General features: G+C 41.1%; 3 protein-coding genes, 1 long non-coding RNA gene and 1 other non-coding gene across 6 annotated transcripts; 1 reads left to right on the top strand and 4 right to left on the bottom strand.

The window, feature by feature from the left end:
- Window positions 1-40,159: 40,159 nt before the first annotated feature.
- LOC124035824 (G1/S-specific cyclin-D1-like) lies at window positions 40,160-47,180 on the top strand. Its single transcript, XM_046349596.1, has 5 exons — window positions 40,160-40,712; window positions 42,084-42,299; window positions 42,664-42,823; window positions 43,837-43,985; window positions 44,128-47,180. Exons 1-5 carry the CDS (start codon window positions 40,476-40,478, stop codon window positions 44,281-44,283), a joined length of 918 nt encoding a protein of 305 aa, XP_046205552.1. The 5' UTR covers window positions 40,160-40,475; the 3' UTR covers window positions 44,284-47,180.
- A 3,559-nt stretch (window positions 47,181-50,739) lies between these two features.
- On the bottom strand, window positions 50,740-53,324 carry lto1 (LTO1 maturation factor of ABCE1). 2 transcript variants are annotated; one of them, XM_046349598.1, is made up of 5 exons: window positions 53,112-53,324; window positions 52,892-52,997; window positions 51,969-52,039; window positions 51,732-51,849; window positions 50,740-51,474 (listed from the first exon to the last, which is right to left on the bottom strand). In XM_046349598.1, the coding sequence occupies exons 1-5, from the start codon at window positions 53,162-53,164 to the stop codon at window positions 51,457-51,459; spliced, it is 366 nt and encodes a 121-aa protein (XP_046205554.1). In that variant the 5' UTR covers window positions 53,165-53,324; the 3' UTR covers window positions 50,740-51,456. The 2 variants fall into 2 exon arrangements, with proteins under 2 accessions (XP_046205554.1, XP_046205553.1); XM_046349597.1 differs by having other exon boundaries at window positions 50,740-51,502; window positions 53,112-53,318.
- Window positions 53,325-56,856: 3,532 nt separating this feature from the next.
- On the bottom strand, window positions 56,857-58,742 carry LOC124035079. The gene is made up of 2 exons (XR_006838679.1): window positions 58,497-58,742; window positions 56,857-58,266 (listed from the first exon to the last, which is right to left on the bottom strand). It is a non-coding gene; the product is annotated as an uncharacterized LOC124035079 (long non-coding RNA).
- Window positions 58,743-59,125: 383 nt separating this feature from the next.
- Window positions 59,126-59,198, bottom strand: trnaf-gaa. The gene has a single exon. It is a non-coding gene; the product is annotated as a tRNA-Phe (tRNA).
- A 1,010-nt stretch (window positions 59,199-60,208) lies between these two features.
- ciao2b (cytosolic iron-sulfur assembly component 2B) lies at window positions 60,209-63,552 on the bottom strand. The gene is made up of 5 exons (XM_046349595.1): window positions 63,312-63,552; window positions 63,085-63,164; window positions 62,828-62,953; window positions 62,648-62,693; window positions 60,209-60,949 (listed from the first exon to the last, which is right to left on the bottom strand). The coding sequence occupies exons 1-5, from the start codon at window positions 63,436-63,438 to the stop codon at window positions 60,843-60,845; spliced, it is 486 nt and encodes a 161-aa protein (XP_046205551.1). The 5' UTR covers window positions 63,439-63,552; the 3' UTR covers window positions 60,209-60,842.
- Between the last annotated feature and the right edge of the window lie 8,537 nt (window positions 63,553-72,089).

The following is a 72,089-nucleotide window of genomic DNA, read 5'->3' as shown; positions in this document are numbered from 1 at the left end:
CAAGAAGAAAACCTTGTCTAGCTACACTATGTATACAAGAGTATGTGGACACCTCTTCAAATTAGTGGATTCGGCTATTTCAGCCACACCCATTGCTGACAGATGTATTAAAATCGAGCACATCGCCATGAAATCTCCATAGACAAACAATGGCATTAGAATGGCCTTAATGAAGAGCTCAGTGACTTTCAACGTGGCACCGTCATAGGATGCTACCTTTTCAACAAGTAATTTCTGCCCTGCTGGAGTTGCACCGGGCAACTGAAAGTGCTGTTATTGTGAAGTGGAAACGTCTAGAAGCAACATCGGCTCAGCCGCGAAATGGTAGGCCACACAAGCTCACAGAACGAGACTGCCCAGTGCTGAAGCACGTAACACATAAAAATCCTCTGTCCTTGGTTGCAACACTCACTACCGAGTTCCAGACTGCCTCTGGAAGCAACGTCAGTACAATAACTTTTTTTCGGGAGCTTCATGAAATGGATTTCCTTTTCCAAGCTTAAGATCACCATGCGCAATGCCAAGCGTCGGCTGGAGTGGTGTAAAGCTCACCCCCATCGGACTCTGGAGCAGTGGAAACACGTTCTCTGGAGTGATGAATCACACTTCACCATCTGGCAGTCGGACGGACGATTCTGGGTTCGGCAGATGACAGGAGAATGCTACCTGCCCCAATGCATAGTGCCAACTGTAAAGTTGACACTACAGCATACAATGACATTCTAGATGATTCTACGCTTCCAACTTTGTGGCAACAGTTTGGGGAAAGCCCTTTCCTGTTTCAGCATGACAATGCCCTGTGCACAAAGCGAGGTCCATACAGAAATGGTTTGTCGAGATTGGTGTGGAAGAACTTGACTGGCCTGCACAGAGCCCTAACCTCAACCCCATCGAACACCTTTGGGATGAATTGGAAAACCTACTGCGAGCCAGGCCTAATCGCCCTACATTAGTGCCCGACCTCACTAATGCTCTTGTGGTTGAATGGAAGCGTCCCCGCAGCAATGTTCCAACATCTAGTGGAAAGCCTTCCCAGAAGAGTGGAGGCTGTTATAGCAGCAAAGGGGGGATCAAGTCCATATTAATACCCATCATTTTGGAATGAGAAGTTTGACGAGCAGGTGTCCACATACTTTTGGTCATGTAGTGTATATAGACCCAGATTCATTTGCAAGAGCTTTACACAACACTGGGTGATTTTGGCACCTACATAAGGTCCTAATAACCAAACCGATTACATCTCTTGCCAGCCAAAACAAGCTGCATGTGCTTGTAGAAATCCTGAATCGCCCTGCTGCGTCCTTCAGGCACAACCTGAATTAGCTCTCTCACTGCATTGTTTCTGAGGGCTTAGCCCAGTAATCACAGCAGCCTATTGGGCTCATTGGCCATGCATTATTTCAGGAGTTTGCTTAATCCCTTATGCTCATGTTCCTACCCCGTTGACATATGGGACTCTGAGATTGATACTTGGCGGGACTTACTGGGTTGTTCACTAATAAACCCGTTGAAGAGCGAGACATGGATCTCGCACATTAGGTTACGTTTTTAATAGTGTATTAAGTATTTAACATAATAGTGTAAGTATTAAATTACGTATTTATGATTCAAACCTCCCCTTCCCCCCAAGGCAAAAAAATACATAAACTGTTAGCTTTCTTGTTTGACATGGTCATATAAATATAAAACGCTCTGCCGTGCTGCTTGTGGATTTTCTCATTATGTTATATAAATGGTTATTGGTAAAGGAAGGGGTCCTGTGGGGGAAAGCCACTGGCAGGCTAATTGATAGACGTGTGATAATCAATGTGTCCAGCATCTGTGGTTCGAGACGGAGCTCATAGATTTAATCTAACAATATGGATTACTGTACATCAAGCCCAGTTCTAACACTCAACGTGATCGTAACGGCGCTGATATTTCTAATTAAAAAACTATTGCCTTACATGACCCTTGTTTCACCCACTAAGTATTGAAGCCTGCGGCGAAATACTATAATCTGGACATTAATGTGATTTGATTGATTCCCTCCAGTACAATGATTAAGCCATTGCTTGAGCAGCACAGATGGTATGTGTAAAGCTTATACATCTCCAACAACAGGGTTTAATGAAGTCTAATGCTGTAAGAGGTATTGTTCTGTGTATCAGCAGAACTTCCAAAAGCCTTCATCAGAACAGTCTGTTGTTGTTGTTGTTGTTGTTGGGTGACTCTTCTGTACGTATGGCATATAGCTGCTAGCAGTAATCCTCATGCTAGTTGTTCATTCCTTGGACAAATATGTACAACAGTGTCACATACTTTAGCTCAGGACCAATTGAAATAAAGATATTTCACCCAGGTAAAGTGATGTGTCACGTTGTAAGATAATAACAGTATTGTCGTAACTACAGTTTGGCGGTTTGATTACAATGGAAAATCACTGTTCATCAAATGTGTGTGGCCTCTTGGGTTTGGCACGAGAGGAATGAGGAAACTATGAAAATATTTGTGTAACAACGTGTGCTTTGATAAAACATGAAACTCAAATATATCATGATGTGTCCTGCCATGGCCACAAACATTATATATTGTGTCCATGTAGTTTTAGTTTTCAATAGAATAACAGCCAATGACATAATCACTTGATTATTTAGATTTTATAATGAGATTTTATAGTAAAATGATTGTTTTCCTTTGACTATTGTTTCTTTGGTCGATAATGATTTGGGATCTTAAATATGTGCACAAAAATACTTGGCAGCCATGTGGTAAAAAAAGATAAAAACAACAAAAAACAATAAGTATTACATCATAGTACCCTACAAAAAACAATAAGCATAACATCATAGTACCCTACAAAAAACAATAAGCATTACATCATAGTACCCTACAAAAAACAATAAGCATAACATCATAGTACCCTACAAAAAACAATAAGCATTACATCATAGTACCCTACAAAAAACAATAAGCATTACATCATAGTACCCTACAAAAAACAATAAGCATAACATCATAGTACCCTAAGCATTAATCATAGTACCCTACAAAAACAATAAGCATTACATCATAGTACCCTACAAAAAACAATAAGCATTACATCATAGTACCCTACAAAAAACAATAAGCATTACATCATACTACCCTACAAAGAACATTTCCTCTACGCTCCACATTGATGTCTGGGTTAAACTGTATGACCTCACCTCACAATATCACAAAATGTTGATTTGTTTATTTGAACAGTTTTAGAGTTGTAAAGTGTGCGTTTTTATTTATATCATGTTAGTAGATTAAGTTCAGTTCAGTTAATTCCCCTTGATAAGTCGCTCTGGATAAGAGCGTCTGCTAAATTACTTAAATGTAAATGGATCCTTGTCTCTCCCAAGGTTTCTTGGGATCTTTCCACTCTCTTGGCTTTATTTGCAAAGGTTTTTATCCATCCTCCTTTCAGCTACCTGTATAAACCACATATATTTTTTTAACCTTTATTTAACCAGGCAAGTCAGTTAAGAACACATTCTTATTTTCAATGACGGCCTGGGAACAGTGGGTTAACTGCCTGTTCAGGGGCAGAATGACAGATTTGTACCTTGTCAGCTCGGGGGTTTGAACTCGCAACCTTCCGGTTACTAGTCCAACGCTCTAACCACTAGGCTACGCTGCCGCCCCAGTGAGCAAGCCACTGGACAAGATGTTTCACCTTCCTTTCATTGTCATACCTGGGTTCTTGGGGTCATATGATGTCAGTAACCAGAGTCATAACTACTCCTACTAACTGAAAGGTTCTCATATGACCACAACCATGATTTGGCAGCCCTGACGATTGTGGTTCCGTCGATATGTAAGATTTCTTGATGGTCATGAGGTTCTGTCTGTCTGTCCATGGACAGCTGAGGCCCAGGGGCCCATGAAGAAGGCTCTGCATTGTTCCCCCTGGCCTGGTTGGAGCGTGGGCTAGAAGAATGTGAACCAAACACTAGCAGTTCATGTCTGCAGGATGTTCTTTGAGATAGTAATATGGGGCAACATGTGGTGCCTTATTCGCTCTTCGTTTCATATGGTCAAGCACTTACTGTGTTAAGCGTGATGTACAAGCAGCCAGTTGCCTTCGTCATGTAGCAGACAGGAATGCAAGCTGAGCGGGAGCTGTGCATGGCTCCGGAAGCAGAGAGACGTGTCATTGTTCCCCGCAGCCACTCCCAAGTCAGAACTCCCGCTAAAAGCCTGCTCCCAAGTCAGAACTCCCGCTAAAAGCCTACACCCAAGTCAGAACTCCCGCTAAAATCCTGCTCCCAAGTCAGAACTCCCACTAAAAGCCTACTCCCAAGTCAGAACTCCCGCTAAAAGCCTACACCCAAGTCAGAACTCCCGCTAAAAGCCTACTCCCAAGTCAGAACTCCCACTAAAAGCCTACTCCCAGGTTAGAACTCCCGCTAAAAGCCTGCTCCCAAGTCAGAACTCCCGCTAAAAGCCTACTCCCAAGTCAGAACTCCCGCTAAAACCCTGCTCCCAAGTCAGAATTCCCGCTAAAAGCCTGCTCCCAAGTCAGAATTCCCGCTAAAAGCCTGCTCCCAAGTCAGAACTCCCGCTAAAAGCCTGCTCCCAAGTCAGAACTCCCGCTAAAAGCCTGCTCCCAAGTCAGAACTCCCGCTAAAAGCCTACTCCCAACTCAGAACTCCCGCTAAAAGCCTACTCCCAAGTCAGAACTCCCGCTAAAAGCCTGCTCCCAAGTCAGAACTCCCGCTAAAAGCCTACACCCAAGTCAGAACTCCCGCTAAAAGCCTACTCCCAAGTCAGAACTCCCGCTAAAAGCCTACCCCCAAGTCAGAACTCCCGCTAAAAGCCTACTCCCAAGTCAGAACTCCCGCTAAAAGCCTACCCCCAAGTCAGAACTCCCGCTAAAAGCCTACACCCAAGTCAGAACTCCCGCTAAAAGCCTACACCCAAGTCAGAACTCCCGCTAAAAGCCTACACCCAAGTCAGAACTCCCGCTAAAAGCCTGCTCCCAAGTCAGAACTCCTGCTAAAAGCCTACTCCCAAGTCAGAACTCCCGCTAAAAGCCTACTCCCAAGTCAGAACTCCCACTAAAAGCCTGCTCCCAAGTCAGAACTCCCGCTAAAAGCCTGCTCCCAAGTCAGAACTCCCGCTAAAAGCCTGCTCCCAAGTCAGAACTCCCGCTAAAAGCCTACTCCCAAGTCAGAACTCCCGCTAAAAGCCTACTCCCAAGTCAGAACTCCCGCTAAAGCCTGCTCCCAAGTCAGAACTCCTGCTAAAAGCCTACACCCAAGTCAGAACTCCCGCTAAAAGCCTACTCCCAAGTCAGAACTCCCGCTAAAAGCCTACTCCCAAGTCAGAACTCCCGCTAAAAGCCTACTCCCAAGTCAGAACTCCCGCTAAAAGCCTACTCCCAAGTCAGAACTCCCGCTAAAAGCCTGCTCCCAAGTCAGAACTCCCGCTAAAAGCCTACACCCAAGTCAGAACTCCCGCTAAAAGCCTACTCCCAAGTCAGAACTCCCGCTAAAAGCCTACTCCCAAGTCAGAACTCCCGCTAAAAGCCTACTCCCAAGTCAGAACTCCCGCTAAAAGCCTACTCCCAAGTCAGAACTCCCGCTAAAAGCCTACTCCCAAGTCAGAACTCCCACTAAAAGCCTGCTCCCAAGTCAGAACTCCCACTAAAAGCCTACTCCCAAGTCAGAACTCCCGCTAAAAGCCTACTCCCAAGTCAGAACTCCCGCTAAAAGCCTGCTCCCAAGTCAGAAGCACCCATTACATCTCCTCATTAATAAAGACAGAAGGAGCCAGGATCACCTTCGTTATGTATTTGAGTGATTTCATATTACTCCAGAGAAGTATCACTCTCCACAAAAAAAATGTCCGGTGAAGGACAAAACATTTGCTAAAAATTTGTTTTACTTCCCTGCTTCCAACTAATAGGTCCTATTACCACCTACCTACTACACTACTCTTGGTCACTTCCCATCTCATTAAAATGCTTGATTTGTTTCCTTGTCTTTGTCATCTTCTGTGTCGTGTTTCTTTTCCCAAATTGTAGGATTTTGTTACAAGGGCTACTAGAGATGTAGAAACTTTCAGAATCAGATGGGATGGGAAAGAAAAGGAGAACCATAATTGTCCTTCCCCTCTCTTTTATCATCTTCTAGTGGGCAAGTATGCGATAAAGAGAGAGAGAGAGCATTTCAGAGGTACCCGAACTAAAAACACTGAACACAAGCACAAAGAGGAGGGTCAGGGGTCACATAGCACTGCAGGGAAAAAAGCACTAAAGAACTCCAGACAATTGTCAGGGACAGGCCAGCGACGAGGGGTCTTGGAGAGGAGAAGCAAGACCAACTCAAGTTGACAAATGTCCACTTTTCCTATCCTCCAGCCCACTCATTCTTTCTCCTTCTGTCTTTCTAACTATTAAAAAAGTGTGTTGTTCATTAACATGAGAATATTTTGGGTCTCTGATTGGGAAACTTGTTGAACAATGTAGAATATAAAAACCATCTGAATACAATACAATCTAGTTCATCTGTAATTCTCAAAGTCACACAAACACCTCTGTGCACAAATTCCACTTGTATTTACTCATTTCTATTCAAATATGACCGCTAGATGGTCCTTGAATAACTTGCCAGCAGGGCAGTATTTCTGGTAATTAGTTGTCTGCCATTTGAGCGCCATAAAGGTCTATCCTGCTAATCAAGTAGGGCCACAGTCCAGGGGCCTAAGTAGTTAGCTGGGTAGTGTGCTCCCTGGGCCCAGATGGAGCAGACACAAGGACTGTCCCCATCTCCGGATGCTGGATTTGTGGCTATGAGGGGGGATAATCCACCTGGATGTGTCACCTCGAAAGTCAAGAACAAACAATGGAAACTTAACTAGGGATCATCTGCTGTGTAATTACATATCATCCATACCCATCCGCACTTAGATGGACACCCCCGCCCAGCAACAAAAACACCAGGCCCAACACACACCTAATCCTCGAGGCGACCATTCGGACCCCCTTCTGGGGCAGATGGGCCAGGGTGGCGCGCGTTCAGCATTAATGCCCAGGAAGATTTCTGGCTATGACCTTTTTGGTTTGATCCGATTAGCAGCTGAACGGGGAGGTGGACATTGGAGTGACAGGTGCCCCAGTCCCAGCCAGTGGACTGGAGCTCTGGAAGACTGTGGCCCCTGACTCATGTACTCATTAAGGACACATACGCCATCTCAAACCTGGCATATAGCAAAGACTTTGGATAAGTTCACAATGCATATAAAAAGTACATTCATAGATGAATAGACAATTACTCACTATATAGATTTAAAGCTTAATAATATGGTACTGGAAGGCCCCCTGCTTTGAGGGATAAGGACAAAAATAGAATTAACTAGCTTACAGTCCACTATGTAGTCCAGTAGCCAACACGCTTATAAGGGGTGATGTTTGTAGCAAAAACCCACCTCTCATTCCTACCAATGAATTTGTGGAAGTGAACACAGTATCTTCTCTAGATTAATGGAGGACCTTTACGCAGCATTAGACCTTATTGATGAGTGCCAGAACAGGAACAATATTCCCCCATGACAGGAAGTTCCAGTGATGAACATATTCTGGCTCGTGGTCCGAGGCCTCTTTTTTCATGTCTGAGCAGAAGCAGTGATCATAAAAGAGGTCTGAGAAGAAAGGACTGTGTGAGGGACATCTTCACCCTTGTTTGTATACCTGAACTAATTTCAACAGTATTATAGTAGGGAGTCCACCCACTCTGCCCACTCTTATATAAAACACAAGACAAATATGATTATTAATGTTTTGAATAGTTCAGTGGTGTCTTTCTCGAACATATCATTCCAAAAAGTTGTATTTCGTAACCTAATACATCCGATAATAAGCACCGAGCTCTGTTGACATTGATTGGACAACCTAATTATAGTATACAATGTATTAGCAATGCTGGACCTCCTGATGTATTCCCATTCTATGGAATGACTGCAAAGAAAATATTTTACCGTCTGTAAAAAGTGTGCGTGCATGGTGTGTACGTGTATGTGCTTGTGTTTCTGTGTGAGAGAGAGTAGGCGTCTGATTATGTGACTGACTGCATGTGATGTCACTGTTAGTCTAGCTGCCAAATGTGTGTGAGTGTGTAAGTGTGTGTACATATAGGAAGAGAGCAATGGCTGGCTGGCCCCCCAGGCTGGCAAGACTGCTAAAACCAGAACACAAACCTCCAAAAAACACACACACACACCAGCCCCTCTGATTAGGGCCTGTGCTCAGATGAAAGGCGGCAGGGCCAATCAGTGATGAGTTAGGGGCACCGAGGGAGGAAGTGAGCCCGCCACAGGCATTCTGGGCCGTCTAGCTGTTACTATTGAAACAGTTCCCAGAAACAGAAACAAATCATAAAAATGGATGGTGGCGGTGGCAGGAGGAGGAGGACTGTGGAAAACTGTATGATAATCAACTTGACTTTCTTAGACTACAGCGTCTCAAAAACGCTGAATGAGAACAAGTTGTCTTTCAGAGGACCAATGTTCCAGTAGAAACTATGTTTGTTTGCCTTCCCCTGGCCTGTGGGGGAGAAATTATGGAGTTACCTCATGGTATGGCTTGGTAGCAAAGGTCTTGTGAACACTAACTGGTTGTGACACTCTTCAATCATGAAATTAATTAAATACAATTGCATTTTTATTGAATTGTTGTTTATCATTATTCAGTCGAGCTGCTTTTCCAGGAACGGTGTATCTTGAGTCATGTCCATTTTCCCATAATTCACGGCGACATCCGACAGTTATTTTGAAACTGGCAATACCTCAGTAGGCCTATCAGGATCTTGAAGACAATGTAACAAACAGCAATTACCTTCCAAAACGTTGAAGTCCTTGCTAAGATGCTTTTGAAAGACCAATATAAATCCTGAAGTTGGCCTTAATGTCGTCAGCTGCAGTGTATGAGTCTCCTTTGTAGAATCATTGGCCGGACAGTGGCGGAATGAGCATGGGACACGAGATCTGTGTAGAGTGGCTATCAGATCGACCTCATCACAGAGACACAAACAGGACACTTGAATGATAAAGAGAAAGTATATAAGGAAAGATAACTTATTTAATTGGTTCCTAAAGATCAGTCTACCAGATGCATGGTAGAGACCTCCCTTTTTTGATGATTCCCATCCATGTTTGACTCTCACTTTGCTCCAAGTATTGAAAACTCTGATGTTGTTTACTCCTCGAGGGACAACCTGTTTGGCACTTTTATAGTTTGTTTGAATTTTTTTCTTTCCACACATCAGAACTATTGAGCGTTATGGCTTACCGGGATGTAACATGCTTTGTGCATTTCCTGTGCTCTTGATGTGGTGAGGGGCACGGAGAGACAGGCCGAAATACTGACTCACAGGACAACGGAGGGGGAGAACACGCTTTGAGCGTGTGCCACAAAATAGTTGCGGACGAGGCTCACGAGGCACCCGCGCTCTTCGATAGAGTAGACACGGTCTGGCTATTTAGTTTTCCACTGGTCTATGCTGTCTGTTCCAACCCCTCCTCTTCCTCCTCCTCCTTTAACGTCACCATTTCATACTGACTCTTGGTGGGGTGGTTGGTGGTCCGTTCATGCTCTCGCTCTCCCCTCAGAGTAATATCTCATCAGACAATCATTATAATCTACAAGTAAAAATATGGGCCAGGGGATTTCAAACTTCATCCTACTGAATGATCCCATCCCAGCCGCACTCAAAGCATCCATAGAAAGCTATTGCAAACACCACCTGAGTGGAGCATGACCCCACCTTGAACATTTCCCTTTCATCTTCCCTAGAGACACAGAGTGTTTATTTGTCCTTGAGGGGGGAAGCAAAGCCAGACAAATGATAAGGGGCCTATATAAATGCTGCGGTTAGCAGGAGGCTGGGAGCACAACTCTGTCATGAGTTTTCAATTTCTATTGGAAATGGGTTTTTAATTTAACTGTGTTTGCCATTTGGTCTTGAAAAGAAAGATATATATTGGCCTTCACAGACAAAAACAAATGAGAAGCATAACATTCATCGAGTACTGTTGCCTGTACTGAGGTTCTGAAATTTCAAGGGGGGGGGGGGGATCAAGGACATGGAGTTCCAAGCTTTTTGGGGGGGGGGGCTTTTCAAATTGATATATCTGTTGTTGTGAAATATAATGAACTGTGAATACAATATGTATTGATCTGTTTCCAACATAAGTAACTGGATTTAGCCCAAAGCTCCTTACTATGCAATCACCTCTGCTTGGGAACAGAGGTCAATTACCAAGCCCGCCTTTTCTTGACAGTAAATGCCCTTCTCAAAACCAGCAAAGTCCAAGACAAATATTAGTGGATGATTAATCAATAAGGACAAAGCATACACCCAGTTATCCTGATTATGATATAAGCAGAGAAACGTAGAGACAGACCATGTGCAGATTGTCAGAGGCCAAGTCGATTAGGCGACTGATGCCATAGATCAATAAAGAGTAGAACTCTAAACATGCAAATGCTATCTGACAGCCAAGTCCATATTCCCCAACCCTGGATAGAAGCTGAAAAGTCATGCATTTTCCCTCCAATGACCTGTATTTGCAAGGTATGGATTACATAGGGCTTCTTAACATCTAACATCCTTCTATCTGCTTGCAATCTAGTTGTTATGATTACAAAGCATGCCTTAGCAATTTTTGATAAGCAGTAAAAGAGGCTGTTCTGGTTTCCGCTAGGTATCTCATCCTCTCAGGGTAGATACAAAATAGTGACAGTGGCTGCCATGAAACTGGGATTCAATATTGGCCATTCTAAAATACTATTGGATAAATTGAATATGGTAGGCAGAACTATTCATCAGGAAATGATTTGTTATGCATCAATGTAGCATCCTGCTAATTTGACAAAATGCCACACAGACCGGTATCTTTTGTAAACAGGAAAATCAGGCCACATAGTTAGCTAACTAGCATCAGGCAGATAAAGTTTGACTAACAATCCCATGTATTAAAACATGGAAGGCATGGTAGTTAATAACAGAGGCCTTTGGCAGATGGACAAACAGTTGAAGTCGGAAGTCTACATACACCTTAGCCAAATACATTTAAACTCAGTTTTTCACAATTCCTGACATTTAATCCTAGTAAAAATTTGCTGTCTTAGGTCAGTTAGGATCACAATTTTATTTTAATGTCAGAATAATAGTAGAGAGAATGATTTATTTCAGCTTTTATTTCTTTCATCACATTCCCAGTGGGTCAGAAGTTTACATACACTCAATTAGTATTTGGTAGCATTGCCTTTAAATTGTTTAACTTGGGTCAAATGTTTCTGGTAGCCTTCCACAAGCTTCCCACAACAAGTTGGATTAATTTTGCCCCTTTCCTCCTGACAGAGCTGGTGTAACTGAGTCAGGTTTGTAGGCCTCATTGCTGACACACACATTTTCAGTTCTGCCTATACATTTTCTATAGGATTGAGGTCAGGGCTTTGTGATGGTCACTCCAATACTTTGATTTTGTTGTCCTTAAGCCATTTTGCCACAACTTTGGAAGTATGCTTGGGGTCATTGTCCATTTGGAAGATTGTCCATTTGGAAGATCCATTTGCGACCAAGTTTTAACTTCCTGACTGATGTCTTGAGTTGTTGCTTCAATATATCCACATCATTTTCCATCCTCATGATGGATGAGTGCAACAGTTCCTCCTGCAGCAAAGCACCCCCACAACATGATGCTGCCAACCCCATGCTTCACGGTTGGGATGGTGTTCTTTGGCTTGCAAGCCTCACCCTTTTTCCTCCAAACATAACGATTGTCATTATGCCCAAACAGTTCTATTTTTGTTTCATCAGACCAGAGGACGTTTTCTACAAAAAGTACAATCTTTGTCCTCATGTGCAGTTACAAACCGTAGTCTGGTTTTTTATGGCGGTTTTGGAGCAGTGGCTTCTTCCTTGTTGAGCAGCCATTCAGATTATGTCGACATAGGACTCGTTTTACTGTGGATATAGATACTTTTGTACCGGTTTCCTCCAGCATCTTCACAAGGTTCTTTGCTGTTGTTCTGGGATTGATTTGCACTTTTCGCACCAAAGTATGTTCATCTCTAGGAGAGAGAACACGTCTCCTTCCTGAGCAGTATGACAGCTGCGTGGTCCCATGGGGTTATACTTGCGTGCTATTGATTTTACAGAAGAACGTGGTACCTTCAGGTGTTTGGAAATTGCTCCCAAGGATGAACCAGATTTGAGGAGGTCTACAATTTTTTCTGAGGTCTTGGCTGATTTCTTTTGATTTTCCCATGTTGTCAAGCAAAGAGGCACTGAGTTTGAAGGTAGGCCTTGAAATACATCCACAGGTACACCTCCAATTGAAGCTTCTAAAGCCATGACATCGTTTTCTGGAATTTTCCAAGCTGTTTAGAGGCACAGTCAACTTCTGACCCACTGGAATTGTGTTACAGTTAATTATAAGTGAAATAATCTGTCTGTTAACATTTGTTGGAAAAATTACTTGTGTCATGCACAAAGTAGATGTCCTAACCGACTTTCCAAAACTATAGTTTGGTAACAAGAAATTTGTGGAGTGGTTGAAAAATTAGTTTTAATGACTCCAACCTAAGTGTATGTAAACTTCCGACTTCAACTGTAGATAGGCCAACTTGGGGCAACTCTTCTATAGTACAATATGTCCCCATGCAGCAGACAGCTCCAGGGCCGTGTGGTTGAGCCGGAAGTGGTGGTATGACAGGTGACCTTGGCCAGGGGCCGTGGTGTAGTGGCCCCTGCTTCCTGGGGACCTGATGGACAGGAACCCCCTGCCTCTGCTCTGAGGGGAGAGGAAGTGCCTGACATGCCTCAGTCAGGGTGGTGAAAAATAACCTGAACTGTAATTATAGCACTGTGTCATGTTAGACAGAGCCCCAAGGTACTACCCGATCTATGAGTGTGAAACATGCATGCTATAATTGTGTTGAAGCCTTTTTGTAAATGTCGGGGGTCGTGTCTTCCATCTACCCCATTATACAAAATTAAGATTGGAAATCATCATTTTATATTTCTCTGTAGTACAAGTGTGACTTTTTAATACGGACATCCTCATTTGCCATCACAGATCAGTTCACCAGAGACAACATACTAGTCATCTTACAGTTACATACTAGTCATCTTACAGTTACATACTAGTCATCTTACAGTTACATACTAGTCATCTTACAGTTACATACTAGTCATCTTACAGTTACATGCTAGTCATCTTACAGTTACATACTAGTCATCTTACAGTTACATGCTAGTCATCTTACAGTTACATGCTAGTCATCTTACAGTTACATACTAGTCATCTTACAGTTACATACTAGTCATCTTACAGTTACATGCTAGTCATCTTACAGTTACATACTAGTCATCTTACAGTTACATGCTAGTCATCTTACAGTTACATGCTAGTCATCTTACAGTTACATACTAGTCATCTTACAGTTACATGCTAGTCATCTTACAGTTACATGCTAGTCATCTTACAGTTACATGCTAGTCATCTTACAGTTACATGCTAGTCAGCTGCAGTTACATACTAGTCATCTTACAGTTACATGCTAGTCATCTTACAGTTACATGCTAGTCATCTTACAGTTACATACTAGTCATCTTACAGTTACATGCTAGTCATCTTACAGTTACATATTAGTCATCTTACAGTTACATACTAGTCATCTTACAGTTACATATTAGTCATATTCCAGTTACATACTAGTCATCTTACAGTTACATGCTAGTCATCTTACAGTTACATGCTAGTCATCTTACAGTTACATACTAGTCATCTTACAGTTACATGCTAGTCATCTTACAGTTACATATTAGTCATCTTACAGTTACATACTAGTCATCTTACAGTTACATATTAGTCATCTTACAGTTACATATTAGTCATCTTACAGTTACATACTAGTCATCTTACAGTTACATACTAGTCATCTTACAGTTACATGCTAGTCATCTTACAGTTACATATTAGTCATCTTACAGTTACATACTAGTCATCTTACAGTTACATACTAGTCATCTTACAGTTACATGCTAGTCATCTTACAGTTACATATTAGTCATCTTACAGTTACATACTAGTCATCTTACAGTTACATACTAGTCATCTTCCAGTTACATACTAGTCATCTTACAGTTACATGCTAGTCATCTTACAGTTACATACTAGTCATCTTACAGTTACATACTAGTCATCTTACAGTTACATACTAGTCATCTTACAGTTACATACTAGTCATCTTACAGTTACATACTAGTCATCTTACCATACTAGTCATCTTACAGTTACATACTAGTCATCTTACAGTTACATGCTAGTCATCTTACAGTTACATACATAGTCATCTTACAGTTACATACTAGTCATCTTACAGTTACATGCTAGTCATCTTACAGTTACATGCTAGTCATCTTACAGTTACATGCTAGTCATCTTACAGTTACATAGTCATCTTACAGTTACATCTTCATCTTAGTTACATACTAGTCATCTTACAGTTACATGCTAGTCATCTTATCAGTTACATGCTAGTCATCTTACAGTTACATACTAGTCATCTTACAGTTACATACTAGTCATCTTACAGTTACATACATAGTCATCTTACAGTTACATGCTAGTCATCTTACAGTTACATGCTAGTCATCTTACAGTTACATGCTAGTCATCTTACAGTTACATACTAGTCATCTTACAGTTACATACTAGTCATCTTACAGTTACATACTAGTCATCTTACAGTTACATACTAGTCATCTTCCAGTTACATACTAGTCATCTTACAGTTACATGCTAGTCATCTTACAGTTACATACTAGTCATCTTACAGTTACATGCTAGTCAGCTGCAGTTACATGCTAGTCATCTTACAGTTACATACTAGTCAGCTGCAGTTTACAAAGAGAAATCAGTGAGTGAACTGTCCTTCATTGTTGCTTGATTGAGAGGAGTTGATAACGCTCTAATTAGTTCATCAGGGGTTGGAGGTCAGTGGTATGCCAATTAGTCTAATTGGAGTGTGACTTTCTGTCTAGGTAAAGTGAGACCGCTGATGTTGGCATGAGTTCAAAGTGGCACTTTAGGTCAACACGTGAAGTGCTTTCATGGGCACTGACCTAATGATTCATGAGTAAAACTCCATTCATAAAGATCTTTGGCATATGTTGCTGCCATTATGAAGGTTGCCTGCTGTTTGTGATAGAGGTCTGAGGAAGCTATAAAATCAACTAATCTAAGGCCATTTTCCTACTTGTGCATGTGTGTGTGTCTACTTAGTATGTTGAAATGTGTTTAAAAACGGCATACTAAAGCAATGCAAATAATGTGTTAGAACCTGCATTTCAGGCGCTGTATGCATTCATGGGGTAAAAAAAGGGAGGCTTTTCAGTGGACAGCCATCACAACGGATAATGGGTACAACATAATGGGTACCAGACTGTGCACACATACATTAAAGCTGTGGTTTTCTATGCATTTACCTGCTATTCTCAGGGCAGACCAACCCCCCTGCGCCTCCAACCCAACTTAGCACATGTTGAGATGGTGCCCAGGACATGGTATAGAATCTGAAACCACTTAAAGACGCTTTGTGAGCGAGCGACTGAGGGTGGGAATATGAGAAAATGAGTAGGGTTCCCCTTAAACTCAGGGCCAGATGAAAAGCACCCTCCCCCATTAAATACCCATCAAACTCTGCTGGAGCGCTGAACTCTTTTGGGGGGGGTAGAACATGTCTGGCTATACCGCCACAGCCCCCCCCCCCCCTTATTCAAGTCCTCCAGGATATAGTAAGATTGATCGTGATGGCCAAACATAACAACAGACCTGTTCCTATGGAGACGGGGGGCCTAGGTGCACAGACTTTGGAAGTTATGGTTTTCTTTTTCTCTCATTCTTGAAAATTATTCATGTTGATGTCATTCGTCTCTTTCGGAACACACATGTGGAGAGGAGAGGCACCAGGCGAGAGAGACCAAAAAAAATATATATCCGGATATACATCTTATGATGTTAGATTGCTTTTGTTTATAGCTTCATACATGTGTGTAGGGCGTGCGTGTATGTGTGTGATTGTTGTGCTGATAAAAATGTGTCCATCTAGTTCAGAACCCCAGGGAATGTGCACGTCCAGTCAGTCGGTAGGGCAGTAGTTTGCGGTAGCCATATTCAGAGACCTCAGGGGAATCAGATCAGGGGGCCCATGCAACCACCATGCACCATACTGCTACAGTAATATAGAGTGCCCGGTGGGCATTTATTGCAAAGTTCCAGTGGAGGAATGCTTAACATAAGGTTAGGTATAGGCTATGGGTGAGGGAACATTGAGCCAGTTGAGTACATTCGCCTGAGGAGTTCAATAAGAGGTTTTCAAACGTTTTTTTGCATTTACCTCCTTGTATGTGTTTGGGAGATCAGGGGAAAGCTGAGGCAGACCTAGGCCCAGGGCAGTGACATTTCAGTACAGCAAAAACCAGTCACCAAAGCGCCCCTAATTTCATAATTGAAAGCATGAGTGTATGGGGACCCCCATTCATTGAGATGAGTGTTTTGATAAAGTTCAGGAAGTTGGAGGTGGGTTTGTGGAGTTTCTTGGTTTCATTGAAAAATGGCCTTTGAGAATGTAATGCATGGGCTAGGTAAGTAGGCTACTGTAGGTAAATACTGTACTGTCATTGGCATAAATCCGAACTCTGCTGTCTACCTTCACAAAGACTGACATTCATCATTCAACACACAATGTAACTTTTTTATTTTATCAACAACACACAAATGCAGAAATGTTGAAACGTGAGTTATTTTTGGACTGTCTGGACATTATCTAAATGGGAATGGTACCAGCAAACACACTCTACAGTGGAGTTGAACAAGTCGTAGGATGGCTTTCTGTGATATGAGCCTGGACTGGGGCCTGAGGCATAGATAGGACATATCAAATATACAGGCGCTACTTATTTCTATCGAAAGAAATGTAGAACACATAGTCCTACATGTAACACAAGCCTACATTTTAATGTTCATATGTTAGATACGGGGTGTATGGAGGTAAACATGTATGTGCTTGATTTATAAAACATTGCAACAACAAGCAAAAATAAGCTGACAGTAGTATAATACTGAGCACACAGCCATGCACCTCCATAGACAAACATTGGCAGTAGATTGGCCTTACTGAACAGCTCAGTGACTTTCAACGTGCCACCGTCATAGGATGCCCCCTTTCCAACAAGTCAGTTCGTCAAATTTCTGCCCTGCTGTGAAGTGGAAACGTCTGGAGCAACAACGGCTCAGCTGCGAAGTGGTAGTCCACACCAGCTCACAGAACGGGACAGCAGAGTGCTGAAGTGTGTAAACATTTCCTGTCTTCGGTTGCAACAGTCACCGACTTCCAAACTGCCTCAGGAAGCAACATCAGCACAAGATCTGTTCGTTGAGAGGATCATGAAATGGGTGTCCATGGCCGAACAGCTGCAAGATCACCATGTGCAATGCCAAGTGTCGGCTGGAGTGGTGTAAAGCTCGCCACCATTAAACTTTGGAATAGTGTAAACACGTTCTCTGGAGTGATGAATCACGCTTTAACATCTGTCAGTCCGACGTACGAATCTGGGTTTGGCGGAAGCCAGGAGAACACTCCCTGCCCCAATGCATAGTGCCAACTGTAAAGTTTGGAATAATGGTCTGGGAATATTTTTCATGGTTCGGGATAGGCCCCTTAGTTCCAGTGAAGGGAAATCTTAACACTACAGCATACAATGACATTCTAGATGATTATGTGCTTCCAAATTTGTGGTAACAGTTGGGGAAGGCCCTTTCCAATGCCCCTGTGCACAAAGCAAGATTTATACAGAAATGGTTTGTCAAGATCGGCGTGGAAGAACTTGACTGGCCTGCATAGAGCCCTGGCCTCAATTCCATCAAACACCTTCGGGATGAATTGGAACGCCGACTGTGAGCCAGGCCTAATCGCCCAACATCAGTGCCCGACCTCACTAATGCTCTTGTGGCTGAATGGAAGAAAGTCTCTTCAGCAACGTTCCAACATCTAGTGGAAAACCTTCCCAGAGTAGTGGAGGCTGTTATTGCAGCAAAGGGGGACCAACTCCATATATATTAATGCCCATGATTTTGGAATGAGAAGTTCGAGGAGCAGGTGTCCACATACTTTTGGTCATGTAGTGTATGCAGTATAGAGCTCACCAATGAGAAAAGCAGTTATAGCCAACCCTATTGAACGTGTTTTGATCATATTGTTTCTGATCATATTGTTCCTATCATTCAGAATTCCTTCAGGAATGTGCCTATCCATACTAAGTGGCATTCCAATGATGTGTGGCGACGCCAACAGTGGAAAAACCTTAACTCCAACTACATTTCAAATTCAATACATATTATTAGATGTTGATGGAACACTGGCAGCAGACGTGGATAGAAGTGAACAGCTTCAGTGGAATTGTTAAGTCAATGCCAATACTTACCTCAATGGCAGCTCATGGGCCTTCTGTTTTGGCTGTTGTTCTGCGGCTGCCATTGTTAATGTTCTCCTGCAGATTCTTCATCGGGACTGAGTGAAATGTCCTAGGGCACCTTCACACACCACAGGCATTCTGCACATCTCAACAAGCACCCCGTAAACAAACATACATTTTATATTTTCACTAATGTGTTTGCTTTGATTTCATAAATGGGCCCCTGCACCACTACAATGTCAGTTGTGGTTGTTCAGAAATGCAGTGCTACCAGCCTTATGAAACTGAAGTTTCCTTGTGTGAGACATGCTGCAGGCTTGGGCAAGAACAGACTGTCTCTAAGCCTTCTTGCTCTTGACGTTTGGCATCATGATCCCTGTATAGAACCTTGAAGCCTGGATCATGGGAACGGCACATCCTCTGGCTGCCGAAAGATCAAATGGAGCTGGAATGACATGGAGGCGTTTCAGGTATTTTCGCTACATGCTCCCCATGTTTTTCACTTCAACTCCCTGAAACCTTGTTTGCGTTTAGAGGGTCGGGGTGAGGGGGATGCCCCGGTTGGCCCATGATGGCTTTAGATGCTGCTCCGTTGGAGCTATGGCGGTCGTAAACGTCCGTCAGGACGGCCTGTTAAAGTTGTCTCCAACCACTGGTTTCAAGTGCCTGCGGTGGTGCCTTTTGACGTGGGCTTGGGTGACGTCTCTTCTCAGGAACTTTTACCCCCCACCAAAACAAGCACCTTCACCACCACCCCCACCGCCTCAAAAAAACACAATAGGGGCACTTACTGAAACAGAAATGAATGGGTGTTCCAACCAACAGACGGCCAGAGCTCATTGTCGCCTGGCCCATTATTAAGGATCAGGATGGGGGAGGAAGGGGGAAGTTGGCAGGAGGTTGGGGAGAAGATGGTCAACGGGGGTTTTAACTGGTTGACTCAGGACAGGTCTTAAGGAGAATAAAGAAAGAAAGTCTGCAATAAAAAAAAAGTTGAAACTCAAGTGTTGAATTTGAGTTTGATACCATACACTGCATCATTATTAGTAACTGGAAGGTTGCAAGTTCAAATCCCCGAGCTGACAAGGTACAAATCTGTCATTCTGCCCCTGAACAAGCAGTTAACCCACTGTTCCTAGGCCGTCATTGAAAATAAGAATTTGTTCTTAACTGACTTGCCTAGTTAAATAAAGGTTTAAAAAAAAATTTTTTTTGCATTGTTCTAACTTTTAGCTACACTAATTGCCTCAGCCACTAAGCGACTATCCACTGGTTGCAAGTGTTACATTATGCAGGTCAGCCCAATGTATGCAGACTCAATGATGAGCCAAATGGTCTTGATTGCTAAACAGCCAATGACTGCGTTAGAAGGACCTGTTTCCCCCATGCCTCTATATTTAAATGCTCAACAATCAAGTCTCTATTGTGGACATTCCAGAATCTCTATGTAAAAGGTGGTGAGACCAGGCCCTATTACTAGTGGGAAAGAAAGATACATAAACAAGCTTTTCATTTTCAAGAACCTCTGTAATACAAACCACCATCCTTAACTGCTGACTATAGTGCCTGGAGTACCAATTGTTCTGTATAACAAATGAATCCACTTTAGCTATTGCTTAGCCGTATGGCTGCTTCAGTTGAACAATCCCATGAGAATAAAAACGTTGTAGGCCTGGAAGTTTTCTTCTATAGTTTCTTCTACAGTACAGATAACTTTGGGTTTTCAGAGGGAGACGGCGGGCCTCCGAAATGCTAGTCGGATCACTTTGAACTGGGACGCATTGTAAGCTGCTTGAGGAAGATCTGTTTAAGCCCCAGCAAAAGGTCACATTCCCTGGCCCTTGGCTGGCACAATTAATATTTATAAGGATTTCATGCCAGAGACATCCTCCTACCAGCACTCACACACAAACGCATACCAGCACTCACACACATCACAACATGCCGTTGGTAAGAAACATTCCGTAAACACTGTTGTCATTCTGACATTTCTTGTTGTCATTCTGAAATGATGAACAAAATTGAGTTCACTGGCGGCTAAACCCTAGTCAGCACTGTCTATATTGTACACATTGAGTATGATTTTAGAACATAAAGAGGGATGGAGCAGGGAATGACGTTCTGGATGACCGTCCTGACGGTTTCTGCTGCCGGCGGATGGAGCAGGACTAACAGGGCTAACCTGATTGGAGGCTCCCATCGCTCCTCTCTTTCTTTGTTTATGCTCAGTTTTGTCCCTGACCTGGGCAGCAGTTACAATGGGATTACGTCCTCTTTTGCAAGGGGAACAGAGGAGAAGACGGAGCATCCTAAATGGCAGGGCGGCTAACCCAAAGGGGAAGAAGAGAGACTGGGAAGAGAAGAGAAAGGATGAGAGAGGGTCCAAGTCGGCTCTTTATAATAAGCCTGTCCGATGTGGTTCTGGTACCCTAAAGGCATTCAAAAGGACAAGAGCGTGGGCTCCCAGCACAAGAATGTCATATTGTGTACAGAGACAGACAGAATGGAACAGAGAGAGAGGCAGGCATGCAGGCAATATTTTGTGTGATTTAACTGATGGGGTAACATTGGTGGGAATCCTCTCCCTTCCTCCCACACTTCATATAAGCTACTTGGTGCTGCTGTAACATGTCCTTCTGACAGTGACATCTGACCTTAAGTATTGTTAGGAATGTGATATCAGGTTTTAAATACTTGGATCTATGTACAGAGAGAATAAAATGGAAGTAAGAGTCACAATGCATAATAACTGTTGCTCACTCTTAACTAAGTAGGATTTTTTCTTAAACTATCCCTTTGAAGCTTAAAAGCAAACAAAACAGTTGAAAGCTCCAGTCCTGTATTGTAGACAATTTAAAAAATGTGTTTAGCGCCAGGACAGATCCCCCATTCTTTAAGTTTTAGGTATTTTGTTATGACCAACTTTTAAATGTTTAACACACTAATTCACCTACCACTTAAACCATAATAACAATTACAGTGCTTTCAAAAAGTATTCAGACTCCTTGACTTACGTTATAACCTTATTCTAAAATGGATTAAATAAAAACATTCCTCCTCAATCTACACACGATACCCATAATGGCAAAGAGAAAACTGGTTTTTAGAAATGTTTGCTAATTTAGTAAATATGAAAAACAGAAAGACCTTATTTACATAAGTATTCAGACCCTTTTCTATGAGACTCGAAATTGAGCTCAGGTGCAGCCTGTTTCCATTGATCATCCTTGATATGCTTCTACAACTTGATTGGAGTCCACCTGTGGTACATTCAACTGATTGGACATGATTTGGAAAGGCACACACTTCTCTGTATAAGGTTGACGGTCCATACCAGAGCAAAAACCAAGCCACGGGGTCGAAGGAATTGTCCGTAGAGCTCCGAGACAGGATTGTGTCAAGGCACAGATCTGGTGAAGGGTACCAAAAAATGTCTGCACTATTGGATGTCCCTGAGTGGCCCAGCCAGAGCCCAGACTTGAACCCGATCAAACATCTCTGGAGAGACCTGAAAATAGCTGTAGAGCAATGCTCCGCATCCAACCTGATAGAGCTTGATAGGATCTGCAGAGAAGAATGGGAGAAACTCCCCAAATACAGGTGTCCCAAGCTTGTAGCAATATACCCAAGAAAACTCAATGCTGTAATCACTGCCAAAGGCGCTTCAACAAATGACTGAGAAAAGGGTCTGAATACTTATGTAAATGTATTATTTCAGGGTGGTTTTAGAAACCTGTTTTTCCTTTGTCATTATGGGGTTTTGTGTGTAGATTGATGAGGGGGAAAAACTATTGAATCCATTTTAGAACAAGGCTGTAAGGTAACAAAATGTGGAAAAAGGTGTCTGAGTACATTCTGAAGTACTGTATAATGCTGACTGCATTCTCTTATTCCTTCTATTTCCAACTGTTCATCATCATGTTTCATAACAGTGTTGACAATGATATCAATAGCATACTAAAAGCATTGTTGATTACTCGTGTACACTAAAACATGTTTTAGCTTTTTATCTAAAGTTATCCAATCCCTCGGGTTAAATAGTACTGTACATGCTTGAGATTACTGTATACAATTCCCCAGTTAAATTATTTATACACAGACTCATTTTAAACCCCATTCACTCTTCAATGTCAGACCACATTGCCTACACATGATTATGCAGTACTTATGCATTTAAAAAAAACACAATATGCTGAATATTTTTTTCATGAAATGATGGTGTAATAGAGGGATTCCAAGTACTGACCTGAGTCACATATCGATACGAAAAGGAACTTTGCTATGCTTTAGACAGCCAATGCAAAAGTAAATCAAAGTTATGCAAATTAACAATGTGGAACGTGTCACATCGAGACCAACATTTTCATGAAAGCTCCAAAGAATCCCTGAACGAACATGCTTCCCTATTTTCTTCCTGGTTTTGCTCATGGAGTTTCCTGAACCAAAAGGTAAAATCCGATTTAGCTTTCACTTGAATCACAATGGAATAAAATACACAAGAATGAAGCTATATACAGAGGGTACCAGATAAATGTGCAGGGGTATGAGGTATTTAAGGTACATAAAGGCAGAGTATGAGGTACATAAAGGCAGAGTAAAGGGCATCAGAATAGATAATAATAAGAGTAAAAAATTAAGAAGGAGGGAATGGTGCACTTCACAAAATAGATGGCATCATGAGGATGGAACATTATGTGGATATATTGAGGCAACATCTCAAGAAATCAGTCAGGAAGTTAAAGCTTGGTCGCAAATGGGTCTTCCAAATGGACAATGGCCCCAAGCATACTTCCAAAGTTGTGGCAAAATGGCTTAAGGACAAGAAAGTAAAGGTATTGGAGTGGCCATCACAAAGCTCTGACCTCAATCCTATAGAGAATTTGTGGGCAGAACTGAAAAAGTGTGTGTGAGCAAGGATGTCATGTTTTGTCTTATATTGTCTTGTCATTTTGCTTTTCCTTCTGTTCGTTTTCCCCCTGCTGGTCTTTTTAGGTTCGTTCCCCTTTTTCTCTCTCCCTTCCTCTCTCTCTTCTCTCTATCGTTCCGTTCCTGCTCCCAGCTGTTCCTATTCCCCTAATCAATCATTTAGTCTTCCCACACCTGTTCCCTATCTTTTCCCCTGATTAGAGTCCCTATTTCTCCCCTTGTTTTCCGTTTCTGTCCTGTCGGATCCTTGTATATTGTTCACCGTGCTGTGTCCTTGTATCGCCCTGTCGTGTCGTGTTTCCCTCAGATGCTGCGTGGTGAGCAGGTGTCTGAGTCTGCTACGGTCAAGTGCATTCCCGAGGCAACCTGCAGTTTATTATCGAGTCTCCAGTCAGTTCTCGTGATTACGAGTGAAATTGTTTTTATGCTTTATTTACCGCTCCGATTTGTCTAGGAGTATTGCTATTTCCTTAAACTGGATTAAAGACTCTGTTTTCGCCAAGTCGCTTTTGGGTCCTCATTCACCTGCATAACAGAAGGATCCGACCAAAGAATGGACCCAGCGACTACAGACGCTCGTAACACTGCCGTCGAGATCCAAGGAGCCATGCTCGGCAGACACGAGCAGGAATTGTCTGCTGCTCGTCATGCCATGGAGAACCTGGCCGCTCAGGTTTCCGATCTCTCTGGACAGTTCCAGAGTCTTCGTCTCGTGCCACCTGTTACTTCCTGGTCTGCCGAGCCTCCGGAACCTAGGGTTAATAACCCAACTTGCTACTCCGGGCAGCCCAAGGAGTGCCGCTCCTTTCTCACCCAGTGTTTATTTTATATATATATATATATATATATATATATATATGTTTATTTTTTTTTGTGTGATATTGTGTTCTCTCTCCAACCCAACACATACTCTAGAGAGAGAGCTCGGGTTGCTTACGTCATTTCACTCCTTACTGGCCGGGCTCGAGAGTGGGGCACAGCTATCTGGGAGGCAAGGGCTGATTGTTCAAACAATTACCAGAACTTTAAAGAGGAGATGATTCGGGTTTTTGACCGTTCAGTTTTTGGTAGGGAGGCTTCTAGGGCCCTGGCTTCCCTATGCCAAGGTGATCGATCCATAACGGATTACTCTATAGAGTTTCGCACTCTTGCTGCCTCTAGTGACTGGAACGAGCCGGCGCTGCTCGCTCGTTTTCTGGAGGGACTCCACACAGTGGTCAAAGATGAGATTCTCTCCCGGGAGGTTCCTTCCAGTGTGGACTCTTTGATTGCTCTCGCCATCCGCATAGAACGACGGGTAGATCTTCGTCACCAAGCTCGTGGAAGAGAGCTCGCGTCAACGGTGTTTCCCTGCTCCGCATCGCAACCATCTCCCTCCTCTGGCTCAGAGACTGAGCCCATGCAGCTGGGAGGTATTCGCATCTCGACTAAGGAGAGGGAACGGAGGATCACCAACCGCCTGTGCCTCTATTGCTTTGATGGACATTTTGTCAATTCATGTCCAGAGCGAGCTCATCAGTACGGAGGGCTACTGGTGAGGTCTACTCAGGTCTCTCCATCTAGATCCTGTACTACTATGTCGGTCCATCTACGCTGGACCGGTTCGGGTGCTACATGCAGTGCCTTGATAGACTCTGGGGCTGAGGGTTGTTTCATGGACGAAGCATGGGTTCGGAAACATGACATTCCTTTCAGACAGTTAGACAAGCCTACGCCCATGTTCGCCTTAGATGGTAGTCATCTTCCCAGTATCAGATTTGAGACACTACCTTTAACCCTCACAGTATCTGGTAACCACAGTGAGACTATTTCTTTTTTGATTTTTCGTTCTCCTTTTACACCTGTTGTTTTGGGTCATCCCTGGCTAGTATGTCATAATCCTTCTATTAATTGGTCTAGTAATTCTATCCTATCCTGGAACATTTCTTGTCATGTGAAGTGTTTAATGTCTGCCATCCCTCCCATTTCTTCTGTCCCCACTTCTCAGGAGGAACCTGGCGATTTGACAGGAGTGCCGGAGGAATATCATGATCTGCGCACGGTCTTCAGTCGGTCCCGAGCCAACTCCCTTCCTCCTCACCGGTCGTATGATTGTAGTATTGATCTCTTTCCGGGGACCACTCCTCCTCGGGGTAGACTATACTCTCTGTCGGCTCCCGAACGTAAGGCTCTCGAGGATTATTTGTCTGTGTCTCTTGACGCCGGTACCATAGTGCCTTCTTCCTCTCCGGCCGGGGCGGGGTTTTTTTGTTAAGAAAAAGGACGGTACTCTGCGCCCCTGCGTGGATTATCGAGGGCTGAATGACATAACGGTTAAGAATCGTTATCCGCTTCCCCTTATGTCATCAGCCTTCGAGATTCTGCAGGGAGCCAGGTGCTTTACTAAGTTGGACCTTCGTAACGCTTACCATCTCGTGCGCATCAGAGAGGGGGACGAGTGGAAAACGGTGTTTAACACTCCGTTAGGGCATTTTGAGTACCGGGTTCTGCCGTTTGGTCTCGCCAATGCGCCAGCTGTTTTTCAGGCATTAGTTAATGATGTTCTGAGAGACATGCTGAACATCTTTGTTTTTGTCTACCTTGACGATATCCTGATTTTTTCACCGTCACTCGAGATTCATGTTCAGCACGTTCGACGTGTTCTCCAGCGCCTTTTAGAGAATTGTCTCTACGTGAAGGCTGAGAAGTGCTCTTTTCATGTCTCCTCCGTTACTTTTCTCGGTTCCGTTATTTCCGCTGAAGGCATTCAGATGGATTCCGCTAAGGTCCAAGCTGTCAGTGTGTGGCCCGTTCCAAGGTCACGTGTCGAGTTGCAGCGCTTTCTAGGTTTCGCTAATTTCTATCGGCGTTTCATTCGTAATTTCGGTCAAGTTGCTGCCCCTCTCACAGCTCTTACTTCTGTCAAGACGTGTTTTAAGTGGTCCGGTTCCGCCCAGGGAGCTTTTGATCTTCTAAAAGAACGTTTTACGTCCGCTCCTATCCTCCTATCCTCGTTGGTAATCAATTTAAAGGCAATGCTACCAAATACTAATTGAGTGTACGTGAACTTCTGACCCACTGGGAATGTGATGAAAGAAATAAAAGCTGAAATAAATCATTCTCTCTACTATTCTGACATTCTTAAAATAAAGTGGTGATCCTAACTGACCTAAGACGGGGAATTTTTATTCAGATGAAATGTCAGGAATTGTGAAAAACTGAGTTTAAGTGTATTTGGCTAAGGTGTATGTAAACTTCGGACTTCAACTGTATATCTTGTGTATATACAGTCTTGTGAGTGTTCATAGAGTCAGTGCAAGATAGGGTCAATGCAGATAGTGTGGGTAACCATTTAATTAACTTTATTTAGCAGTCTTATGGCTATTTAGCAGTCTTATGGCTTGGGGGTAGAAGCTGTCTCGAAGCCAACCTTTGTAGCTCTTTGCGGTCTAGGGCGGTGCATTTGCCATACCAAGCGGGGATGCAGCCAGTCAAGATGCTCTTGATGGTGCACCTGTAGAACTTTTTGAGGATCTGAGGGCCCATGCCAAATCTTTTCAGCCTCCTGGGGGGGAAGAGGAGCTGTTGTGCCCTCGTATAATATAATAATATAATATAATAATATATGCCATTTAGCAGACGCTTTTATCCAAAGCGACTTACAGTCATGTGTGCATACATTCGTAATGACTCTGCGGGTATGTGTGGACGATGTTAAGTCTTTAGTGATGTGGACGCCAAGATACTTGAAGCTCTCGACCCGCTCCACAAATGCATCGTTGATGTGAATGGAGGCCTGCTCTCCCCTCTTTCTCCTGTAGTCCACGATCAACTCCTTAGTCTTACTGACGTTGAACGAGAGGTTGTTGTCCTGGCGCCACACTGCCAAGTCTCTGACTTCCTTCCTGTAGGCTGTCTCATTGCTGTCGGTGTTCAGGCCTACCGCCGCCGTGTCGTCAACAAACTTGATGATGGTATTGGAGTCGTAGGTGAATATAGGGAATAGAGGAGGGGACTAAGCATGGGCCCCTGAGGGAGGTGTTGTATTTCAAGTGATCTGGGATCACAAGGGATCCTGGTCAATATAAAAACTTTCCCTGAGGCAAATGACAAATTCTGGATCATCATTTTACTTTTTCTATAATTACTCCACTACTTTTCCATTCTCAATGTTCAAGGTCTATGCAAATTACTTTTGAGGGACGTAAATGGTGTTCTTAGATAGAGATATTGTAAGTATTTGTTTAAGGATAAATGGCACACATATATTCAAAGGTGTTCATGATTATGTGTTTCATGAGTCAAGCAAGAGATCCCCCCCCATCCTCCCATCTACACACACACAAACACACACACCCTACCCACCCCACCCCCAGTATGCATTGCTTTGTCTATAACAAGATAGGAGAATGGGGAAGAAAGGAGAGTTATTCAGAAGCAAATGAGCGTCAGTCTTACAGCTCTGAGACCATCAGACAGAAAGGATCTGGGATCCTCCTTAAGCCGCCAGAAGCTTCAGAAGACAATCCTGCCATCAGCACCATGGACCTTACGAATGGCTGTCAGGATGGGGGCTTATTGACACATAATTGTCAAAAGAGCAACCAACTGACTACAGATTGTTGGATGTGTTTATTTCTGTCCAAACCAAAAACTATGACTGTGTGATGTGCACAGTATGTATATGAGTGCACGTACATGCACGCTCGTGAATGACTTGGGGGGCCCATTAACTTTTGCAATCCTTTGTGCCCCAAAATCATAGCACAGGCTCCAACTTTCTTCCATAGCAGATATGGGCCATATAAGTAGAAGTTTTTCCTTCATTATGCTCATCCCATTCCTTGTCTGGAGTCCCCAATGTTCCAAGGCTCTGTAAGCCCCCACATAGCAGGGACAAGGTCCTTCTCTCTTCCAAGGGCCTCCATTGTTCAGGGGAACTTTCCTCTCATTGCTGCCCTTGGCCGGACATGGCCCCCAACCACCCACCCAAGCCAGTGGTGTCAGGTCAGGCACGGTGCAGGCGTGCCCTCCAGACTGGACCCCCACCTCTCCCAGTTTGCGGATCACTAAACAGGACAATCACTCAATCCATCTTTTCAGGGGGGCATTGTGGAGCTGCCTAGAGTTGAGAAAGGGGCTTCTTTCAGTGGGAAATCTTTTCTCTCTTTTTTCGTTACGCATTTTTGGGGTTGCGGATGGGCTAAGTCTCACAGACTATGTGTCTCTTATTGCAAGGCCTTCTCCCTTTTTGGAGCACATATCCAGGATATGAAGAGGAATCAGGACATCAAAGCTGGAGAGAATGCCTCCCCCATCCTCAATATTCAAACCAACTGTCAATATACCTATCATGGAGTACATTTGCATGCATAGTAACAATATTAAACTGACTATGACAATAGGCCGAGTATGGCATTTAGTCATGTCAACACCTTACTCTACTTATCTTAATCGGCGTACGGTCATTAAGAAGTAAGCATACGCTGGTTAAAACACCTGTTTTTCTGAGCAATATTTTGAATCATTGGGACATGTAAATAGCTTAATGGGAGTTGCAGCGGTGTATTTAAGCTGTGCACGTGCAAGCACCAGCAGACCAAGACTCCCTCTTTTGTGCGAGTGAAGAGAGTTTGGAAAAAAATTGAAAGTATGCATCTTAGAAATAGTTTTCACATACAAGCTTTATATGTCCGAACTCAAACAAACTTCATGTGGTCGCTGTGGTAGAATGTTTATTTTGATCTGCGATTTTCTTCATTTATCAAAGTCCCATCAGGTAGCTTGATTTCAGACGTGTCCATGTAAACGGGATTATTAGGGGATTCGTAGCCCTGCTTCCACCAGATTTGTCATTGCTATTGACGCCCTGCATTAAAGCTACAATATCTAACTTTTTGGGCGTGTATTACAGACCTGTCATTCTCATTGAAGGCAAGTCTAAGAAGCTAGTTCTATCAAAATCTATTTCTATGCTTCTTGTTCTTGAGTTTCGATTTTGCATCTTTTACTTTCGTACAGCTGCTTCAAACAGCCAAAAATACAGTATTTTTATAAATATATTTAGATGGTACAATGATTCTCTATACAGTGACTGCTTGTTGATTTGGCACATAAAATTAAATTAGGCGAACTATTAGAATTTCAGCAACCAGGAAATGTTGCATCTTTAAGTGGCACAGCTGGTAATACACTGGTGTCCCCCAGCAACCGGTTCTTACATAAAACATCTTCTATTTAGGCTGCAAAGGTGTCAGTTTCCTCCTTAATTTTGATTTAATGATCAGCTGGCCTGGAAAGAAAAAACAGAAAATGTTGTACTGTCTTGATGTTTGTACACCACCATTTTGATGTTGCACACCGTGTTCAGCCAATCAGGTTACACCAGTCTGTTTTCTACCCATGGCTGAACGTGGTGCGCAACATCAGGAAGTAGCATTTGTCACTCTAGCATGGTGGTGACTGTGTTTTATTAAGACAGTATGCATATTTTCCCTGTTTTTTTTAGTCCATCGGGCCATTAAATTGAGTTAAGGAGGAAACAGACGTCTTTGCAGCCTGAATGGAAGATGTTTTATGTAACAACTGGTCACTGTTTTGGTAAACAGCTGAGGGATGGGGCTGGAGAAATGTAACCATTCTTAAATTCATAGACAGGGCTATGGATGCAAGGACTGACCATCCCTGATATCACCATTATCGTTTTAACCATGTTATGAGGCTATACATTGTTTTTCAAACAATGGAGTAAAAGTTGATATTTTGGGTTATGGAGTACGACAGTTGAATTCATCTCATGAGGCATGTATAAGTTATATTCCTAGAGAATCAAACATTTTAAAGTCTAAAAAAAATGTATGTAACAATTGCTGGTTGCCCCTTTAAAGTTATTTCAGGGCATTAATCAGTAGTCAGTTATCAACAGAAACTTGTCAAATTTTGATGAAATTATCATATTACATTTCAATAATGATAGCTTGCAGTCATCTTACATAAAACAAGTAAAAACAATTTAGGTAGAGTTGTCAGAGACAAATTATATTCCGTGATTTGTAAAGCAACAGACGGTTGTTGTGACAGATAAACATAAATATAAAGTTATTCAATTTAAATCAGCTGACACAATGACTCAAATTTCATTCATTGGTGTATGCAAAGTCATTACAATTTAAGAATGCCAAATGTGCTTCCAGTAACTGAAGATTCACTGAAAAGTGGGAGTAAATCAGCTAATGATATGTTTTTGCACCGCTACACCCATAATGTGGGAGGACACTATTGTTTGTTAAATTGACAGATATGACACAAAGCTGTACTGACAGTAGCGGCATTTTTCATCAAAATGTCACTAACTGTTTTTTTTAGTTTGAGGCCAATTTCATGACTCACTTAACAAGAACTTGAATGAGCGACATACCCACTCCAGACCCTTCATTTAAAGGCAAGTTCCAACATTATGAGACAAGATCATAAAAAATGCAATCTGCTAAATCCTGAGTGAGATGATCAAGGTAGATATTTAAAGGCATATTTCTAGTTTTGCAGTTCAAAATCACACACACACTTCTATCACAACACACTATCCATTTCACTAATTACGCAACACACTGTAACGGAAAACTGTCATTTAAACATGGTAATGCTGGGTATTATCAACAGTAAAATACTGTGAAACATATTTTGTTGGCAGGGAAAGAGTTGCTGTATTTCGAATGGTACTATAATTCCATCCCACAAAATACAGTACCATACCAGGACAAAAACCTTTTGACTGTTAGTGGTTACATGGTATTGTTTTTTCTGGCTCATTAACATATTTTGAGGTGTGCCTTGTAAGAGGCTAAATTTGCTACATCCGTTGGTGAGAGTGCTATAGTAGTTAGTTGGTATGGGGTAGTAGTGCCCCATCAATTTAAAATGTATAGGAGACAGATTTGAGTGGCAGCAAGTCTTAAACCATTAAAGTGCAACTGCCCCTAAAAAGTATAATATTGTTTTCAAAATAGCCTATGCGGTATCGGTATGAGTCTATTAAAAAAGTGACTACAAAGTGCCAATAGAATCATTTTTGTCATAAAGTCAGTCTCGTCCAAAGCGGAGATTTGTGAGATGATAGGTAAAAAATAGTATGCCTAGGAATGAAGGATAGCATAAATGTTTTCCATGGGTTGGGTTTATTTGAATCCTGCCCACATCCCCACAGCTGGGAGCACTCAAGTCATCTTCAATTTGGAGCGCTGCTGCATAAATGCCGATGGTCAATTTGGTTTCACATTCGATATACCTATGGGGTTAGTTAGACCATCAGTAAATTACACAATGTACATGGGACAATATTTTTAAAAAAACTCAAACCAACTACACATTGTAGAAATGAATCTACAAATATTGAAAGCATTTAATGAGACAACTAAAAAATGTGCAACATGAAAACATTGCCCAATTTATATTGTGTAATTTATTGACAGTCCCTAACTATCCCCAGAGATAGGCTATCCAAAGGCAAATCAATTTTGCCATGGTAAAACACCAGTTGGCTGAAGCTATTTGACGAAATAATTTGGGTAACTCCTCCCACCTGCAAACACACACACACACACACACACACACACACACACACACACACACACACACACACACACACACACACACACACACACACACACACACACACACACACACACACACACACACACACACACACACACACACACACACACACACGTAACCACACCCAGAAACCAACTCACGTTTGAATTCAATCATGTCATGGCCGTTAGCATTTCTTAATGAACCAAATCTAAAATGACGCCAAATCAGGAAGTGTTGTGCTCCTTAATGGTTTAGCCTTTTGCCATGTGCTTTTGGTCTGTTTTTCCCTGGAGTCGCTGCCAATTTAGAAGTCTTTGTTGAGTCCTCTAGAAGTTGCCTGGCTACCCAGACTCCTTGTTCTGGCCAAACGCCACGCCATGACCAAAGACGTTGCTTTCTTCTCTCCGAAATGAGTCTGGAGCTGAGTATCTCCTGGACCCTTCACAAAATGTGAACACATTGGGGCCATCTGATTGACCCAGAAACCGATGGGTTGGGCCAGAGCCAGAACTCATGTGGGTAAAGCAGCAGTTTGGAAATCAGTCATTTACTTTGATACTCTGGTTAGAGACTATTCAATCGCTGATGACTTTGTTTTGTACAACGCCCTTCGTGCCCCTTCTCACCACAAATGACTTCAATGATTGCAGTCTCAGACTAAAGTATATAGCGAACGACAGAGGAGCAGAATAATTTAGTGTGAGTCGTCAGGCTATTCTAGAAGTGCAAGTGATATAAAACACCAAATATTCATTGATGTGCTGTATGTGTAAACACATTAGCTAGCAGCCAACCTGCTTGCACCAATTCCATGTAATTACAGTAAAATACTGTGAAATACAAACCCTACCTCCCCACAATGAATTTCATTCATCCATTTATTCACACATTTATTACGATTACAGTAGCATTTTTTTTCAGTATAATAGAGTCAATTCTCCACTAGTGTACTGTGTGTCATTACACAGTACATGCATTGATACTGTTTTTAGATTACAGTAGGTATACTGAAATATGAAATACAGTAACTTACTTGCCAATGAGCTTTCTGTAAGTTACTGTCAAATTCAATACAACCCCTTTACAGTGTACATTATAGTTTTAAATCAGCACGAGTTGACCACATGAGATGGCCAACATAAATGTCAGGCACGCAGGCTTCCTCTGACCCTTGAACCCAGAGATACTTCTGGTGTCAACCATGCTCTGTATGAATGGACCTACTGACTATCAAATGTGTTCCCTGTGGCCTTTTTGCCAGAGCCCCTGATTGAGAACAGAGATTCCTGTCTTTCTCAGTCTGATGTACGGAGTCAGAGCATCTCAAAACTCATTGAACCATTCAAGCAACCAAACTTCTGAGAAACAGCACTTTGCAGAACTGTAATTCTTACTATGGTAGTCCCATCAGTAATCTATTTACTATTATTGGTTTGATGTCAAACCAAACATTTGAGTTTTACTCTTTTTTTGTCTTTGAGTTGTAGAGATATGGATGGGAAACATCTGACCTGACAAGGGCTATAGGCCTCCTTACAGATATGGACACAAACAAGCACAGAGAGACAGAGAGACAGAGAGACAGAGAGACAGAGAGACAGAGAGAGAGAGAGAGAGAGAGAGAGAGAGAGAGAGAGAGAGAGAGAGAGAGAGACAGAGAGAGAGACAGAGAGAGAGAGAGAGAGAGAGAGAGAGAGAGAGAGAGAGAGAGAGAGAGAGAGAGAGAGAGAGACAGAGAGAGACAGAGAGAGACAGAGAGAGAGACAGAGAGAGACAGAGAGAGAGACAGAGAGAGAGAGAGAGAAATCTGCCACATCTCCATTAATCTCTGAGGCCTGCTTAAGGTTTGGCCTCCACTGGCAGTGAGTTGGGAATTCTTTTGACTTCATTTGGCACCAAATTCATCTTGATCACCATAAGCCATATAAAAGGTGGCTTTGAGGAGAGAGTGTCTTTGGGAGTGGTGGAGATGGATCACAGAGACAGTGGTGTGGGGGAGTGTTGGGCCCCTCAAGATGAAGATCAATCTTGTGAGTCTCATTGTCTAATTGCATGCAAAAATGATGATGTAATTTGTGTTGAATAAATGTTATTTCAATAATTGAGGGGCCATGTATGTTAATACATTGTGTTAGTGAAAAAAACAGTGGAGGGAGGAGAGTGGAGAGTGAGAAAGAAAGAGAGATGTATGTACAAATCAATCAAATGTTATTGGTCACATATTACACATATTTGGCAGATGTTATTGCGGGTGTAGCGAAATGCTTGTGTTCCTAGCGCCATCAGTGCAGTAATATCTAACAAGTACTTAACTAAACATGGTGGCTTAGCTCTGTGGCAGCCAAACCAGATCACCATCAACATACAAAACGTGTGTTTAGTTTATAATGATGGTGGAAAAAGTTCTAACCAGACCCAATTTATGACAAATCATTTTTTGATGACCTTTTCAAATTGTGCTTTCACTTATTAACAGTGTTATGTGGAAGATATTCAGATTCCCCATTCAGGTTTTGTTTTTGTGAAGTGCAGACTTCAGAGTTGTTCTTTTGATTTACAGCAGGGGTCGTGCACTACCATAGCCCAAAGACTGAGAATGCTGCCCATTAATCTTTGATACCTGTTACACAGTACTTTAGCACTCCTTGTGTAGTTGGTTTTCCATTATAGGTCTGTGATTTATTATGGCATCAGGGTGTCCCTGAGGTGGTCTGTTTCCAAGGGCCACGATTTATACTTTCAGAGACGTCGCAACATAGGACCAGCCCCTCTAATGAAGGAGAGGCCTGGACTTCCATGGACCAGTTGGTTCTGAACTCCGTAGTACCAGGTCCCCATACTAAACTATTACTCACTAAAGAGTAAGGCACAGAGAGTTGATCCATCAATGGAAATAAACAATCTACACTGATTCACATATTCACAACAGAGCCTTTAACTAACAGTTGCCTATTAGTGTAAAGTCTTCCATTTTCACAGCTCAATATGCCAGAAATCTCGCTCGGTAATGTACAATAGAAACACACAGCTACACTTTAACCCACATTACTAAAACTGAAACTTCATGACCAGCAAACTTTTGCAGAAGTTTACCGAAGGACATTTCACAATCCATAGGCTTTACTGAAAATGTTGCCCGCCCTTGGGTGGTTAACCTCTATAGGTCAAGGACGTTTGAAGGGATGACCCTGTATTAGCATAGGGCGACACCCGCTTAGGAAAGAAAGTGAACTCAATGCATCTGAGTCCATGGGGGGGGGGGGGGGGGGCGAGTATCAACATGGAGAAATCCTCAAAGACAAAGAGAAGTGGGAGGAGGCAGTGGCTGGGAGGGAGATGGTGGGAGGTGGTCAGGTGGACGTTGTGTTACGTGATTGACAACCTGTAATCCTCTCATTAGGCAGCTATTTGTTTTGGGATATGCAGCAGTGCAGGTTGGAGGCAAGACACCAGCACTCGTCACCCGGCCTACAGCTGATTTACTGCACACCTGTGGGAGGGAATTGCAACAGCAGCAGGGCCTCGGGACACACAGCCAGGCCACCCTCAACTATAGAGCAGCATTCTAATTCCTAGAGAATCGCTCTGTGTTCTCTCTCTCTCTCTCTCTCTCTCTCTCCTCTCTCTCTGATAAATAACTGAGGTCCACTCAGACAGTGAGCATGTACTCTTTAAAACACACATATACTTCATATATTACCATAAACACAAGTACCTGCTATATACAGTAGATAATACCACCCATGTTTCTAATAAAGCAGAACTCCTTCAACAGACTACAGATCATCTCACTTCTACGGCTATAAAAATGGCATTGCTTTGTTTCAGAAGGGGAGAGGCACATAATTGTAGCTTTGCTATCACATAGAATGAGAAAGGAGTGAATTCCTAGTGCTCATGAAGCATTAAACCAACAGAAGGGCCATGCCATAATCTACCACAAAGCTCTGACATGTGAAAATGAAGTATGCATGTCAACCAGCGTGAGATCACGCTAACAAAGAACGGAAGGAGTGGTAGTGTGTACTGCAGCTGCAGAAGGAATTAACTAGAGTTGCCTATGGATGTCATCATCAGTCATGAATCCAAAACTTGCCAATGATGGGTCCCATTGTACAATAAGTGTCTCAAATACCTGTGTATTTATGTGGTAGTAAAATGTATTCACACCCCTTTACTTTTTCCACATTTTATTGTGTTACAGCCTGAATTTATAATGGATTAAATGATATGTTGTGTTACTGATCTACACACAATACACCACATAATGTCAAACGTGGAATTTTGTTTGTAGAATTGTTTTAAAATAAAAAATAAAAAACTGAAATGTATTGAGTCAATAGGTATTCCAATGTCATTTTAGTACGTCCAACCGGCCTCTCAACCGCAGACCACGTGTAAGCACACTAACCCAGGATCTCCACAGCCGATGTCTTCACCTGCGGAATCGTCTGAAACCAACCACCCAGCGGATGAAACTGTGGGTTTGCACAAACTGTCAGAAACCATTTCAGGGAAGCTCATCTGCATGCTTGTCGTTCTCACCAGGGCCTTGACCTGACTGCAGTTCTGGTCAGGGCCTTGACCTAACCGACTTCCGTGGGCAAATGCTCACTTTCGATGGCCACTAGCACGCTGGAGAAGTGTGCTCTTAATGGATGAATCCCAGTTTCAACTGTACCAGGCAGATGGCAGACAACGTGTATGGCGTTGTGTGGGCGAGGGGTTTGCTGTCAACGTTGTGAACGGAGTGCCCCATGGTCGTGGTGGGGTTATGGTATGGGCAGGTATAAGCTAAGGACAACAAACACAATAGCATTTTATCGATGGCAATTTCAATGCACAATGATGCCATGATGAGATCCTGAGGCCCATTGTCGTGCCATTCATCACCTCATGTTTCAGCAAGATAATGCACTGCCCCATGTCGCAAGGATCTGTAAACAGTTCCTGGAAGCTGAAAATCTCCCAGTTCTTCCATGGTCTGCATACTGACCAGACTTGTCACCCATTGAGCATGTTTGAGATGCTCTGGATCAATGTGTACGACAGCGTGTTTTAGTTCCCACCAATATTCAGCCACTTTGCACAGACATTGAAGAGGAGTGGGACAACATTCCACAATCAACAGCCTGATCAACTCTATTCGAAGGAGATGTGTCGCATGGCTTGAGGCAAATGATAGTCACACCAGATACTGACTGATTTTCTGATCCACGTCCCTACCTTTTTTTAAAGTTATCTGTGACCAACAGATGCATAACTGTATTCCCAGTCATGCTAAATTCATAGATTTTATGAATTTATTTCAATTGACTGATTTCCTTATATGAACTGTAACTCAGTCAAATCTTTGAAATTGCTGCATGCTGCATTTATATTTTTGTTCAGTGTATATTTAGTCTCCAAATATTTATTGAAAACATCAATACATTTGCACAATGAGCACTTTCTGTCCCTCAAATGCATCTTTACAGTTGTTGGTTAGCTAGCTCGCAATTTCTTGCCATATTAGCATTGACATGAAATGATTCAAAACACCGCAAAACAATACCAGAGGGGTATCCTACGAAGCAGTTTTAAGGAGTAAGCGAGCTAACTTTGGTCAACTCTGAGTTCAACTCGGGATAACCAGTCATACGAGTGGCTCACCTTTTAGCCAAGGTACATTTCTATGGCTATGAATCATACAGAACTAACTTGCTCCGGAGCAGGCTAACTCACGGCTAACTGATTCAATATTTTATTACTTCAAATGTTTTTCTGGTGTGTTAAAAACGTGTAATGTCACACACAGTATGACTCAATGTGCTGGTGGCTGTGCATTGATAAGCACAACAAAGCACACCGAAGTTGGCATTAACGATAAGCAATCAAATGAAAGGCCATTCGAAAAGCCTATTTTATATCATCTCATGTTGAATTTGCAAACAACTTTTATTTTGGCACAAATGAAACTGTGGCACTGGCTCGTCCGTGGATTTAGTTTCAGCATTGTCTCAATTAAGAGTTTGACGTTTGACTAGCCATTTGCGACATGCATGTGCAGTTACAAGCCTGCTAGAGTTAGTGGCAGGTGGATGAGCAATATCCACCATCATAGTACTGAAGAAGCCTGAGCTGGAATGTAACCTTACTGGCCCAATGCTCTAACCACTAGGCTAGCTGCCACCCCATGTAATGGCTGAGTGTTGGAGTGTGCCCCTGGCTATCAGTACATTTAAAAAACAATCAAATGATGCCATCTGGTTTGCTTAATATAAGGAAATCTAAACGATTTATACTTTTGGTACTTAAGTATGTTTAAAACCAAATACTTTTACTCAAGTAGAATTTTACTGGGTGACTTTTACTTTTCTATTACAGTATCTTTACATTTACTGTAGTATGACAATTGGGTAGAGGTATCAAGAACAAGATACAACTAGCTGAAATGAGCCACCTACCATTCCCCACATGGCAGCTTCTTGTCATTGTTGCTAGCTATCTGACCATTCAGAAATCATAACAAAGCAGGGCTTCTGGCCCTATCCATGCCTGCGCATTATTTTGAGACTTTGTCAGCCAAACAGCATGACTTTTCTCTCAAAACAGTGCAGAGGTGGAAGATGGCTATGGTAGGAAATCCCCCACTATAACTTTGCCATACCCTACATTTAGCTGAAGCCCCTGGTCAAAATATGTAGGGATTTTGGCACATGGTTTTGCATAATGTTCAAAAAGTATGAAGAAAGTTGACAATAGTGTAATAATGTGCAACTTGGGTGATAAGGATAGTAGGCCTTCCTTATAGGCCATATGGGTTAATGATACAAATTGATTTTTATTGAAAATAAGTTTTGTTAATAAACTTGTTAATGTGAAAGAGTGTAGATGAAAGAGTCACCCACATTCGTCAACAATAGCAAGTCTTGACAAAAATAAAACTTATCTTTGGTAGTTTTACAGTAGCTATTCAATAACCTGTTGAGAGGAATGTTAAGAATGCAAAAAACTCATATTCCTATTGAAATGACTGAGATTAAACGTTATTGCAACTCTTAGAAAAAGTGTGATAAATCTGATTTAGACTATTCACAGAATTGATCCCTTATTTAGATCCTCTTTCACACGACAATAATATTGATATTCCACTCCCATGACTTGCAACTGTTCTAAAGGTAAAAGAACATAGCATTCTGTTCAAACTTGTTTTGTTATTGTTCTAATGTTATATAACAGAACGTTCAACAAGTTTTTATTTGGCCAACAGCCAATGATATTTTAACCAATCACATGATTATCGATAACTTTAATTTGAATACAACATTTCAACACTCCCATAAGTGCTTGATCGTCTTCTGCCTGGTAACAGCAATTCCTCCGATTGGTTAAGACTCATTTCGGTCTCCTCCCTAGTCAGAGAGTGAGAGAGAGAACTTGTGTGAGAGTGTAATATTTACTGTACATTTTTTATTGTTTATTTCACTTTTGTTTATCTACTTCACATGCTTTGGCAATGTAAACATATGTTTGCCATGCCTATAAAGCCCTTTGAATGTATTGTAAAGTGAGCTAGTGCACTTTTGTTTTACCATGTTTAATGACATAAAATTAAACTCAAAACTGAAATCAATGTTGTTAACAAGATACTTTGTCTAAATTAGAGATGTTTATAATGCTATTATTATTAGGTTAGGCTTTAACGTAAACGTCGTTGCACGTCGTATTTTACTCTTGAAATATTAAATAGCCTGCCTTACTCAATGGCTCTGATAGTAGCTTTTTACAGGTTTTGTGATGCATAGGTCTATTGAATATGCCTGCAATCTGAACAAGTATATGAATTGCTGTATAATGATTATGTTAAAGTGACTTTAAAAAAAATACATGTCCCACTGTTAAATGTCTTTGTGTGGTAGAAGCTTGCCCATGTGCTCACCTCATGTTCGACTTGGTGACGAGAAGAGAAGCCGGGGCTATTCTTTCAGATGGCTTTTTCTAACATGAAAGTTTCATGAACGTGTCTATACCGCCCCCTATCAAAATGGAACCATTTCACATTCATCTCTGCATAACCAACTTCCCTATACCGACACTAGCCTTTACATCCCTCCGCCCTCAAACCCCCACCACTCAGCGTCCGTTCTCTTCACCCCCTCATGACTCCCCTCGGCTGTATAGGCTACGCCACCCAGAATACTGGGACCTCCCATTTCCATACCTATAGGAGTGGTTCAGCAGCGATTGGAAGGACTTGGAACTTTAGAGGGGTAGTTCTTTAGAGTCATCCTCCTCTCGCTCTAGACTCCTTAGCTCGGCTCTCTCAGACTCGCTATTGCTTTGATCCCCTCCTTAACAACAGTTAACGTCATCGCATAGCCCTCTGAAGGAGAGTTTTGTCTAGAAGCGTGAAGAGTTGGAGCTCTCAGAGGGCTACATTGTAGGAACAGCAAGCAGCATCCACGGAGCCTCACTCACTCCTAACAAGAAGCACCTCTTTTGATGATTTATTCAGCTCAGCAAGCTACTACCGCAAAAGATATGGAACACCAGCTGCTGTGCTGCGAAGTGGAAACCATCAGAAGAGCTTACCAAGACGCCAACTTACTAAATGACCGAGTTCTACAGACAATGCTCAAAGCAGAGGAAAATTACCTTCCGTCTCCGAATTACTTCAAGTGTGTCCAGAAAGAAATAATACCTAAAATGAGGAAAATTGTGGCTACATGGATGTTAGAGGTGTGTATATTTCTGATGTCTAAATGTATTGCTGAAAAGTTTGTCCAGACACTAACCATGCCCTTTGGACGCAATGTATTGAATTGGTCGTTTTATGCATCGTACGTTTATTCTTTCCAAGCATGATCATTCATATTATGTAAACTTACTGACATATAGTAGGCTAATGTTTCATTTGTGTACGGTTGTCCATGTAGGCTAAAATAGATTTGGAACACGGTTGTAGCCTATTTCACAGGTATCGTGTGTGTTCAGTAATTACAACACTCGCAATGTAGCTGCTCGATTATTTTATTTTGTCGGAGACTTATTTAATGTAATTTTGTATTTAGATGTAATTTCCCCCCCCCAAATTAATAGCAATGTACACGTATGCAGTCTTACTCTTGCCAGTATTATGCGCCATCTTTGTTGTCGTATGCGTAGGTTTTTAATATAATTAAAAATATTTAATCATGTCAGCTATGACAGTAACTGAATCAGCAAGTCGAAAAGTATATCTTGGGTATGCATGTGTAATCCTGTCGCATGGATAGCGAAAAATGATTATATAAAACCGTAAAGTTTTGTTTCGGTTACTGATCAGGCTGCTGTTGCTGCAGTTTATGAAGGTCGCTCTGGAGACATGATCGTTTCCACAAACAAATGTAAATAAGAATGCATTTTAGATGGTCGGCTATGATACTATATCGATGAATCAACATTTACATGTAGTTAGAGGTTGAGTCTTATGTCGACATACATTTATTATTAATTTCAGAAATTGAGAGTCAGCACAAGATCTAAATGTCGCATGCTCTACGAGAAAGAGCGTTGACTTGTAAATTCAATTGTTTTCATGGGTTTACTATGAAAATTCGACATTTCATGAAACTATCCGATAAGGTATACCGTAAGGATCATTTACATGCTAATTTGACAAACGGGGACAATTTTTACATATTTTTGATTATTTTTTGAAAAGATGACGAACTAGAAATTTAAGTGGAAAGTTGCATTGACGCCACCTTTGTGTCTTTCCAAGAAGCGACTGAAAAGACGAAACTCTCAACTATTTCAATTTCCTTTTTAATTAGACCTAAGCAACTTTTAGCTTTTCGAAATACATGATTTTATGTTCATTGCATTGGCAGACTATAGCCTACTCTGCGCCACCTGAAGCCTATAATTAAGCCATAGCTATTGTTTTAAGGACAGCCTTAAGGAATAGAAGGATAATTCAATAAATGTGTTGTCATTACAGTATTTCGTTTTCACTTATGGACAGGCCTATTTATTGGTATATACAATCGACCTGAATGCACTTATAGTCCTATATTATAGGCTACTGTAATTTGAGGCTATAGGCTAAATTGCTGTTTTCACTTCTAGGTCTGCGAGGAACAGAAATGCGAGGAGGAGGTTTTTCCCCTGGCTATGAACTACTTGGATAGATTTTTGTCTGTGGAGCTCACAAATAAAACCAGATTACAACTCCTGGGAGCTACTTGTATGTTTTTGGCCTCAAAGATGAAGGAAACGGTCCCTTTAACTGCAGAGAAGTTGTGCATTTACACCGACAACTCCATCCGGCCCAGCGATCTATTGGTAAATGAGCAATGTCAATCTTCTAAATAGACACACTGTATATGGCTGTAGTTATAATCCATTTAATATCGGCCAGACAATTGTAATGAGCATTTCCATAATATAGGCCTATAGATAGCCTACTACTTGTCTTAGTTTCTCTTTGACTGGATCTAAATCATTATTGCATCATTTTTGTTGTAAATTTGAAAGAACGTTTGGTTTCTTATACATTTCAAAAGGTAGCCTAAAGTGGTTAGGCCAGTGTAGCGCAATGACATGAGGAGGGCGATATCTCCCTCTAGTGGCAAACGTAGAACAAATTATGTGAAGCCACTTGTGAAGTTCGATTGTCTCATTGCGCACGTCTGTCTTTTCTTTGTAGCAAATGGAACTACTGACTCTAAACAAGTTGAAATGGGATCTAGCATCAGTAACACCGCACGATTTCATAGACCATTTCCTCTCCAAGCTACCAGTCCATCAGAACACGAAGCAGATTCTGCGCAAGCATGCCCAGACATTCGTGGCTCTCTGTGCAACAGGTAGGCCCACATATGAACCACCTGTTTCCTGTCACTGTTCCATAACCAATTTTTCAGGGACCAATGGCTAATATATGTGTTAGATTTTGTCTGCATTCTTTCCCACTTGTCAGGATAACTCTTCCTCCTTGAAGGACCCAGGTGGCCAGTGGTCAATGTAAACGGTTGGGTTTATGGGCTCTGGTGCAGGAATGTTTGAGTGTACGAGGCCTAACATGTTTTATGGGGGGTGTCTCAGTCACTGTGTAGTATGGACAAGTAGAGGAGATACTGGAATGGAGTCGGTGATCTCTTTTTCACCAGATCAGTTTTATGTGATTATGGGTTTGCCTGTCACATTGCTTTGTTTTTTTCTCACCCAAGTCAGGGTTTGCTCAATAGATTTTGAATCTGTTGTTACTGGGGTATGGTTTAGGGCTATTGTGGAAATGAAACCGGTTGTGCTGTCGATGCGTTTATTTGTGAAAATATATCTACTGAATGCATGGGGGGACGGATGGGGGATGGACACTGTCCACTCTAGATTCATGGTCACCTTTCATGCACTTGAGTAGGAAATGGGTTGCTAACCTCTTTAGAGGAGATGAGCTCAATGGGGATTAAAACTATAATTTATATGAGGGAAATGGGTAGGAAGGAGAGTGGTATTTCCTTCTTGGAAAAAGTTTTACGTGGTGTACCCATTGAATGCGTGTGCTGGAAGTACTTTTGTACCTGTTCTATTTTGTTCATGAGTTAGATTTATTGTTTTTGGAAGTGTGTGCATGCGCACCGGTGTCCTGTCAGTGGCTGGTCATGAAATAAGGCACATTCCGGATATTGTGAGTGGAAAGGAGCAACAGGATATCCATTGTCCCCTACATCATTATGCCACAGCCTAGAATGGCCTCCCTTACATAACCTCTACATTAATCTCATTGAAAGCTCATGTGTACTATTTAGTCAATGATCTGTTTCAGATGTTTTGCTTTATGACATAAGTACTTACCGTCTTTCTTTTGCCTTCACCGTAGATGTCAAATTCATCGCCAACCCTCCCTCCATGATCGCAGCTGGCAGTGTGGCAGCAGCGGTCCAGGGGCTGTACCTAAAGAGCAAAGACAGTGTACTGTCATCCCGGAACCTAACCAACTTTCTGTCCCAAGTCATCAGGAGTGACCCGGTACGTCAAACACAGCTCCCCCAGGCCTTTACATTGCACCACACACATGCTTGCATTGACTATTTGTCACAAACCCTTTCGCTACTATTGTCTCTCAGATATTTTGCTTCCTTATGCTGACAGTATCTCTCTCTCCTCACAGGACTGCCTGAGGTCGTGTCAGGAACAGATTGAGTCTCTGCTTGAGTCTAGTCTGAGACAGGCACAGCAACATAATGTCTCCACAGAAACAAAAATGGTAGATGAGGATGTGGACCTGTCCTGCACCCCTACAGATGTGAGGGACATTAACATTTGAGTGGCATCCTCTGCATTTTTTGGGGAAATATCTTTGAGGCTCTGGCCTTACTAAGAGGCCATCTGGGGAAAGAGGACACCAGCGCACCCTTGAGTCGTCACCCTCTGAACACCCTCTGGCAAATGCTTTTGTGCCACACCTGTTACGGTGCCCCGGCCTGTATGGCCTCCCAGTGACGTGTGGCCGCCCTCAGCCAGGGCTGTCAAGAAAGGACTGAGCACCTCACTTTTCTGAGACCACCAGTCATATTCCCTCTCACTCTCCCATCCTGTCCAGCTCAAGACCTAGACAAGGATGATAGGAAGATACACAACTATATTGATGAAACAAAAACATTTTAGTTTATGTGCAAGATTAAGCCACAGAAATATACATTGTTACCACCCAATGTTGAACTAGGATTTTTAAATACCATAGACTGACTTTACATGCTTACTTAAAACATTCAAAATAACAAGTAGGTATTTTTAGTCTGTCTTTGTCTAGGTTATTTGAAGTATAAATTCATTTATTAAAGAGAAGGGGCATTTTTGTTCTCTAATGGGCATTTTGCTTGCCATCAAAGTTCCCGTTTTTTTTTTTTTTTTGCATCTAGGCATCTGTGTATCCCTGCTTGCTTATGCGTTTAGTCACTTTATTATATTGTCTAGACTTCTAAAGAAATTTTGAGCCCCCAGTTTTGGCCTCTTCTCTTTTTAACTGGGTTGTATAACTCAACAGTATACTTTTAGTATATATTGCTCTGTTTTTATTGTTTAGATGATTGTGGATTGCTGGTGCTGAAGTTTGGCAAATAAGTTCATTCAATATAAGGACATTTACTTTATATTCCATTAGGAGTAAATTGAATGAACCAGCATTGTTTGGCTGTTGATTTGACTTATTGCCACAAATGTACATATTTCAACAGCTATGACATGATAAACTAAAACCTAGCATTAATTGCAAACCTTTACCATGCAATCCACAGTTGAATTTTGTTGTGGTTATATCTTTCTAATACCATTCCATTTTTTAAAAGCACTTTTAGTCAGTTTTTTTCTGACTCATAAAAAATCAAATTGAAAAAAAAATGGAATGGGGTGGAGCAGGTCTCTTTTTTAACTATGGTGTTGTGTGTGACAATTTTGGGTACAAGTAAACGCAGCCCAGCAGCGATCCTGTGTGCCCTTGATGTAGAAGGGTATTATTTTGGAGATTGTTATGCCACAGTTCTTACAGGAGGGGTCTAGAGTGAGACGAGCGTTGGGTGTGGCATGTTTCAGCATCCTGTATCCCATCGCTTGAATGGCATCCAGAGCATTTGAAACACTAAAGTATCAAACTTGAAAGCTAAAACAAAGATTTAGGTTGTTTATTATTGCAGATTTTCCTATTGGAGCCAGTACAGAGTAGAAACAGGATGCCAAAGTCTGTCTCTATGTAACATTTTGTACACAACTATTTACCATAGTGCTTAACACATGCCTGCCCTACAAATCATGTATGACAGTGTTTTCTCAATGCAAAACTGAAAGAAAACACCATAGTTAAAATGCTGTTTAGAATATGTGTAGTTGAGGGGATAAAAATACAGAAAAATTGTTTTGGTTTAGAGATGATTTTGCACAAACCTGAAGACTTAGGCTATGTTTTTGTTTGCTTGCCTAAGATAAGAGGGAAGGGTAACGTTAAAGTGTGAGTGGGGGGGAAAAGGGAGGCAAAAAGGGTGACGGCATGTTTTTGTTGACTTGCTGAATTAAGGTGTTTGACTGTACATTGAGAAAAAGATGAGAAAACAGGATAACGGAAGAGCACACTCCTTTTGAGCTGCTATGGAAGAATTCCCAGCAAAGTGTACAACAAAATGAAAAACAACAAGAAAAAAAACTGCTTTTTCTCCTATTGTTTGCTGCTATTTCTTTAAATATACATATAAATGTTGATATACTGCCATGTAATAGGTCTAACTTTCTATGAGAAAATTGTTGACATCTTTGTTTTTATAGTTGTCATCAGTTTTTACTTTGATTTCAGTGCTATTCCAAAAACAGTAAACGTGAGACAATAGACATGGTTTTTTATCAACAGTACCTCATATTACAGTCAAGACTTATCTTTAATCTATTTTTTTTTTTTTTTTACTAGTTTGTTCAGTGGCTGACAGTCCTGTTTTAAACTGCTAATGGTAATGCATTGATCATTACCCAAATGGGTCCTGATGTGAGCAAGTAATCTGGATTGTATAACTCTTGAGTGTTAAGCTGTCTCATTGAAAGAGTCTTTATCCCCTTTAGGCTCCTGAAGGCCCTGTTATTTTATATTTATAAAACATTTGCTCGAGTTCAAGCCCATAATGAGTTTATTTGAGTTTGTTAAATACCAAGCCATAGAATTACTTTCAAATCATCATGCCGTTATTCCACACAGTTCAGTTCATGCTATTCTAGATATCTTGTCCTCCCAAGAAGCATAGCATATCTATGTCAACTGCACAATAAATGGTAAATAGATTTAAATCTTATAACACTGCAGTTTTTTTCTTAACTGAACCGCTACTGGTACATTGAAGCCAAAATATTGGGCTACTGATATTGTTGGCACACTTCCATTTGACCCAGACATCCTTCAATCAGAGTTAATGAGTGTGAGAGCCAACAGTGGTTCACTTAGCCATAGACATGATGCTGCTATATGATATGTTCTGGTTGTAGATGTGAGGTAGGCCTACTTTTGACAAATGATGTTGCTGCTCAAATTTCTACTCGCTAACACAGGACCCAGGATGGAATTATTGTTTTTCTGTCTAGTGTAAGAAATACTCGTTACCTCAAATGGAGAAAAGAAATACATGTTGATGCCCCTGTGAGATGACATTACATATTTATGTCATATTAAAAAAGTGCTGTTAGTAATTTAAAAAAAGAAATCTTTGTCCAAACAATGTGCTACAGTGCCCCCCACCCCCAAAGCTAAAATGGTCATCTTTTTACCATTGCTTCCATTGTTAATGATGGTCGGGTAGGTCACCCCTCTTACTGAACTGTTGTTTCAGGATCTGTGTTCATTGCAATGGGTCAAAGGTCATCTGGGGTCCAAGAAAATAAAGCAAAGATTCTGAAATGTCTGCTTTATGTCTATTTTGTGTAACAGTCACTGGTCTGTTTACTTACAGATTCATTCTATAAACATGATTAACATCAAACTAAACCAGAATTAAGTGGATTAAACACATCCTGTTTTGTCTCCTTGATGGGAAAACAAAAAATGTTCATGTCTTACAATGTCACATGATACATATTTCTTTCTAAAACAAAGTTATTGTATTCCATACATACATAACCATACATCAATTATGATCAGTAATCATACATTTTGAATAGGAAGTTATAGATTACTGACAGTGACTGAATCGTTTTCCAAAAAAAGCAAGATTGACATACATAATGATATTAAGGACATTTTACAAAATCTAAAGTTGAAATGCTTTGTGGGACTAATGATTACCCATGCTATTGGTCAAAGCATGAGTGTGTGACAGCAGTCATTGATTTATTATGCAAGGAATTCCTTTGATCAGGATTTCTGTAATGAAAAAGGTGTGAAATCCTAATCCTTTCCCACAGCCCTCCAATCGTGAGCTGGACAAACAGTGGATAAAGGGTTTCAGCACATAAGACAATGCGGCACCAAATCCCTGCTGGCACATAGACATCTCTCTCTCTCTCTCTCTCTGAACATCATGCCACAAAATGCATCTTATAGCATTTGTAAACTAAAGGATTAATACAACTGCAGCCATAATGCTCACTATTTAATTAACAAGCACCAAAACAACTATCCTGAAATGCCTAATCTAACTCTGGGTTATAACTGTTTTACTAATGATTTATTAACCCTAGCCTTAACACTAGCCCTAGTTTTAACCTGTTGTTGATTATATTGTAAACTTTTTACATCCATATCTGACCAATCAGATCAGCTCTTTTGCCAACTGGCTTGTTCTGGAGGTCCCGCAGGTACCCATCAGGCCACCTTGAAATTAGACTTGCTTGTCTCCACTGGACAGCTTAGATTGACTTTAAGGGAGGTGATATGTGAGAGTTGTGATTGTTTTGATTAATCTTATAATATTTATTGTATTGATATTATTTATTGTATGTTCATGTTTTGTATTTATTAAGGATCCCCATTAGCTGCTACTTTTCCTGGAGTCCAGCAACATTAAGGCAGTTATATACAATAACACTTTTCACATGTTCACTGGGCTCCCTTGCAAATGAGACCCTGGTCTCATTGATGACCCCACCTTATATAAATACAAGTAATTGACGGATAGCCAGGGCCACACTCAGACATAATTTGCAAGCGACGCATTTGTGTTCAGTGAGTCTGCCGACCACAGGCAGTAGGGAAGACTAGGAATGTTATCTTGATAAGTGTGTGAATTGGACCATTTTCATATCAAAATGTAATGAGGACTTTTGGGTGTCAGGGAAAATGTATGGAGTAAAAAGTACATTATTATCATCATTAGGAATGTAGTGAAATAAAAGTTAAAGTTAACAAAAATATAAATAGTAAAGATACCCCCAGAAAACTACTTAAGTAGTTTTCTGGGGGTATTTTTACTTAAGTGTAAAAGCAACTGATTGTTGGGTACTGTAGGTCACAATAAAATGTCAAAGGCTTTCAGATGGGCCAGAGTAAAGACAAAATGGTACCCACTGGTCTAAGGCCCTGGGCATTTGTGAATGAAGTCTTGAGTATTTCACATACACCTGTGGGCATCTGAGGTTCGCATTAATACGGTGTCCTCAACCTCTGACATTTTAGCACTTGCGGTTTCAGAGGAAGGATCAACATTGCTCCCCAAGTGCCATCAAAGGGTACAGGGATGGACTCGTCAGGACATGCTACCTCAGTGTGGTATCCTTTCAACATTTTTACCCATGGCTGTAGCTGTGATGCAGAGCAGCTTGTGACATCATGCATCAAGGTCTTTTAAAAAGTTATGAATTCACCTGACTTCCACCGTGATACCTATCAACATTAAAATATTAAACAAAGTAGCTGATTCTGGGTGCCAAGATTAATTGTAACTGAATGTTCAAAAAAACAAAAGCATGAAAATATATACTGGCATTCTTCAGACATACTGCATAATGGGCTAGACAGCTGTTAAAACTGAGCTCAGATAGCCATCTGCCTCCAGGACTGGAATGGGGGGGGGGGGGGGTGCATATGAGGCACCAAGGCAGGGGAACACTACGCCACAATTTAGTTTGGGGCTTTTTCCCCTCGAAGTGCCTGGCGGTTGCATTTGTCACGTCTTCTTTTCATGTCACCACTCGCCACCTGCTCCAGAAATTCCAGAACATTCTCTAAACCCTCCAGTGCCCCCATATCCCTCTCTGCCTCCTCCCTTTCCTTGGCCCCATCCACTCTGCTTGCCCAACACAAGGAATCAAAGAAACAGTGCAGCTACAACTTTCATTCACTGGCATACCCCCTCTCTCCCTCTGTTCTTTTTGCATTGGACTCAAACACACACAAGTAACTACGAATCAGGTCAGACCGCACAAAGATGTGCAGTGCACAGGCAGTTCCTTCTTCCCTCCAGCTCATTTGGGATTTATCTGTCCCGCTCAGAAGGTGCCTCGGGGCAGTGTTCACCTGCTGCTGCACAGTGCATCAACCAGCTGCCACTGGCCCCCACCTCCCCATCTGGTTTTGTCTATCTGAATTTATCCGTACAGCGAATAGAAAGGCTGGACCACGAACAAAAACAAGCGCTCCGCAGCCCCTGCCATCGCTGGTGCCCCTTGATACCATTGTTACAGATAGAGGCCAATCCCACACATGACTCAGGAGAAGGGGCTGAACATTAACTGATTGCTGACCACCAGTGAAATGAGGCTGAAAGGCCCAGTGGTGGAATTTCATGGGGATGGAGTCGGTTAAACAAAACCAACAGACAGAGACTTTGTGTCTCTGGCAGGTGAATCCATCCTCCTGTCATACTGTAGTCGCTCTGGATAAGAGTGTCTGCTAAATGACTTAAATGTAATGTAAATGTATATAAAGTCATTTTACAAAACAAAAAAAGTGACTTAGAAACACATACCACCTCAGTTGTATTGCATAGTAAATTGTGGTTGATCACTTATTTCATATAATGTTGAGTTTAATTCATGCCTGTAAACTAATACACCATAGCCGACAGAGGAGATCCATCTCCATACTCTTCCACATGATCTCAGCCTGAGGAGCTCACTAAAACATGGGTGTGATATTTTTCATTGACCACAAGGTGGGGATGTTGAAGTTTATGGCTATCCATAGGACCTCCTACTACTTGATCATTTCAACCACTGAAATGATGCATCTCCTTGTGACCATTTATGTTTTAGCAAGTGTGAATAGAAAAGGAAACACATGTATTGGAATATGCTAACATACATACTTCACAAGTACTTGAAATAAATAGCTTTTTATTATTAGTATTGCACATCAACCAGTAGTTTGAGCAATCACTCATTCTCAACCAGGTCACTCAAAATTGACCTACACTATTAGAAAAAGTGTTCATTTGGGTTCTGTATAGAACCTTTAGGGGTATATACAAAGCAAGCGATAGACTCCTTATTGGTTCCATTTGGAACCTTTTTTTTCTTCAAAGTGTAGATTTAAAAAAAAGAAAATCACTCATTTATCTAGAATCATTAGAATTACAAAATAATATGATGCAACTCAGCTCTCTCTTACCACCCAGACAAAGCAGTAAACATCAAGGACTATAGAACACCAGTTAGGCCTATGTAGCACTTCCTGTTAACTTTGTGTTCTCAGTAAGCACTCCATATTTCGAAACTAGACTGATGCCCCACCAATTGATATCCTAACCCTTGTCTTTCGAAAACACCAATTCTTCATAATACCAACTGATAGCATACTTTATGCTCCACCATTAAAAGTCAGTTAACTACACTACAGACCAATTCAGGACCTCCTGTTTACATAAGGGCAGGCCCACCTGCAGGTTCCTCCTCCTCAACTCTCCTATCTTGTCTTCAAAGCCACAATGCTTCACAGGAAAGGTTGCATTCAAGGAACCCCCTTCAGATCCTCAAGCCGTGGGCTTTAGAGTTGCCAGTTCCCTTCAGAAGGATATTCCTCCAGACCCTCCAGACTTCACATAATCACTGAAGTCTGTTGGCACATTTAACAGAGAGCAGACCTAAAGGTGAAAGAAATTAAGAGGAGCTAAAGACCAGTACCTAGTTTTTCAGTAGACATTAGTTTAGACGTCAAAATAAGAGCATGAAAAACACTGCTGGCCAGTGGCCAGTTTAGGTCATGGATAATCTAAAGGTCATGAACCTTTACAATGAAAAACGTTTCTGAGTGAACCATGTTTGTTTCCAAGAGCTTATTCACACAATTGACTTGTGGTTTGAGTGAGATACCTGTCTAAACTTGGCCCGAACCTTCTCCATGTCTTCCTGGAGATGTTCATATTGAGGTTCTTCATGGGGGAACTTCTGAATCAACCCAAGTAGAGATTCCAAAACTTTCAGCCTTTTTCTGAAACATAAAAATAGACAAACTGAAGACCATATTATTTGCATGAAAGTCAACAGGAACAAGTGACCGATGAGTAGATGAGCTATAGGCATTTTATTACTGCAGATGAGAGGTCAAACCTGGCTTTCACGTCTGTGTTGTTTTGAAGAAGGCATTTCCAAGTGATTCCAAATCCATAATAGAAGGAAACCTATAAAAATAGGTTAGTGGAGTTTAGAAAGTTATCTGTAGTTGGGGAGAAATTAGTAGTAAAACACAAAATCACACTTATTTAACAAAGCTTTTTTCACAAACCAGTAAGCCTATACATGTAATGTGCGTGTAACAAAACCATGTATGACTTTAGTGAGTAACAAATCAGCTGCGGTAACAACACTGGCTTTCCATGCCTGCCCTGGGGGTTTTGACTAGCTATTAAAAAGTGCTTAGTCAGCTTCCCGAGTGGTGCAGTGGTCTAAAGCATATTTGTTTGTTTCTAAGAGCTTATTCACACAATTGACTTGTGGTTTGAATGAGATAGTCCTACCTGTCTAAACTTGTCCCGAACCTTCTCCATGTCTTCCACATTTTTGCGTATCAAGTTCAAATCATCTTAAGTGATTTTGTTGAGCTTCACAATCCATTTTAGATACTTTTGGAAGATTTGAACATGATATGCGAAAAATAACTCAAGTCACATGACGAATGGGATTTGTGACAAATGCTAAAACGTTAGCACGTGGAAACAGTAACGTTAACAGCGAAACTAAACCAACGCATACCCTGCTTAATACAGGGTAAGGAAACTAATATGTCATTTTGAAATTTGCGTAAACTATCCTCTTAATAGCTAGTTTTCACTAGATGGTTTACAGCTTGTCAGAATTAACTTTTTGTAGCATGTTAGAACTTACGCAGTAGGTTAGGATAATTAATGTAGCATGTTAGGATAATTCGGTTAAGGTTAGGAAAATCATTAGGTTTTGCTCAAATGCAACAACAAAAAATATCAACTTTTGACGTCAATGTAGGCATGACCCTGGATAAGTGATGCTCAACTTGCCTCCATTGAAAGCTTGGCACCATGTGATGCCCCATGTTTCCGACCATCAATCGTTCCTTGTCGCGTGCCTTCACCGAACCCCTCACGGTACCCCTCTACATGGAACCTGAAATCATATAAAACTCATACGGTAATCACGAAACATTGCTACAACTCTAGCTAACTATAAACAAACAAGCGGCATGCTAAATAAGCTAGAGCAAGGCAGTATTTAGCCTACCTGTCGTCCGCCATGAGAATACAGTCAAATAAATCTTCACTTTTGTGGGCCATTTTCGAAGATTATTAAAAGAGTATCGCCTAATACAAATATTACTTGGCTATATAGCCTAGCCAACAGCTCTCGCTTCCGCAAACATCAGTTTGTGGCAACAGCATTGCTTTGGAAAGCCCAACAGTTAGTTCGCGCATCACTGCCATCTACTGTGTTGGAGTTTGTTCTCCTTCGATTAGGTATAACGGCGGTTGGCATCCAATGTTAATGGTGCATTATCGTTACCAGCTGGACGGGGTATTAAATAAAATACGAAACATATATTCCGGAAAAGGGGTAAAACGATATCATACAAAATATCTAAAAATAAAAAAACATCATACTTCTTCAATCACAGTCCACTACAAAATACATCCCTACACAGGCTCAGGGGCCTGTGATAAGGCTACGTTCACCGACAGGAACGTTCAGCGGCATTCACAATGATTCCGACTTCTCTGCTTGTGCTGTACAGTTTAAGATCATTGCAATAAATAATACAAAGTCCACCTTTTAACATGCATTTCACTATCTCTCAGTTGATAAAAAAAAACTTCACTGGTATTGGTGGCTCTACTACCATTGCTTCTTCCACGCCACTCGTTCCTTCCCATTTTCTCACCGCCTCCAGATAGGTGATACGCTGGACACTCCATGACTGTATAGTTCCCTTAAGGAAAAGCACCTTTAGTAAATCCGCTTTCTCTGTGAGAGCTTCCCATGTCTGGAATACACTCGACCACATATCACACTTTCACAAAATGCATGAAGACATGGCTAAAGGTCAATCATATTTGTGAACATAATCCCTAGCTGTGTATTGCCGCTTTCCATGTTGTCTGTAGCTTGTGAGGTGTGGAAACACTTTATTGCTTTTATGAATTTGGTCTTGCTGATTTTTGTGCTATGTTGCTTTGTCTTGCTTGTCTTATGTTGCTCTGCGTGTGCTCACTGCTCAATGATAGTCTATATTGTAATTGTTTTTAATAACTTGCCCAGGGACTGCTATTGAAACGTTGATTCATGTGCACTGTCCCTGTAAAAAATCAAATAAACTCAATTCTCCTTCAACAGGGCACTCCAAGAATTCAGGTGCATGTACACATCGACAGGTGCAGCATTTTCCTTCATCTAGCATACAATATTCTTTCCTTCTGCCTGCACTTGACACATGACCAAATATTTTTACATGTATGACACGGAAGGGTCTTGTGCACAAAAGCTCTTACAGGGTACCTCATGAAACCTAATTTTGTATGAGAAGGGAGAGACTCAGTAGCATGGATGAAGTGAACTTATTTTCTCCGTCCACCATACAAGTCAATCGACTTGCACAAACCCCTCCATCAATGTATTCAGTTATACCCTCTGCCTTTAGTTTGCACCACCACAGAAATAACCCCCTTGAAAGGCACCCTGCTACGAAAATCCATGCAGGAAACATTCCACTCCGATATCTTTTTGAGTCTTAACACACGTTTCTTCTGCTCCACAGACACACAAAACATCTAAATGAGACCACTTCTTGTGACTCTCCCCGACTCCACACTTTCTTCCAACACATTCCAGATTTTCCTGGAAATGTTAAATGGATTTCCCAAGTAGCATTCATCCAAAACCCTGACTCCGACCAAAAACGAGTCTAGTGGTTTCCTATTTTCCAACATAGATTTACTTCTTTTGTTTCCCTTTTTCTTCACCACTCAGCACCCTCCCCAGTGCAAGTAGTGGTGTAAAGTACTAAGTTAAAATACTTTAAAGGATTACTTAAATAGTGTTTTGGGGTATCTGTACTTTACTATTTATATTTTTGTCAACTTTTACTTCACTACATTCCTAAAGAAAATGTACTTTTTACTCCATTCACTTTCCCTGACACCCAAAAGTACTCGTTACATTTTGAATGCTTAGCAGGACAGGAAAATGGTCCAATTCACACACTTATCAAGAGAACATCCCTGGTCATCCCTACTGCCTATGATCTCACAGACTCATTAAACACAAATTCTTCATTTGTAAATTATGTCTGAGTGTTGGTGTGCTATCCATCAATAATTTTTTTTTTTTTAAATTGTGCCATCTGGCTTGCTTAATATAAGGAATTTGAAATGATTTATACTTTTTATTACTTAAAAAGGTCATAATGACGAGTGAATGGCTATTATTTAATCCAGTAGCCTATAATTCACTTTAACTTTTCAAGACCTCAAATTACACAGGGCTATAAATCAAATGGAATATACATATTTAAACAAAACATAATACATTACGATCAATGTTTTGACTTCGATAACTTAAGGCCTAATTCTCTTATAAATCCTTGGTCGTGGCATGGCCAACCAGTCACCTAGGATTTTGTTGTTCCCAGGATTGGCTATGGGAAAAGGGTTATAATTGTACTGATAAGCTTCAATTGACACAAGGTATGTTGAACAGTATAAAAAGCATTTCTGGAAAGCTTTTGTAAGAGAGGAGGCACAACAGTAAATAACAGTATCATCAGCATAAAAATGAAGTTGCACATTTTGGACATTTTTGTATAAATTATTTATATAAATAGTGAATAAGAGAGGACCAAGTACAGAGCCTTGGGGCACACCATTACAGACAGACAATTTAACAGAGATGAGCCCATCAAATTGAGTAAACTGAGTTCTATCAGACAGATAGTTAGCAAACCATGTAACTGCATGCTCCGAAAGACCTACACTCGATAATCTCTGCCTTAGTATAGCATGATCAACTGTATCAAAAGCCTTAGAGAGATCAATAAAAAGTGAGACACAGTGCTGTTTTTTGTCAATGGCTGATATGATTTAAAACCTTCATGGCTGCTGTAATTGTGCTATGCTTCTTCCTGAAGCCCGATTGGTACATTGATAAAATAGAGTTAGTAAATAAAAACGATTTTAGCTGTTCACTTACAAGGGTTTCAAGTATTTTCACCAGGGGTGACAGCTTTGAGATTTGCCTATAATTATTTAAAACATTTGGATCTCCCCCTTTTAAAAGTGGTAGGACAAATGCTGATTTCCAGATCTTTGGAATTTCATTACATTCCAGGGTTAGATTGAACAGTGGTTCAGCTATGAAATCAGCTGCCAGATTTAAAAAGCAGGGATCCAAAAGATCAGGACCTGCAGGTTTTCTCTGATCTAAGGATTTCAGGGCTTTATGTACCACCTGCACTGAGAATGGCAGAAAGCTAAAAGTTTGACCAGCTCTCACTGGTTCATCCACACAGGGTTGTACAGAGACAGAGGACACTGAATCAAACAGCCTACCAGATTAAACAATGTGCTCATTGAAACAATTCAGCATTTCAGTTTTGTCATATATAGCAACAGAGTCCTTCAAAACACATGACGGTAATTCATTAACATTACTGTTACTAGACATAGACTTAATAGCCTTCCAGAACCTTCTAGGGTCATTCAGGTTATCAGTGGTAACAGACATAAAATATTCAGACTTGGCCTTCCTGAGAAGAAAAGAACACTTGTTTCGTAACTGCCTATAAATAAGCCAATCAGCATCAGAACATGATTTCCTTGCTTTAGCCCAGGCTAGATTACAGTTGTGAATAATACAAGACAGCTCAGAAGAAAACCATGGATTATCCCGCCCTTTAACCCTGAACCTGTGGAATGGGGCATGTTTGTTTACTATTTGGGAAAAACCATAATGAAAGAATTTCCAGGCTGTTTCCACATCAGGGATAAGCTCAATCGTGCTCCAGTTTTAAATAAAACAAATCATGAAAGAAAGCCTGCTCATTAAAACACTTCAAATTTCTCTTACGAATAAAACATGGGTTTGTCTTTGGGACCTTAGTATTTCTAACAGCAACAACAGCACAATGGTCACTTAAATCATTACAAAAAACACCAACCACAGAATATTTATGTGGAACATTTGTCAATATCAAATCAATCAGGGTAGATTTTTTTGGGCATTTAAGATTTGGGCGAGTTAATCAACTGGGTAAGATTCATAGAATTACAAAACATTTTTAAATCATCAGACACCGGCTTTAACCAACACCAGTTGAGAAGAAAATGCATCACCGAGAGCAGAGGGGGTTCTATAACAGCCAATCACAGTTATAGAGAAGCCCTTTGAAACCTCAATATTCAAACTGTTTACAAATAGTTTCAGACTTTGCCACACTTACAGGGAATTTTGTTTTTACATATATAGCCACACCCCCACCTTTCTTAACTCGATCAGTGCGATAAACATTGTAACCCATAATACAAATATCATTATCAAAAACAGAAAACACAATTACATCAGCATCAGTTGATTTAGCCCAAATCCTAACCCCATCAATTTTTGACAACAGGCTGTGTACATTTAAATGAAAAATACCAAAACCAGATCTTGATTTAAATCAGAGGGCGTTTGGAGACATTGCATATCAGGGCCAGGCTTAGGTTGCACGTTACCTGATATCAACAAAAGAATAATAACTAGGCACATCTGTTTAATAACCTTGCACGGCTTCTCTTTTTTAAGAGACCTACTGCAAGCAAAATCTACAAGTGAGTTTCTAGACAATTCAAAGCAGTCATTTAAAACCATTAGACTTTGGTAATCCATGGGTTTCATTAATGTCATTCAGACTGTTTTGAAGTTGATAGAACTGGTTATGATAGCTGAGGTTCATAGCTAGGTTCTGAACTAATATGTATACCAAATGTTTTATGGACCATACACAGATCGGCTACATAACTAGCTACACATCCATAGGCATTACAGGTATTTTTCCATGGGCATTACAGGTCTTTTTCCATAGGCATTACAGGTCTTTTTCCATAGGCATTACAGGTCTTTTTCCATAGGCATTACAGGTCTTTTTCCATAGGCATTACAGGTCTTTTTCCATAGGCATTACAGGTCTTTTTTTAAATCCTCCACTGCACAATAAACAAGAACATAGCTAGCTACGTTGTTTCATCTATCTCCATTGCATGGCAAATATCAGCAAGGCAAGCATACAAAATTGTACATTCAATTTGCAGTAAATGCTTTAGCTAGCTAGATTCTTTACATCAGAAGGTATTGACAATTACATGTTTCACAAGACGACAGCCTGGTTTGCTGGTTGTTTCAGGAGGCCCTAAAACAGAAAAGAACCTGAATTACAATTTCATACTCGTGTCTCAACACCCATAAAATTAGCCAGCTAGCTGGCAAATGTTAGCTAGGCAGCAAGCTTGTTAAATTGTGAATTTCGTAAATGTAACTTTATGATAAAACAATTATGCATAATCTTTGTCTACATTAACTGACATATTCCTGTCAACTGTACATTTGTGCATGATTCGTTATTACGCTATAACCACTTACATGTGCTTCCATCATAGCATTTTTGTCAGCCATCTTTGCTGAAGAAAGTCTCCAGCCTTGGGTCGCATGGAGTCAAATTCGTCATGGGAACCAATCGATATGATTTGTCATAGCCCAGCGGTCGCCGCTAGCGATTTGAATAAAGTTGAAAAAAACGTTGATCTTTTTCACCGCCTCCCACGCCACCATCGCACCGCCCAAAGGTCCCCCGCCCTCTCCGCCTCTCACCGCTTTCCTTCCATTGAAAATGAATGGGAAGCGGTGTTTCACCGCGCAGCACCGTGTGCTAGTGAACACCGGGCAGCTCCTTCTCCACTCACGCGTCATCAGGCAAATTACGTTTATACAGTGTTGGATCCCAAAATAAATGTGTAAAGTCATAAAAACAAATTAAGTCATTTGTGCAAGACAAATTTGAATTAGTAACATCATACGTTTTGCGAAATCTTAACACATTGTACATTTTGCTAATTCGTTACATTTAGGAAATTCGTAACATATCATACGAAAGGGATGATAGACATCAACAAATAATACATACAATATGAAACGTAAAATATACTAAACAGGTTCTCAATGTGAAAACTCTCCGTTCTCTGGTCTAAATTAGAACACTCAAAAATAACGTCTGCCGAAACCCGGGATCGAACCAGGGACATTTAGATCTTCAGTCTAACGCTCTCCCAACTGAGCTATTTCGGCTACTAAATAAAGTAGTCCCACAAGAATTAGTCATACTTTTCTAAGGTTTGCGGTTGGCTGCCCGGTATATTCATCTGGCTTCAGGATAATCAATATGTTCTACTCATCTTTCTCTAACAGGGAGTGATAAATGCCCCCACATGGATGGAATAATCACTCACACGTTATTTTCAAACTGCCAGAAAGACAATGCTTCCACCGGTTAGTGTTCTGACAAACTCACACGTACTTTTAGTTAGAATTTTTGTTAAAATTAGGCTAACCTTTTACTGGCTACGGGTACAATAAGGAGCCTCAGTTGATCTGGAGACTTCTTGCTAACAGACACAGGCTCTCAATGTGTAATGGAAGTTCTAGAACTGCTCAGATAAAATTACCTATTATTTTATCCATTGTCCATGAGAGTGTGGTAGTGAGCACATCAAATTTGCACTTCTGCATGACGCAATATTAATGTGGTCTAACGCAACCATTTATTAGTCACAGTTTATGTATTATAATAACTTATAGTATTGCTTATAAACATTTTAATACATTCTTTGTAAACAAAGCTCTTGTTTCATTTTGTCTAATCATAACTGTATAGGTATTGCATAAAGGCTTTTTTTAAACATATTTTTAAGTCGTGTTGTTTCCCCCTGCTGAAATACCGACATGTAAAAAACATAGCAGAGGATGGTTTCGATCCATCGACCTCTGGGTTATGGGCCCAGCACGCTTCCGCTGCGCCACTCTGCTATCTATATGGCTAGGAGGAAAGGTAGCATTTGATCCTGTGAGACCAGCTTATTGCGTGTGTACGCAATGCTCTTAGGAGCTCCCTAAAGAGAATTCGAAAATAATACTTATTCCACTCCCATAGTCAAATAAATTTAGACAAATCTAATGACAAAATTAATATCATTACACTAACATTAATTTTCTATCTAAAATGTTTTTGTTTATCAAGTCATTTAATTTATTTACAACCACACTACAAATAAGTGAGAAAAAACACAACAAATCAAATGCTATTTCACAGATTGTATACTATTTTATTTTAGACAAATATGAATCAAGGCATCTGATGGAAATCCAATGGCACAAGTATTATACTATATATAATTTCTCCCCAAGACATATGTTATAAACTAAGGCCTTTCTTATTCAGTGTCCTCAGTCTTTGGGCTTTCATGTCATTGTGTACGTTGAGATTGCTTCATTTATAAGAGACATATGCACTTTATTTGTTCTCTTCCCAAATACCATGAATATTTAGGTATACTTTCAATGACATAAGATATAACCCTGTATTTTATTGCTTTGCTGTCATTGAAAATAAGAATATGTTCTCAACTGACTTGCCTGGTTAAATAAAGGTCAAATTAAATTTACTTGTATAATAAAGGATACAATGCTTCTCTATAATACTGTTAAACTGAAGATGTCAGGAATATATTGAAGACATACAAAACACACAGTATAGTTATTTCTGCCTATAGCAGAAATACATTGGAATTCTGTTAGATTAAAATAATACAATGGCAGCATACGTGATACATTTGCCATTTACTCAACATAATCTGAACAACCAGTCCAGTTAGCATGTAAGGAGAGAAACATTAAGTCTAGTCCTATCATTTTCAATTGATCCATCAGGAGGGATCAGCCTGTCCTTGCATTGGATATCAGACACTGGTTGACCACCTCCAGAAGCTGGGAGTTCTCGAGTGCAGCGGCCACTCTCTCTTTGTCTGCCAGCTGTTTGTTGACTGGAACAAAAGCAAAAACAAAGGGTTTAGTTAGGGGCAATTCCACAGAAACTGGATGATACTGACACTCAGATACTCCACTTTAAGATATACACTACTGTTCAAATGTTTGGGGTCACTTAGCAATGCCCTTGTTTTCAATGAAAACATACATGAAATTAGTTGCAAAATGAATAGGAAATATAGTTAAGACGTTGACATGGTTATAAATAATGATTTTTAATTATTTGCTTTCGTCAAAGAATCCTCCATTTACATCAATTACAGCCTTGCAGACCTTTGGCATTATAGTTGTCAATTTGTTGAAGTAATCTGAAAATATTTCACTCCATGCTTCCTGAAACACGTCCCACAAATTGGATTGGCTTGATGGGCACTTCTTACATACCATACGGTCAAGCTGCTCCCACAACAGCTTGCACAACAGGGTTGAGATCTGGTGACTGTGCTGACCACTCCATTATAGACATAATACCAGCTGACTGCTTCTTCACTAAATAGTTCTTGCAGTTTGGAGCTGTGCTTTGGGTCATTGTCCTGTTGTAGGAGGAAATTGGCTCCAATTAAGCGCCGTCCACAGGGTATGGAATGGCGTTGCAAAATGTACCCTGTACCAATCTCCCACTTTACAATTAGCCTTTTAAAATGATAAACTTGGATTAGTTAACACAACGTGCCATTGGAAAACAGGAGTGATGGTTGCTGATAATGGGCCTCTGTACACCTACATAGATTTTCCATTAAAAAAAAACAGCAATTTTTAGCCCTCCCGATTGGTCTAAGGCACTGCATTGTAGTGCTTAGCTGTGCCACTAGAGATTCTGGGTTCGAGTCCAGGCTCGGTTGCAGCCGGCCATGACCGGGAGACCCATGAGGCGGCACACAACTGGCCCAGCGTCGGTCGCCAGGCGTACAGTGTTTCCTCCGACACATTGGTGGGGCTGGTTTCCGGGTTATGTGGGCACTGTGTCAAGAAGCAGTGCGGCGGGGTTGTGTTTCAGAGGACGCAGAGCTCTAGACCTCCACCTCTCCAGAGTCCGTACGGGAGTTGCAGCGATGAGACAAGACTAACTACCAATTGGATACCACGAAATTGGGGATAAATGGGCAAAATAAATCAATAATAATAAATCAGCCCTTTGCAGCTACAATAGTAATTTACAACATTAACAATATCTACTGTATTTCTGATTATTTTAATGTTATTTAAAAGGACAAAAAAAACAAGGACATTTCTAAGTCACCCCAAACTTTTGAACGGTAGTGTATGTAAAACAAAATCCAATAATTGCAAAGTTAAACAACCCATACAACTCTACATACAAGGACTACTTTGAACAATTTCCACAAAAACACATTTACTTCCGTAAAAGAATGACAGCAAAAAAGCACAAACTGTCATTCTGTTAACAAAATTTGCTTCTGCACTGTTGTTCTAGTAAATTTGTTTTTGTAAACATTTGTGGAAATTGTTAAAAGTAGTCCTTGTGCATAGAGTTGCATGATTTGCTTAACTTTGTAGTCATTGGATTTTGTTTAATATACATTTTAAGGTGAAAATTCAGTCTCAGTATCACTGTTGTTGTGGAATTGATGTTAAGGGCTTCTCAAAAAGGGCAGTCTACAACAGTCGTCTTGAAGGTGTGATTGTTGGTCTCAGCCTCAATGTTGAGTTACTTCAGAGGCATGTCACTTTACCTGCATCTTCTGAGGCATGCGTCCCAGGAGTGATGTGCACATCAATCTGCAGAGATATGATTAGGCATAGATGGACATGACCCACCATGTTAATCTTAAATGTCCAGACAATTAAATCATATTAAAGCTTGTTTTCCTCTCACAGCTCACCAGGAAGCAGACTTCATTTATTTCACCCACCTTAAACCTTTCTGGCAGGGACCGCAGCAGTTTGACTTTGATGGACAGGCCTATGAGAGTTGCCATGCTGCAGTGGGGTATAGTGGGGGTGAACTCCACACCCACTGTGTTCTCTTGGTCATCTACCTATAAAGAAAAATAAAGTTGATGGTTTTATTAGGCTAAGTATGGACTATCTGCTGTCCTTAGTAGCTACACAAGTGTGTCTGTGTCGAACATCTAACTGGGGAAAAAGTTGTGAAAGAAGTTTAACTCACGCGCACTCGCACTTGTTCCACGACATTCAACTCCTCGAGGGACAGTGGGTGTTCAGGATCATTAATGGATCTGATGAGATGTAGCACGGGTTAAGGTGAAATCTGATAACACAATGTTGAGAAATGAGCTTTCTTATTAAAGAATTAAGCATAATATGCTAAGTTAATTAGTATGACATTGAAAGCTCAAGGGATGTATCCTTAAACTAGCTACACAGAAAGGATATCAAATATTTCTCTGTCGTCGATGGGATCAGCAACATCTTCGTCCTCGTCATTTGCGGTCTGAAGTCTCTCGCCTGTTCGTTGAAAAATCAAGGGATTCGCGTTCTCTAAACGGCCCCCCCCTGACATTTGTGATGTTGAAATTAAAGAAATACGTATATTTGTTTGTGCTATCGTTTTTTTACTCTGAACCACGGGCTGAACAATCCACTTCCGGAAACTGTAGACGTCAAAATGTACGCAGGCGCAGCCCAGCGATTTAGTGTCATGTTGGATTTCCAGATGTATCCGGCAGGTGGCAGCATACTCATCTTAAATTCTGAAATGTGACTGAACTACAATGTTAATATACAATTGAACTACAATGTTAATATATAATGGCAATGCTACACAGAAGCATGAAAATAATAATCCATGTACAAAATATTGTTTATGCAAAAATGTTTAATAAATAAAACAGCAATTCATTTAGCCCTCTTACACATGTGAATTGTGAATCCAAGGCAAAACAGCATTTTACCAGACTCAAATGATAAGCTCTAGCTAATATCTTTAGTAGCAGTATAAGTAACATCTGATGACTCAGAATACATCTGCAATGCACCATTTCAAAGTCAAGCCTAATCCATAAATGTAAAATTAATCACCTGTGTCTGTGAGGGTTGCACATTTTGGGGAATATCCAGGTGGAAACTTCCCGTTGGAATTAACGGAAATCCATATTAATACCATTTAAATGTAGATGTTTTTTGCATTGGATATATTTACAATATCATATGGAGACAGAAACATAAACCTTTTGCCTTATAAGTAGACATAATTGCAAATGATTAAATCCTTCCAATAGAAAAAAAAACAATTTAGTTACGAATTGAACTTTATTTAAATGAGTTGACTCTTCAAATGGGAGAGTCACCAATTTTTCAACCCTTGTATTGGTCAGCCTGTTGCGTGCTTTGGTGTGAGTGTTCCCAAACAAGGACCAATTGCACTTTGAGGCAGCTGATGTTGGTGGGATTTGGAGGATGATGGAGGCAACAGGGAAATTGCCTCAGATCCACAAAGTCCCTTACACCAGGTGGCTGATGAGATATGTTGGCACAGCTGCCATATTGCAGCTCCATCTTAAAGATATGATTGGAAGTGTACTTCGCCAGACTGCCAAGAACCTCTCCCTCATCCAGGCCAAGGTGGCGAGACATGGTAGTGATGATCCATAGGGCTTGTTGATCTCTGCACCAGACAGGATGCTCTTGCCAGCATACTTGGGGTCCAACATGTATGCTGTGGCGTGTATGGGCTTCAGGGAGAAGTCTTCATGCTTTTTGATATATTTCAAAACTGCAGTTTCCAGAGTTTCCAGTGTCTGAACATTAGACAGGATGGCATTGTCTCCTTCAATCCGCGCAATGGCTACTGCTATAGGTTTCAGGAGTTTCAGGCTGCTTACCACTCTCTCCCAAAATACATAATCCAGACTGTGACATGGCCATTTCTTGGAAAGACTCCTAGGCTACTATTTACTAGTTAACAAAAATAATGTATGTCATATCAAATATATTCACCCAACCCAGTATTGTAATCAAAACTTACCAGAAAGCATGTAGTCCTTAGCTCAGACAGTGTAGTAGTGTGGGCTCAATAGCATTCCATTAGTGTGCAAGATCTTGAGAAGCCGCTGTAGATGTGATGGAAGAGTGCACTGTACATGCAGAGGGTTGCAATTCCATTGAATTATGGATAGTTTAACCAAAATATGCCACAAGACATTGAATTGCCTTATGTGTATCGCATAAAAAAGGCTCACTGTTTGTTATAAGCTAACTTTTTTGATGAATTTAAGCAAAATTCTCCAAATTCCAGGGTTTAACTTCCCATGGAAAATTTCCAGAACAATTCCGGAAATGTATCAGAAAGTTTCCGACGCTTTGCAAACCTTGTGTCTGTTGGAACGGTTTATAGTCCAGTTTATACTGTACTTTCACTGTGTACACTACCAGTCAAAAGTTTTAGAACACCTACTCATTCCAGGGTTTTTCTTTATTTTTTTGTCTTTTCTACATTGTAGAATAATAGTTAAGACATCAAAACTATGAAATAACACATATGGAATCATGTAGAACCAAAAAGTGTAAAACAAATCAAAATATATTTTATATTTGATTTGAGATTCTTCAGCATGGCTACCACAGCATTCTGCATCGATATGTTATCCCATCTGGTTTGCACTTAGTGGGACTATCATTTGTTTTTCAACAGGACAATGATCCAACACACCTCCAGGCTGTGTAAGGGCTATTTGACCAAGAAGGAGAGTGATTGAGTGCTGCATCAGATGACCTGGCCTCCACAATCCCGACCTCAACCAAATTGAGATGGTTTGGGATGAGTTGGACAGCAGAGTGAAGAAAATGGGATGAGTTGGACTGCAGAGTGAAGGAAAGGCAGCCAACAAGTGCTCAACATATGTGGGAACTCCTCTAAGACTGTTGGAAAAGCATTCCAGGTGAAGCTGGTTGAGAGAATGCAAAGAGTGTGCAAAGCTGTCATCAAGGCAAGGGGTGGCTATTTGAAGAATCTCAAATATAAAATCGATTTTGATTTGTTTAACACTTTTTTGGTTGCTACATGATTACATGTGTTATTTCATAGTTCTGATGTCTTCACTATTATTCTACAATGTAGAAAATAGTAAAAAAATAAAAATAAAGAATAACCCTTGAATGAGTAGGTGTTCTAAAACATTTGAATGGTAGTGTATGTTTATAGTACCAATAGCAACTGACAAAGTCAATGTTGTTATGTCCAGATTTGGAGTGATACATGACATAAATGACTGTCTTGGGTGATTCCTTTTACTGTGCCAAATAATCTAAATAGTTGAAAGACATTAGCTCTTAGAAATACTGGAAACGCACTATTGAAATACCCCAAACCCATTTGTTGAGTGTCACCAACGCAAACAATAACATTGAAAACCACTACTGAAAAACCTTGGTAATATATCACTAAGGACTTCCTTTAATCTGAATACAAACAATCCTTCTCTCTGTCTATCTTGTCAACAGCTGTTGAAAAAATACCTGGTTTGCTCACTCCAGTACACAATGAGCCTCCATTGTACCCTAAAGCCTGTCTCAACCTGAAATACCTGTTTAGATGGAGCCTGATAGCACACCTTCCTAATTCCATTTGCATGCGCCCAGCTTGGCTGTAAGGAGGCAGCGGTATCTTGTTGAACTTTATTCAACCCCTATAAATTATCAGAGTGTATCCTAATCCAACAAAAAATGTTCACTTGAACTACAAGAACTGTGACTGTGCATGTATTTCAGTATCAAAGCTTGTAAAGTAAAAATACAGTGTGCCAACTTAAATTTTTAAACTAGTCCTCACCCTCGTTTAAAAAAAAAAGTTACTCATTCATCAGCACAGTCAGAGGGATAGTTCAGTGGGGCAGTTAGCTGAACAACCCACATTCAGTGTCAACAATAACAATTAAGGTAAAGACAGGCAGGAGTCTTGGGTGTGGTTAGCTTGCTACAGGCTAAGTGCTGGGCTGCTAGCCATTCCTCCAGGGACACTTATCAGCATGCTATCCTTGCCCTAGTCTTTACCTATCCAGGCAATACTATGCACAAGTAACTTTTCACCTTACGCAAAGAAAGAGGAGTCAGGAGACTGTCAAAAAGGTGAGCGAGCATGGGTGTGCCATCTCTCTACAGGTGATGAAGCACACGGAAGGAAACACAGACAGACAGGGTAAGGATATATTTTAGCACCTACCAGCATAAAATCCTTTTAGCCCTGGAATGTGGAGTCAGGTAGCATGTGTGAGGGATTTGTTTTCATCCCAATGACCCCACCCTTTCAGAAGGTAATGAGATTTTCAACAGTTTCTGCATGACACTCCACAGTGACATCACAACAGCTTTGAGAACTGGTTGAGAGTGCCTTGGGCCTCACACAGTTTGCTGAAACCCCCGTGAGCCTGGAGCCCTGCAATTGAGACAGCATGGGTCCTGTCTGGGTGCAGTGTTGCAGGGGTGCCATTTCATCTCAATACTTAAGAGTGTAGAGAGGAGGGGTAGAGACACAGACACCCTCATGCCTGAAGCCGGGAAGCTTAATGTAGCTCTCCTGAAGACGGGAGGTCCCATCACCAGACATTCCAGGAAAACAAAAACCCAGGCACAACACAGGACAGGTCTTGTCTATCCCCAGCCCTGGCTGTTGCTCTAGACAAATCTGAACATGCTGTAAAGCTTGGGGCTGGTTAATCCGGGAAAGATAAGGATGGCTGGCTATTTAGAAACATGATTCCATAACCTAATCAGATTGTGGAGGTTATGCATGCATAAACATTTTATAGAGTTTACTTCCATCATCATGAAGTGATTTGAGAGACTAGTCAAGGATCATATCACCTCCACCCTACCCGACACCCTAGACCCACTCCAATTCGCTTACCGCCCCAATAGGTCCACAGACGATGCAATCACAATCACAATACACACTGCCCTAACCCATCTGGACAAGTGGAATACCCATTTAAGAATGCTGTTCATCGATTACAGCTCAGTATTTAACACCATATTACCCTCCAAACTCGTCATTAAGCTCGAGACCCTGGGTCTTGACCCCGCCCTGTGCAACTGGGTCCTGGACTTTCTGACGGGCCGCCCCAAGTGGTGAGGGTAGGAAACAACATCTCCCCCCGCTGATCCTCAACACTGGGGCCCCACAAGGGTGCATTCTCAGCCCTCTCCTGTACTCCCTGTTCACCCACGACTGCGTGGCTATGTACGCCTCCAACTCAATCATCAAGTTTGCAGATGACACTACAGTGGTAGGCTTGATTACCAAAACGAAGAGACGGCCTACAGGGAGGAGGTGAGGACCCTTGGAGCGTGGTGTCAGGAAAATAACCTCACACTGAACGTCAACAAAACAAAGGAGATGATCGTGAACTTCAGGAAACACCAGAGGGAGCATCCCCCTATCCACATCAACAGGACAGTAGTGGAGAAGGTGGAAAGTTAAGTTCCTCGCCGTACACATCACGGACAAACTGAAATGGTCCACCCACACAGACAGCGTTGTGAAGACGGCGCAGCAGCGCCTCTTCAACCTCAGTAGGTTGAAGAAATTTGGCTTGGCACCAAAAATACAAACTTTTACAGATGCACAATCGAGAGCATCCTGTCGGGCTGTATCACCGCCTGGTTCGGCAACTGCGCCGCCCACAACCGTAAGGCTCGCCAGAGGGTAGTGAGGTCTGCACAACGCATCACCAGGGGCAAACAACCTGCCCTCCAGGACACCTACACCCCCCGATGTCACAGGAAGGCCAAAAAGATCATCAAGGACAACAACCACCCGAGCCATTGCCTGTTCACCCCGCTATCATCCAGAAGGTGAGGTCAGTACAGGTGCATCAAAGCTGGGACCGAGAGGCTGAAAAACAGCTTCTATCTCAAGGCCATCAGACTGCTAAACAGCCTTCACTAACATTGAGTGGCTGCTGTCAACATACTGACTCAAATCTCTAGCCACTTTAATAATAAAAAATGTAATGTAATAAATGTATCACGAGTCACTTTAAACAATGCCACTTTATTTAATGTTTACATACCCTACATTACTCATCTCATATGTATATACTGTACACTATACCATCTACTGCATCTTGCCTATGCCGTTCGGCCATCTCTCATCCATATATTTATATGTACATATTCTTATTAATTCCTTTACAATTGTGTGTATAAGATAGTTCTTGTGAGATTGTTAGATTACTTGTTTGATATTACTGTACGGTCGGAACTAGAAGCACAACCATTTCGCTACACTCGCATTAGCATCTGCTAACCATTTGTAAGTGACCAATAAAATTGGATTTAATTTGATTTGAAAAACCTCACTCCGCATGGATGGGCTTTTAAGGGCCTATGGTGTCGAGAGGAAGTCACTTACTGGACAATGGAGGGATATTGGCTGATCACAGCATTTAAATTGATGTCCACTGACTACTTTAGGTCAATGGGTGAGATCATTAGGAATGTACAGTATACAATTACCAGAGTACTGCACATAGGCCTACACTGAAAAAGTGTCATATCTCCAAAGAGCATTTCCCTTCAATCTTGATCCCTTGATCTTTGTGGGAGGGATTTAATAAGGATCTTGTCATGCTAGATCTTTGATGTGAATGAGCACAGAGACGAATGAGTGTGCTGGCTGCTACTGTGGAGACTAAATACAGGAAGAGTAGGTGTAATACAGAACCACTATTGTTAAGTGACTGTCCCACTGGATGTCATAAGGTGAATGCACCAATTTGTAAGTCGCTCTGGATAAGAGCGTCTGCTAAATGACTTAAATGTAAATGTAATGTAAATGTAGAACCAGGTCGCTTCTTTGAACATATAACTTACCCCTCCCCCACCGCCTCACCTTATTAACTGCTGTCGCCCAACAGGCTCTATCAGCCCTCTTTCAAAAACCACAAAACACAAAAACAACATATAGAATTCATGATCAACTCACTATAGCTAGTTTGCTCTCTAGTTGGTAAAACTTGGCAGATGCGGATAACAAATGCTTAAAACTTTGTTGTATTAAGCCTAAGTGCCAAACATATCCCATTAATAAGCAAATGCTTTAATCAGGAGATGTACAAGTCTTTGCTAATTACAATGCTTTAAAAATGATTTCCTGAACGTTTTGTGTAGGTTTCAGCCTCTATCATTTCAATAGGGACAGTAAGATCGAAACCATTTACATTCTTTACACATTGGTAAATAAATGACAGACTGCCCCTATAACCAACCAGCCTTGACAGAACCCTTCATGAGAAATCAGCTAGACTTGTTGAAACCATTGCACATCTGCGGAAAAACCCTGTTCCATTCCTTCAAAATTATAATCTTTGATTCTTTAAACTCATATGTAGAATAAGGGAGACAACGTTCTTATGGAAAACCTGAAACAGTAAACTTTTTTAAACGAATAATTCAAGCTTCTTACAATTGTCATTCATGATTTTATACTCCCAAGGATTTTAAACAAAGTTACTATGTGACTTTTGCTTCAGTACTTCTTTAACCATTAGGCAATGTCTCTATCAGGATAGAATTCCCCAGAGATTTCCTGTTAACAATATGACCACATTAACAAGTCAGGGCACAGTCAGTCTCCCAGCCATACAGAGTAAAATAAACCAATGAGATCCTGAATGTCAGACTGTGTAACGGGATGGCAGTCTAAATGCAAAACTAATACATAAAAAGTATTATCTCGTTAAAATATAGTCTACACTTTCACTCCTGTGAGACCATCTGAAGGGAATCTGTGAACTGAGCTCCAATTTTGCATTCAAAATGGATGGCCAATCCAATTAAGAGGAACATTAAAGTCCAATGTACTGGTGATGATGATATAATGAGCATTCACTGACACACATGCAGTACTGCGTCTGGGAACTCTCTCCTAGAGCATCCTCACAGTCACGTGTTATAGCACAGTTTACTTTACCACACTCACTGGAGTGTTTGTCCTTTGGGGTTAATATACAAGCACAGATAGGCACACAACCAAATAATGATTAACAAGATTCCCGTTGCCTCCTTTCCTCTTGGACTAAAGAGTTGGGAGTCTTCCTCCTAATTAGCACAAAGTCAAGTCCAGCTAGGGAGTGTAGTTCTGGAGAATCTGTTATACATTCCAGCATAGATAAGGAAAACTGAAGTAAATACTGTCCTTCAGTGGAGGCGAAAACATGGTAACATTTACAAGGACGTCTCACACAATGGATAAAAAGTGTATGATACGTCTATCTAGGACTGCAGTAGCAAATTACACTGTAGTGAGTTAATGTATTCATTATGAGCAAGAAGTTAAAATGATTTGTGATGTTCCGAGTCAGAAATGGGATGTAAAAGCCTAAAAATATATTCCATCAAACAATATGCCACAGTATCTATCTGCTGGGTCATAAAGTGAGGCATGTGATTAAGTCAGCTGTTAGATATGGACTACATACCATGTCATTTCTGATTGACTGTTCATACTTACAAAACACAGACACGATTTGACTTATCATACAATACCAGCTGCTGTTTATTCAGTGGATCTATACAACACAAAGAAGGGAACTGGAAGAGAGAAGATAAGATCATAAAATTGCTTCTCACCATTTCCTACTTTCATGTCAAGTGACTGTGGAGCTGTGAGCATCAGATGATTTCTAAATAGAAGTTCTGATAACTGTCAAATGGTTTGAGTGGAGACAACTGGATTATATTTCATATGGTGTCATTTCCTCTTTTAACACCACTTTGTGTGAGGATAATTTCCTATTCCGAAACATCACAAACTGCTCAATATTACTTATAAAGCAAGTATAAAGCAATGCATTACTTGTCAATTGAATTATGGGACATACAGAGGTCTAGTCAGTGAGACTTACAAAACATGGCGGAAATAGAAACAGACAAAAAACAACATGGGGTAAATAGATAATTAGATGTAAAAATACAGTAACTAATCATCTGAAGCGCTCTAATATAGAGCGCGAATTGATCACATTCGCACACGCCAATCTAAATTATGCTGCTAACGTTACTGTCATGCTTTGCAGTTATCTATTCAGGAATTATAGCTAATATAATAGTTAATAAGAACAAGAATAGTAGAGCACGTGGTAAGCAAGTGGTAAGTGAATTTAAAACCAAAACAATCTTTTCCACATTATCCATTGTTGTCAGACTTGACTTGTA

This window comes from Oncorhynchus gorbuscha, linkage group LG05 (assembly GCF_021184085.1).
Source record: "Oncorhynchus gorbuscha isolate QuinsamMale2020 ecotype Even-year linkage group LG05, OgorEven_v1.0, whole genome shotgun sequence".
Lineage (NCBI taxonomy): Eukaryota > Metazoa > Chordata > Actinopteri > Salmoniformes > Salmonidae > Oncorhynchus > Oncorhynchus gorbuscha.
The sequence above is the reverse complement of the archived record's forward strand: the minus strand, read 5'-3'. Positions and strand labels throughout refer to the sequence as shown.

Coding starts and splice junctions, on each gene's coding strand:
- LOC124035824 (XM_046349596.1), top strand. CDS start 40,476: ATGATTTATTCAGCTCAGCAAGCTACTACCGCAAAAGATATGGAACAC. Junction 42,300..42,663: donor TCCGGCCCAGCGATCTATTG/GTAAATGAGCAA, acceptor TTTTCTTTGTAG/CAAATGGAACTACTGACTCT. Junction 43,986..44,127: donor AAGTCATCAGGAGTGACCCG/GTACGTCAAACA, acceptor CTCTCCTCACAG/GACTGCCTGAGGTCGTGTCA.
- lto1 (XM_046349597.1), bottom strand. CDS start 53,164: ATGGCCCACAAAAGTGAAGATTTATTTGACTGTATTCTCATGGCGGAC. Junction 52,998..53,111: donor ATTCTCATGGCGGACGACAG/GTAGGCTAAATA, acceptor ATATGATTTCAG/GTTCCATGTAGAGGGGTACC. Junction 51,850..51,968: donor AACACAGACGTGAAAGCCAG/GTTTGACCTCTC, acceptor TTTATGTTTCAG/AAAAAGGCTGAAAGTTTTGG.
- ciao2b (XM_046349595.1), bottom strand. CDS start 63,438: ATGTCAGGGGGGGGCCGTTTAGAGAACGCGAATCCCTTGATTTTTCAA. Junction 63,165..63,311: donor CGACGACAGAGAAATATTTG/ATATCCTTTCTG, acceptor AACCCGTGCTAC/ATCTCATCAGATCCATTAAT. Junction 60,950..62,647: donor GCATGCCTCAGAAGATGCAG/GTAAAGTGACAT, acceptor CTTTTGTTCCAG/TCAACAAACAGCTGGCAGAC.